This window comes from Zea mays, chromosome 3, assembly GCF_902167145.1.
Source record: "Zea mays cultivar B73 chromosome 3, Zm-B73-REFERENCE-NAM-5.0, whole genome shotgun sequence".
Classification (NCBI taxonomy): Eukaryota; Viridiplantae; Streptophyta; class Magnoliopsida; order Poales; family Poaceae; genus Zea; species Zea mays.
Genome location: NC_050098.1, coordinates 181,311,371 through 181,373,109, shown reverse-complemented (window position 1 = coordinate 181,373,109; position 61,739 = coordinate 181,311,371). Strand labels below are relative to the sequence as shown.

The following is a 61,739-nucleotide window of genomic DNA, read 5'->3' as shown; positions in this document are numbered from 1 at the left end:
AGATCACCACTTTGGATCCATACCATTACTATCTCACTTACATGTGGGTCCACATGAGTCAATGACATGTAGGGTCCATGGTATATATCTAAAGTTTGGATCTTTTAATGGTATAAATCCAATTGTTCCTAAAATAAAACTACCCCCGCCGCTGTGTCATACTCCCTGTATTAGTACTAGTATTACCTTGAAAAAAAAAAGAAAATGGACAGCAAAATATTGAGAAACGAAAGGAAGACTTGTGTGATGTACTCCTCTTTACGTTGCCTGCGGGATTCGGTTTCAGACTAGGTAGAATCTATGCAGCAGAAGGCCAGTTTCAGTAAGCCATCACCATCGTTTGGCGGGCTATAAATAAGCCATGCCGGCACGCTATATACAAGATAATGGGTAAATAACCTTACTGTGTGATAACGACGACAACCACATGATTGACTCCGAAATCAGCACGCCTGGGCCCCGATCGGTGGTCAGACCTGCTGTTCCCGATAAGAATATGAATATGATTGCTTCCCACACCAGGGGATGGGGAGGGAGACAGCCGACTTCTCGCATCAAAACGAGTCAAACAAAACGACGCCATGTGAGAAGCCGGCGAAAGCTCTGCCGTCTGAATCCGCCATGTGCATGCATGCATCCCTCTAAAATCGTATCGCCGCTCCTGGCTACTGCGGATCGGCCGGCGGTGACCTTCCCCCCAGACATCTGCACATGAACAGCGGCAGCGCTGGTTCGATCAGGATTTCAGGCAGCCAGATTTTACCCGGGGGGCCCCCGCTTGCCAGTCGCGCGACTGAGGGTCGCATCTCGCATGTGCCTTCCAATCAGTAGCTTTGGGTTGACCGGCTGACGTGGGCGTGGAGACATCCATCGTTTGGTCGATAGACGATAGCTGCTTGAGCTCAGGAAATCCGTATTATACTAGTACTTATTAGGCCAGTGCAAACCGTCAATTTTGATTCGGGGGCACGTGCTCGAATTGGGATTTGGACTCCTCACCAAGATCAAAAAGTGGTTTATCTTTCCGGTGGCTGTCAACGTGACGCAGCACCATGGACATCGTGGGGCTGCTGGGGCAACCAAGAAGGAATGCCCGTGAGCAACACCCAACAAGGAAGCCAATATTTTGAAGTGTGAGCACGTTTGCATGTATATACTGAACTCTGTACCAGTGCGCATGGATGACACAGAGATGTGAACAGATCGTAAATCGAACGAACTAATCCATACCTTATACTCCCTCCGATTCTTTTTAGTTGTCGCTAGATAGTTCAATTTTGTACTATCCAGCGACAATTAAAACGAAACGGAGGGAGTAGCGATCAGTAATCGATCGAACGCGGTTTTATCACGGCAGGAGAGAAGGATCACATCTGAACGCATGTGCAGCCATGGTGCGCTGTGTGCTGTAACGTAGTAGACAGCCGCAACACGCACCTTCAAACTCTTATTTATGTTATCCTTTATGTGCTCTACGGCTGTGTGGTTGCGGAGCTGTTCGATACACGGCGTTCGCATTCAGGTTGAGCAGGAAGTCTATTGCAGTTTATGAGCATTTGGGCCCGTTCGACAAGTCGGCAACGTTTGGCGACGATTCGCACGGGGAAGGGAGCAGGAGTAAAATACCACACACCATCCCGTGTGGTCCATTTCCATGCTACCAGACTAGACGCGTCCAGACCTGCTAAATTCGGTGGCCATGCTAGTTAGTAGTGGCATCGTTTGGTTATTCAGAACAGAAGTAATTGCGTGTTGCATTGCATGCTTTCGGTTCGATCATCTGTAGCTGGAGCGACAGCAGCTACTATGTACGTACTGACTACTGAGAGAGCAGCTCGAGCTGCTATCCTGCGAGGTGCGAGTATCCTACCGCATGCAATAGCCAACGGAGCCAGCAGTTCTCAACAGCACAACTCATTTTCAGTCACTTTGTCGCTTCGTCAGACCGGACAAGGCTGTACGCTGAGTCGCTGCCTACTGCATGCGGTGACTGACGTGCGACTCGCGAAATGAAGAACGGCCCTCCACCGTGCACACGGTAAAAGTAAATGTTCTTCGTGCCTTAATAAAGGGGTGAAAAACTTCTTCACGAGAGAAAGAAAGGGCAGAGACTAAACAGAGTTTCATCAAACCGCCATCGCCTAATCTGTCTCGCGGCCTGTTTGGTATGGCTTCTGTTCAAAAACAGCTCATTTACAGGAGCTAGTATTTTATAACAAAACGTTTGGCAAAAACAACTTCTTTTGGTGTGAGAAAAGAGCAAGATAGAGAGTGGGAGAGAAACGGCTAGGAGCCTTTTTTTTTTTTGCTCCGAGTTCTCTCTATAAAAAATAGCTCCGGTTCCTTAATGCTATTTATCGAGATATTTTTTTAGACTCCATCTTAGGCCCGTATATGACGAGTCGAGAGAGGTGATCTATAAAAATGGCTCTGATTCCTTAATGCTATTTGTCGAGAGCTTTTTTTTAGACTCCCTCTTAGGCCCGTATATAGCGAGTCGGGAGAGGTGAACTATAAAAATGGCTCAGGTTCCTTAATGCTATTTGTCGGGAGCTCTTTTTTTAGACTCCATTCCAGGCCCGTATATGCCGAGTCGGGAGAGGTGACCAGCCTTGGTTACATGATCTACTGATTCATGTCTCTTGTCTCGTTAAGATAAGGAGTTGGTTCGACTCATTAAGAAACCGAGTGAGAGAACCGTCTCGGCTCGTTTGCAAGCTCAAGCTGCTTCGTTTAGCTCGTGAGCTATATATATATATATATATATATATATATATATATATATATATATATATATATATATATATATATATATATATATATATATATATATATATAGAACAATATAATCAATTATTAATTAATTATACACCAGTTTAACACTAAAAAGGTAATAGTAGTCATAAGTTCACATACCGCATCAATTTAATGTGGCGAAACCACCTATATTATTCTAGCTTAAGTGTCTATATCTCGCCTTAGAGACGATGATACATTTATATCGGAATAAACTGTCGATCTGTCGAAGCTAGCCCGTTGAAACCACCTACACTTGATCGAAATACCACTTGTTCACTCGAAAGTGATACATAGAGAAATACAATAATGCATAATACCACAATTTAAAGAGTGTCTGTTGTACCAAAATCGAGACTAAACTAGTGTCAAGTCTTGTCAAAACGTCTGGTCTCGAGTTCAAACTTCTCCGATGATTAGATCAAATAAATAGGCACAACTTTTTGTAACTAGGACCAATGGATTTGGGGTTTGTAGCTTAAGGAACACTTGTGTCTTTTGTAAGGGCTGATTTGGGACTTAGGGGAAAATCCCGATTTATCCATCTCCTTCCCCACTTTAGTGACTTATTTAGGGTCCTTGCCTTGCCTTGTTGGTGATAAAACCTCAATAACTTTGGTTAAGTACTTAGTGAGCTGTAACTTTGGTCAATGGTCCATCTTGTGATCAAGTGATCTGACAAACCTTTTAACCACTTTAAGTTAATGCTCATATGCCTCTCTTAAGGGTGGGGTTAGGATTTTAGTCACTCTCTTTTGTTTGATCATTATGGAATGGCTAAGTTAAGCCTTATGGGACGGTTATCACCTAATTAGAGTCTTGATCCTTAAGTTTTTTTTTGTAATTTTTGCCCTAAGTGATCCACATGTGAGTTGTTAAATAGTGTGGGTTGAGTTAATCTCCTCTGATCAACACCTGAGACGTTATATTCAACATCTAAATAATACAGTAAAGTCTTTGTTTTGCTCACAAATGCTAACTCATTCAAGCTAACGTGGTGGCTCGAGCGGTCGAGCTCAACTCAGGTGAGATACTAACTTAGTTCGTAACAAAACTAAAATAAATCGAATCTAGCCGAGCCAAGATGACAACCAACGATTGTTTTGTCTAGCTCTAAACACGTATGCGGCGGCTGTGACTCGTGCAAGCACGGAACGGTCAATTGCGTCCGTCCAGACGCCGCTGTCCTTGCCGGGCCATCCACTCTTCTTGTGCAGCAGGCGGAATCACTCGCGGCGAGGAACCGGACTACCGGAGCAGGGCAGAAGCCACAAGCGGTGGGCAGGCGCAGGAAGCGTAAAGGGAGCTGCGGCCATCGACGCGCGCACGTGCCGGTGACAGGCGGTTGTGACGTCGACGCCCCGGGCCGCCGGGCCTGACCGCCTGAGACGAGCAGACGAGGAAGGGACAAGGGAGGGAGGAAAATATATATTTTTTTCATCCTCCCCTTTCCTGCACGTTAAAACGCATTTACTGAAGGCCTGCTAACGGAGATGGCGCCGTCACTGGGATGGATTGGAGTATAAAACCGAGGAGCGTGGGCGTGACGGCCACCGGTCCCGAGGGCTATCGAACGTAACTACCGTCCTCTGTCTCGGCGTCGGCGAGCAACAGAACAGACAGAGGAGGGGAGGCGAGGCGAGGCGGAAATGGGGCTCCGCGTCCGCGCTTCCTCGCTTCTGCTATCCCTCGCCATCGAGCTCGCGGCCGTGCTCGTCTCAGGTAACCCAGCCCCCGGGCTTGCTCGCTCCCTGCCTGCTTCTATCGCTGTGGGATTCTCTGTCTTCTTGCTCGTGCTCTTCTTTCTGCCGCCATTGCTAGCTCTTGCTGTGTGGTGGATCAGTGCCACGCCCGTCTGTCCTCATGAGACGTCATGAGTAGGAGTTGCTAGGTCAGTTCTCTCGAGTCCTGCCACGATCACGATGCTAAGTTGCTATGTTTGTTGCCGATTTTTGGGTGGGCGCGGCTAGAATTTGCAGCGAGGGCACAGCACTGGAAAGCAGCTGCGACTGCGGACCAAGAACATGGCATGGAGGCCTCTGTCCTCGTGAGATGCGAGTTGGGGTTGCTTGTATTGTATCGGTCCTTTCGAGCTCTGCCACGATGCTGCCTTCCAGTTTCATTGTCCGTGCGGACAAGGGTACGGAGTTCTTTTTTGGTTGCCAATTTTGGGACCGATTAGAATTTGCAGCGAGGGCACAGCACTGTAAAGCAGCCGCGAACCAAGAACATGGAGGCCTGACGACGAGGTCCGGCAAAGCATACCAGCGCAAATAACTCCGGTGCCCCTCATATTGTCGCAATCAGTTGAGCTGAATAATCCATTACACGATTTCTTCCTGAAACCGCACAGTTTGCTGAAAATTTCTGTTTTTTTACATATCTACTAGCTGTTTAAATCTTACCATTTTTGCTCTCTCCCTCATAAATGATTTCTAGCTCTGCCCCTAGCCGCCTACTATGAATGATCATCCCGTCTGCTTCCGTATACATTATTGATTGTAGGTGTAAGGTGCTCTCCTCTTGCCACCGAACAATTTTTTATGTCGTTTAATCACGAAAGCGACTTCGTACCTAGAGCATTTCGGTGGGACTCTATATATTCCGGATTACTAAAATATAGTATGTTTTTATGCAATGATTTTTTTACTGTTACTTAACATGTAAAGCTGAGATTTATCTTATATAGTAAAAATTAAGTAACGAAGTGGATATAATATATTTTACTGTTAATTTAGGAACTCTATTTTTACTGTTATATATCCCGGTTGCTAACAATGAGCGCCTGGCGTGCGTTAATTTGGCAGTGTCGGCGCAGCAGAAATTCGGGATCAACTACGGGCAGATCGCGAACAATCTCCCGGACCCGACGCAGGTGGCGACCCTCCTCCGGTCGATGAACGTGAACAAGGTGAAGCTCTACGACGCGGACCCCCGGGTGCTGACGGCGTTCGCCAACACGGGCGTGGAGTTCATCATCGCCGTGGGCAACGAGAACCTGCAGACCATGGCCGGCAGCCCCGCCGCGGCGCGGCAGTGGGTGGCGGCGAACGTGCGGCCCTACATCCCGGCCACGCGCATCACCTGCGTCACCGTGGGCAACGAGGTCTTCTCCGGCAACGACACGGCCACGATGGCCAGCCTCCTCCCCGCCATGAAGGCCGTCCACGCGGCGCTCGCGGACCTGGGCCTCGGCGGCCAGGCCACCGTCTCGTCGGCGCACTCCGTGAACGTGCTCGCCGCCAGCTTCCCGCCGTCGTCGGGCGCGTTCCGGGAGGACCTGGCGGAGTACATGAAGCCCATCCTGGACTTCCACGCCCAGACGGGGTCGCCGTTCCTCATCAACGCCTACCCCTTCTTCGCGTACAAGGCGAGCCCGGGCAGCGTGTCGCTGCCGTACGTGCTGTTCGAGCCCAACCCGGGGGTGCGCGACCCCAGCACCGGCCTCAGCTACGACAACATGCTGTACGCCCAGATCGACGCCGTGTACGCCGCCATGAAGGCCATGGGGCACACGGACGTGGGCGTCCGGATCTCGGAGACCGGGTGGCCGTCCAGGGGCGACGAGGACGAGACCGGGGCCACGGTGCAGAACGCCGCCGCGTACAACGGCAACCTCATGCAGAGGGTCGCCATGAGCCAGGGGACGCCGCTCAAGCCCAACGTGCCCGTCGACGTCTACGTGTTCGCGCTCTTCAACGAGAACATGAAGCCAGGGCCCACGTCGGAGCGCAACTACGGGCTGTTCTACCCCAACGGCTCGCCGGTGTACGCGCTCAGCGCCGGCTCCGGCGGCGGTTCAGGTCCGGGCGGGTCGCTCAACCCGTACTACACATCCATGTTCTCCTCGTCGTCCAGATCCGCGGTGAGCGCGACCTTCTTGACAGAGAGAGTGATGCTGTTACTGCTGCTGCAAGCAACTGTAATACTCCGACACTACTGCTAGTCAGTGAATACCTTGTAATCTTGTATACGAAAAAAAAAATGCATCTCAATTCAACCCATAGGGTAGGCCTTAGATTCGGAAATTTGGCACGACAGTGTGGCTGCTCGAAAAGGTCTCATCTTTTTTTTTTTCTCTTTTATTCCCCCGCAGCAATGACCTTGAAAGTTCTTGAAAAGGTGACCTTTTTTCTTCTCTGTGCACAAACCTATCGAGATGTGGAAACACCTAAAGCTGAGGTTTGAGGTTGATTGATGTCCGGGCATCGTCGAAAGCGCGGTCATTCCTGAGCTTTTTGACCCAACCGACAGCCGCGTATTTCCAAGCTGGCCTTATACAGTTGTTAACCTTGGGCGGCAGCATGGAACTCAAACTGAAACTGAAACAGAATGCCAAAGGGATATTTAACTATGGCAAGCTTTGGATAGTTTTGCATGTACCGACTAAGTTAGGGTATTATCTGTTTTGCTGGTTTTCTGAGTTTGATGACACAATTGTAGTGTGGCAAGTTTAAGGACAGCTACTATATTTTACTCAATCATTTATGCTGCTCACGATTAAAACTGGCAAACGGAAGGAGGGCTTTGGTCGGATGGTGAATAGTTAAATTTCAGTCTCATATACTACTTACGTTCTCAAATATTTGAGGACCGAGTAGTTAAATGTTCCAATCTCATCAAATTGCAGCAACAAAACAATCATCTCTCGGTCTGGTTTTCTGGCACTGACAACGAAGATGGGGATTCGCTTGTCTGTGTGTGTTCTGTTGTCCTGGTGGTGGTGGTGGGTTTGCGATCGCTTGCAGATAACGTATCGGGGTGGGGGGGTGGTTGTCCTGCTCGCCCGGCATTATTCCGCCGAGGCTTCCTCCACACGTACGCACCGCTCGCAAATCATTGGCAGCTTCCCTTCCGGCTGACGCAACTCCGGGCTGGGTTGTCGTCCGTCGCCACTCGTCCGTGCCGGCCGGGGCCGGGGGCCGTTGCGGTGCGTTGCTCACTGACAGCGAGGCAACGGACACAGTGGCACACACGCTGGATGAAATCATCTCAGGTTTCTTTTCCATTTTTCTGTTCCTGATCCTGACGCAGTTTAGGGGGTGTTTGGTTACCCCAAACTAAAATTTAGCCCCTGTCCCATTGAATATTTAAACATCCGTTCCGGGTATTAAATATAGTCGGATTATAAAACTAATTTGTCAGCCGAAGATTAAAAGACGAGACGAATCTAGTACAGTTGATTGGGTCTATATTTCATACTCCTATTTAAAAGTCAAACGCTTGATAGACCCGAGCTAAACTTTAGCAGGAGTAACCAAACACCCCGTTAGTGTAAAAAAACGGACCGTACCGTGACCGTGAGTCCGTGACTGACAACTGACAACGAGAGTTCAAATCCGGCGTTTGCTCTCGGCTGTGAGCCTGAGCGAGCTCGTGTGGTTAGGTACCAGGTCCTGCCCTGCGTCGTCCAAGCCGCGACACTTTGGCAACTGGTGAGCCAATGTGATGATAAGATGCATGCGGCCGACGGGTGAGGCAACTGGTGGCGCCCCGTTTGTTGAGGCCCGTCGTTCGTTCCTGCACTGCAGCGCAGGAGCTGTTGCGGTTGGTCCCCTTCCGTTCGTTCGGGCGCCGCGGCCCCGAACGGACCAGCAGATCACCCAGAGCCGTCGAAGCATTTTTCGCGTCGTCCGCGACGAGGGACCCATCTCACGATTCTCCGCATGCTGCGGACGTTTCAGACAGAGCTCCCAGTCTCGTCACTACTGTCCGTCCGCGCGCAGGCTGCTGCCTGTTGACCGCTCGTCGCCGTGTTGTTCGGCAGGTTGAATCGCAAGCATTGGCCTGCCGTAGCAGTGGAGTGGAGGATGCCCTCACCTAACCGGATGTCTCGTCGCCTTGATCGATCAGATGAGATCACGCGGGGACATGGAGCCCGTTTGCACGAGAGAGGGCGCACGAGTGGATCGACGAATATCCGTGGCCCTTTGTTGTCTCTGGCTGGCACACCTTTATTGGAAAGTTATTCGCCATGTAGCGCTGTGTGTGATTGAGATTTCAAGGCTGGAGGATGGGGCCCTGGATCGGAACGCTGGACCTACTAGTCTAACCCTCTGTTAGTTCCGGTCCCAGCGGCCAGCGCCACTGAAGTGGAACGAAAGTTGGGTTTGGTTCTCGCAAAGGGAGAGGATGGGGGCGGTTTGGTCCTAGTTTTTTTTAGTTTGGGACGGCCCCAGTTTAGTTATCCATGTCTTTTTTTTTGTCTCAGTCAGGGTCGACGTGTCATTATTCTCCTTTTCACTTAGGGTCCATTTGTTTGTGTAGGATTGAACCAGGATTCATTCCAACTTATTAAAACTTATATAAATTAGAGAAACAATCCGACCAGGAACCGTTTCAGATCTTCAATCTGTGAAAAACGAACAGGGCCTTAATGTTTTTTGTTTGTTTGGTTGGGTGCGTAAGTAGAGAAGTTGAACCCGTCGATTGGCTTCTCTACGAATTTGTTCGGTTCGCTTCTCTACCTATCCAGTCTCCACATATGCAAGAAAAAGCGGCCATAGCCAGTATACAGGCTCATGGCATGCAGCGGTGAACCGAAAAGTGGCCATAGTTTTTTTTGTTGTATCTTCTAAATAAAAAGATTTAATCATCGAATAAAATGTATATGTATGTTTTTTTTTTTGCGATTTTTGTGAATAGAACGAGACCACCTATGCTATATAGTATTTAGAGTTTTATTTATACACCATTTTTAATATATGTTTCAGTGTAATCAATCAAATAAAATCTGTATCTAATCCGTACGAGTCTTTAGAAGTAATCAAACAAAAGCTTATGTATGAACTTATTCTGGTTTCACGAATGCTGCCTAGGCTCATACTAACCTGCCTCCTCTCGACTTATACGTCAACCAATAGACGGATAGATTACCTGCCAATGCCCGATCCACTGTTAGATTTTTTCCGCCAAGCCAAGCTAACTTCTTCTTTTTTTTCTTTTTTTGTTTGCGAATGTGGTTGCAGCGTGTATTATTTCAGTAAGCGAGAAGCAGGTATAGACATTGTAGCTAATGAACGAGGTGCCGAAAGCCCACAGCGTAAACAACAGAAATGGAGACGGAACAAGACTGCCAAGGCTTCAGGCGCGGCCACAGCCCACAGCCCAGCCTAACCCGTCGCTTGAACCTAACAAGGCCGACCCAACTTAAAACACGTAGATTACTTGGTGCTTTTCTTCAGAGTAGACTACCTGTCGTGCCAGAAATTTGCAGTCCATCACTAGGGTTGGAAATGAACCGAGCCGGTTTGTCTAAGCGGGTGACCGAGTTCGTAGGCCACACCTTAGTAAATATAATTACATTATATATTAAATTAATATCAATTAAATATAAAATATAGAATTATTATTTGATATTATCATATATCTATCATCAAGACCAAGAAATGAACCAATAATTTATTACGGTTCTACATATTGATTAATTTTAACCAACGAGCCCAAAATACAAACTCGTTTGGGCTCGTCTGATGCTCATGAGCCACTCTAAGCTTGAGACGGCTTGCGAGAGTCTTGAGCTTATTTTGTAGCCCTATCGATTACCCAGAGAGAAAAGTTATGTTTCTGCGGTGGCCTGTCGGGTTTCTTGCAGACGAGAAAGCAGCAAGCCGACTGCTACCGGTTGCTTGGGTTATCAATACTCTTCAAGAATTCTAATAAATGTTTTTTTTTCTTATTAGTCTTGTCGCTCTTTTATTTACCATGTTTTCGTAACACATCGCTATCTCTTTACTCTCTCCAAAAATTCTAAGTAGGGGTGGGTGGACGAAGAGGACAGGCCTGTTTGTTTCACCTTTTCTTTTATTGATTCTTGCTGTGAGAATTCAAACGTTCAACTTTTCAGCTCATTTATATAAGAATCGTTTGAGTGAAAATCATCTAAAAAACAACGTTAACACATGATTGGCTGAGTCATCACGATAGCTGTCACTTCCTAAATCCTAAACCTTATAAACTACTTCATCTTTATCCGCATGTTATTGTCACGACAATAGATTCTCTCCACTAGATTTTTTTAAAAAAACTCTTCAGAAAAAAAAACCGAAACAGCGTGCCGCGTAAGGGTGGGTTATCAAGTCCAACAATGAAGCATCCATCCCCCATCCATTCACATTCACTGATTCACATGTACAAGCGTCCCGCGTCCGTGCGGCGGGTACAACTGCACGTACAAGGCATCAAGTCTGCTGTCGTGCCGAGCCGAAACCGAAACCCGGTCTTGACTGTATCCATGGGTTGACACTAGCAGCTAGCTAGCCCCCTGGTAGAGCCACGATTTCGTGCGGTACGAGATGGGCAGACGAGACGAGTGGGTCACACGGTCAAGTAAGATGGGCACAAGCACAACCGCATGCAAAAGCCTGAAGAACAGTTGCGATGACGAAGAGGAAGACAGGCGAATGGCGGACTGCACATTATGCGCTCCTGTTATTGCTTGAGGCAGTAGAACACTGCTATGTACACAGCGGTAGGCCGCCGCTGCCGAGGAGCTCAAGTTTCAACAAACAAGCTCTTCCAAATGGGTTGCGTAATTCCACGCAGAAACAATCCACCGAACTCCAAAACTCGCAGTTCTAGGAGGCCAGGCCAGTCTACGATCGCCATCGAGCGGCGACCAGCCAGCCAGCCAAAGCCGACCGTGCTGCTCGAGACGCCTCGGGCTCACCTATCGGCGACCACGGCAGTCACTTACAGCGGGCCCACCCCAGCGGCGCCCAATCGTTTCCCGCCCTCACCGCAACCTAAGTTACCGGCCGCCGGGACCACTGCACAGCGTCCTTGCTGTCGGGTTCCTCCTCCTCCTCCCCCTCGTCCGGGTCGGCCCCCGTCGCCGCCGCGGCCAGCGCCTCGTCTCCCCACGATGCGGCTCTTCTCCCGGACTTGAACCTCCGCATTCCCGCAATGCCGCCCGGCTGCTGCTGCTGCTGCCGCCGCCGCCCGGCATCGTCCTCCAGCGCCACCTTCTTCCTGGACGCGCCGCCGGGCACACGGGCGCAGCCGTCGCACCGGAACATGGCGGCCACGCCGTACCACCACCCGCGCCGGCGCCGTCCGTGCCGCTCCCGGTCGGACAGGACCTTGCCAATGCAGGACACCTTGGGCGACCGCGGCTCCACCTCGCCGCCGCCGCCGCCGCCGCCGCCCGCGCGCTTGCCGTGCAAGATCCGGCCCTGCGACGGGCGGCGCCGGGTGAAGGTCGGGCGGATCCTCGCCGGGAGGCCGAAGAACGTGGTGCCGGCCGCGGGGGGCGGCGGGGCGCCCGCGACGCGCGTGGAGTTGGACCGCGTCTTGGCCGCGACGGGGTTGGCCACGGCGGCGGCGGCCGCGAACTTGGGGTTGGTGCTGCCCTTGGTGGAGTCGTCCCGCTCGTATATCGGGTTCAGCTCCGAGAACGCCGCGTCGTCGCCGATGGGGATGGTTATCGACTCGGGCGGCAAGTCCGGGTCCGGCGGCGGCGAGGCGTCCCCGCTGCCCCCCGCGATGACCGTCTCGCACGACACCTTCCTGTCACCAGCGCCGGCGCCGGCGCCCGACACGCCGCACACCAGGCTCTCCAGGTCCACCTGGGGCATCGCGCGCGCAGCTCGCTTCCTTGCAGAGGGGGGAGTGCAAGACTGAAGATGCTGACTAGCTGCGGCAGGGAGAGGTGGCTGCTAGCAGGCGCTTCCCTTTAAAATTCCCATGAGGACGATGGGGGGGAGGCAAAGCACAGCGAGGCTGCATCAGCAAGCATTCAGCAGTGCTCAGAGGCTGTCCTATACAAATAATACAAGTGACGCAGAAAATGCCAGCTCTGAAACGAAACGAACTGCAAAAACGGATTTCGACTATTTGCCCCTCCCCCCCTAAAAAATACCAGTCCTAGTAAAGCTGAATGGAGTGTTTCACCTAGTGTCGATTCACTAGCTGAGGTTAAAACGGAAAACGGGATTGTGCAGCAATCAACCAAGAAGGATATATACTGTAGTTCAGCAGGGCTAATTTACCTGGCAAGTCCAAGATAACGGTGGGGGCAGACAGGAGTGGCCAGCCGATCTGGAGAGACTCCCGGCCGACAGAGCCCATTTTCTGCTGCGGCCCTCCCAATATATGAGCTTAGTCTTTTCATTCCAGATTTCAGCGTGGAACGCCCGACGACTCCCCCTGAGACCGATCTGTCTTTTACGCAGTGGCCACCAAAAACTGCGAAGAATCTGTCGCTGCGCTTTATGATTTTCGCAAATAACAATAAATAACAGTTCGGCCTGTTGAATCTGTCGACGCCCGTCGTCAGTTTAAAACAGTTTCATCCTCAAACTAACATAGGGTCAGAGAACACCGCAGGGTAAACCCTAAACCGTAAACCTCACTCAGCAGCACCAGCACGGCACCTAATTTTTTTTAAACAGAGGTCAGAAACTCAGAACCAAGATTTGAAGGGCAAATCAAGATAATCTACTCTGCAGGACTGTTTCTGATGACTTGATCAGGACGCAGAGCAAGGCTTGGTAAAAGGAATCAAGGCCAGTTCTGGGCACGTAGTGCTGTTCGGCCATCACATGGCGATGTCGGACTGGGTGGTGAGCACCAGAGGAGGGGCATCAGCGGAGCACCAGGACCAGGCCCATCTGTACTATTTTGTTGTCTTCGCTGCACGCTGTACATATAGCTGCAGTCTTTTCGTTGGCAAGATATTGTGGTAGGAGCGATGGCCGGGGCTCAGCTTGCAAACGTGCCGTTTTTGCTCAGCGTTCAAGTTTTAACCGGCTCGCCAAAAAATACCAGCCTGATTTTGTGAAGTGACTGGAGCCTAACAATACTATGAAAGAGACAGCTGAATGACCGACCCTACACAGCACACTGATGGCTCAGCCTGCAGTGTTCGAACACAGGAACCTCACACATGTCACGCGGCCTTGTAGTGGTACAAAGAAATGAAAGCTGAGGGTAGGCAACTCTTTTATTGATATGAAAACTCTGGATTTCTGGCATGGAGGTGCAAGGCCATATCTAGAGTGTATCACTGTATCAGTGTGGGGAACCTATGCAGGCCATGGAAATAAGCCAAGCCACAACTAGATTCCAAAGAGCTCCATGCTTGGACCTTGGTCAACGCTCAGCAACCCCACAAAGCTCCCCATGGGTCGGAATTATTGTACTCTGAGACAGATTCACATTACAAGACAGCGGTGAATGGGACGAGGAACCGTATTAAAGATCAAGTGCATGTATAATAAATTGAAAATAATATCCTTCCATTCAATTTTGATTGAATAGAAAGGGGATTAATCCTCTCAGTCCCCATGCAACCAAACAAGGCTTAAAATGGAGTAATTCCTGCAGCCAAGAATGCTTCTTGAATCATAGTAGGTTAATGATATGGGTATAACTGGCATCTATAAAATGGCAGGATTTTTGAGTTGAAGAACCTAAGTACTAGGAGTTATTGACGAGTATTGTTGCAAGAGCATGCTAGATGAAATTGAAATTATTATAATCTCTCGACTATACAATAATCACACTGCACAACTGAACTCCTAGGTCGGCCGGTGGAGGCCGAATCTTGAGCCTCTTTGGCCAGATCCATCTCTGCACCTCCGGTTCGGCTGACGGGTGTCTGGTTCCGCGCAGCGGGACGTTTGGTGGTAGATCCTCAAGGTGAAAGCCATGCCCGCTTGCGAGCGGACGGCGGTGACGCCTATGGACGCCACTCCCACCCTGTTGACGGTGTCGTCTATGGATCTCCCTCGACCTCCATGTGGGTGCGCACACGACAAGGTGTTTCCTGGTTCCATGTGCCCAGCCGGATGGGATGGCGATCGACGCAGCTTTGCGACTACTGCGGCAGCCGACACGTCGGTGCCCCTCTAGAGGGGTTTGTGCGGAGGCTAGGGCGGTGGCGACCGCGGAGGCTGCATACTGTGACCTGGGGTCCTGACCTATGATATGCTAGAGGGCATCTTGGGCGAAAGCCTCGGCGACAGTGACACCCGTGGGCGCCACTTCTCCCTGTTGAGGGCGTCACATTGCTCTAAAGTTCGTCTCGACCTCGACGTTGGCTTCGGTTGATGCTCTCGCTTCTCGATGTCTGATTTGCGGGTGGAGGTGGGGTTTTTGCAACATGAAGTCGAAACTACCACGTTAGGGGATGTGGCTCGGCAACAGTGACATGAGGCGAGCCCCCTTCCTCGTGATATGGATTGTTTTGGAGATCGAACAAATAGCCGGAGATGTGCGTTAGATCAAGATCGTTGATGAAGAATTGGAGCTGCCTCGAGTGTGGGTGTGTTGAGGCTTGACAACGATAGCGTGTCACGGTCTTCCTCCTTGTGTGCCAGGTTTTAGGTGTTGGCGTCATCATGTTTCTTTTGGCCATGTGCGGACCGTCTGGCGAAGTCGGAGCTGCTCGTACCTTGTGTTAAAAGCTCGGCAACGATGACTCTGAATAGGCTTTGTGTGTGGGATTGTCGCTGCTTGTGTTGTTTGGGCACTCTGTGTAGGTTTCAGGCCTAATTTACCTTAAAACTAGGTCAATTCTAATATTCTTCTTAATGGAAAGGCAAAGCTCCTGCCATTACGTTCAAAAAAATGAATCTATGGATGCTAACAATATGGAAGCTATGGTTTCTTATAACCTATGCTGTCTGAGAAATTTGATTTCTACAACTGAACTTCATACCAACCTACCTGATAGTTCACAATCGACGAAGTTAGGTTGCAGACTATGGAATTTAGCAGGAACGTTTGGTTCGTCAGTTCAGCTCTGTCAACTTATCCAGAGGGATCTGCAACCGAAAGCCCTGCCAAACGTCAAAATTAGACTGCCAGGATGTTGGTTAAGCTTTCTCTATCCATAATCCATTTGTCCTTAGTACATAACACCGCAAAAATATGCTCCAGGAGATAATTCAAGAAGATTTGGCAAGATCAGTATAAGGCGCAATACATTAGTAACAATAGAGAAGTGAAGTGGATGGAGAAAACTGCAAACCAGCATCATGGAGCCAAAAGTTACGATGTCACTAAGACGGGTTCCGGTGACATCAACAGTAAATCCAGATCCTTCGTGGGAATGACCACACACGATGTACATGATTTTGAGCTTCCCCCAAACGATTAGATGACAATGAGAGAATCACCAACCTCTCAGCACTTGTATTATAGTCCTCCACCTCTACTTCTGAACTAGGATCACCAACCAAGTAAGGAACGAAGCACAGCAGCGAGCTCAAACGATGAATCGCTCTGTAATTTTGTAATCCGTCATGCCAAGAAGCTGGGAAAAAAAGGAAGCTTACTCCTTCACGGTCTAGAAGCCGGCTTTGCGGCCCCAGAGGCCGACTCCTGCGGCAGGGGAGGGGTCGAGGGAGTGGAAACGGAGCCGGTGGCAGAGGCAGCCTGCGACTCCTCGGCCGCGGAGAGCTTGCGGAGGCGTTCCTGAAGAACGCGGACGCGGTCCTCGGTGCGGCGGAGCTTACGCCAGCGCCAGGCGAGGTAGGCGCCGAGGCCGCCGTAGACGAGGATGTAGGAGCCCCACACGTACGGGTAGGTCTGCGCGTGCTCCTTCGCCTTCCGCCACTCCTCTTCCAGCTTCGCGATCACGCCGCCTCCAGCCGCCGCTCCCGCCACTGGCTCCGGCTCCTGCGGCGTCTGTCCGTCCCCCGCCGCGGCCGCCATCGCTGCGCTTGTCGGTGTGCGCCTGTGCGTCCGAGCGAGTGGGGCTCGTGTCGGGTTTCTTTAGGGCAAGCGCGAAATGGTGCGGGCCGAGGGACCCTGTGTGATAAACAACGGCCCAAACTATAATATTGTTCCCTTTGATAGGAAGGAACCTCCTCAGTTTTTGGGCCGCACTTCAAAGAAGCCCAAAAATTTGCTACAGTAGAGCTGGAGCAGCTACGTAGCCTGTGCGTTTAGCTATTTTCTGCTGCAATATTTTTGTTTCTGTAAATTACAGAAACAACAGTCTAAAAAGCCAGCTTTAATTAAGGGGCGCACACTATATAGGATAAAAGGTATTCCTCGGTCTAGGCTTTCACCTCCTCTGTAATCGAAATAGTATTTTAATCTTAATTTAGAGTGCTTGCTTTGACTATATAACTACATCGGTGTAAGGTTATCTCTAGCAGTCATAGAGGTGTTTAAATGTACTAATATAATAATTAGCTGCTAAAATTAGCTAAATACATACAACCAGTCTAGTTAATAATTAAGTTATTAGCCACTTTTAGCAATTACCCAATAGTTTACAAGTTATTTGCAGAGAAACAGCAGACTCTCTGCTCGGCGTCAGCTGCCGCGTGCTTTGACAGTCAAGCTCATTGGATGAAGCTGTTCCGCTGTCAGAGAGAGCTCCTTCACGTGGGATAACCGGTCAAGCATGTGCTAGTGCTAGCTACCCACAGCAGCAGTTAAGATCTATCGTGGGCTCTACCCAGACGCGGTTGAAGGATCCAGAATGTTTACGTCACGGATAGGAGCATTAACGAAACCTGAAAACCAAATAATATGCCCATCGTGGCGTCCCTCCTCAATTCCATTGTGTTTTCTACCGATCTATACCAACATGATTAATGGTAGTCTATTGTTAGCTATGTAAAATTTTTGCAACTCATCCCTGAGTTTATCTATATAGCAGATGACTCTTCATAATTAATATATGATGATGACTTGTCTTTTTTTTTCTCCTACAGAATTATTAATGCAAGACGCCAGGTTTGTCTGCGTGGTAGTGTCAGCATCCCACTGAGCGCACGTCGAAGGCCGTGCCTCGACGACGACGCAACACAACAGTCAACAGCCAGCGGGAGGGAGCCGTGTGCCCGTGTCCCATACTCCCATGTGAGGCGAGATGAGCGGGCGAACGGCGCAGGGCCGGCTCGGCTGGTCGGGGGGAATTCAGAGCCTGTTTGGTTCAGCTTTTTTTACCAGCTTTTCTGAAAATCCGGCTGTTGAGAGAATTTGGCTGTGGGGAAAATCTGAGTATTATTACGATTACATATGGAGGAAGAAAAAGTTGTTCATAAGGCTCAGTATTTAGAAAGTGATGGATTCCTACTATTACAACGACTCAACCGATTATGTGTTTATGTTGATTTTGAATGGTTTTTGCCCAACAAATTTTATACAAGCTGGCTGAAAAGCTGAACGTTTGACAGTCTGCAGCAGCTTTTGGTGGCCAGAAGCTGCCAAAAGCCGAAACAAATAGGGCCATAGAACCAGCCGTGAGCGCCGTGCCGCGACCGCGAGGGCCGGGCTGCTCGGCCCGCGGCCACGGGACGGCTAGTGAGTCCCCACCCTTCGTGTCGTCGTCGTCAGAACGACACTTGACGTCAGTGCCAACTGCCGAGACGGTTGCTGAACCAGTCTTGGGGACTACTCGACCACTAGGACTGCTTGCTTCCTCTTGCGTTCGATTTGGTTTTTGTCCCCAAGGTAATCGATAAGCATCGATGGCACTGTTTTTTTTTTCTCCCCGCATCCGCCCGACCGGCCGCCGAAGGCCTGTTGTTGTTGTTGTTGAAAAATCGCTCGAGGCGTCTACAAAGTGGTTGGAAAATCTGATCCGCAACAGCCCCAGGGCGTCCACAATCGAGTAGATGCCGATCCAGTAACCATGCAGCTAAACAATACCAGGCCCCGTTTGTACCACTTGCTGTCTCGATCGTGGTTGTTACTATGCGATAAGAGCCTGTCAACGAACGTAAACGCTCCATCTCGAAAATACTCTTACGTACCATTATTGCAACGCTGGAAGGTAGTACTGGATTCCTTCTGAAGAAGTGATCACCAGCAGCACGGCTCTCGCTTTTAACTCTTTTCCGTTGATTCCTGACCGCCGAAGCTTGTCGTCTGCACTCAGTCGCCATCGTCGTCTTTTTATATGCAGTCATAGAACAATCTTCAAACTAGCAGCGCAAATACTGAAGGACCGGAACTGCTAACGATTATAGGGGGTGGACATGAACCCATCAAAATGTCTTCTGGAATGATTGGTGTCCCGATCACCACTTCCAAAAGCCTAGAATCTCCAAACAAGTAGCTCTGCAGCCAACTGGTGACTATATGTCCTTCGTTATATCTAAAAAAGTATAGCGGAACACCTAAACCGCCGGAAAAAAAAAACCAACGCACAAACAATTCTTAACCCGAAAGTATTTCTTAACAAAGATGATGATAGATCACACACAAACTATCTAGGACTTTGTTTGGTTATTTCTACGTCATATGGATTAGCTGGGATTAAAAAAAATTAGTAGAGATTTTGACTTGTTATGGATTTAAATCCATCCATTCTCTTTCAATTCATATACATTGAGATGAAAACTAACAAATTCTAAATCAATTGGTTGTTCGATGATTTTTTTAAAAAAACTAAGCAAATAAGAAAATTCATCGGAGTGAAGAAATCAAAGTTTGGACACCTAAAACTCAAAAAGAATTCAAAACACACCTACAAATGCAAAGGTGGTTCGACTGGGGTGAAGGCTCGATCTGGCCGAGATTGGCCTTCCTTAGCTAGGTGCGGACAATTCTAGTGGCGTCGGCCACCGCGGTTGGCCAGTAGAAACCTTGTCGGAAAGCGTTTCCAACAAGGGCTCGAGGCGCTGCGTGGTGACCGCAAGCCCCCGAGTGTATTTCTTGTAAGAGCTCCTGGCCTTCGGCGATGGATATGCATCGCTGGAGGATGCCCGAGGGGCTGCGGTGGTAGAGCTCCTTCCCGTCCCCCAGCAAGACGAACGACTTGGCGCGCCGCGCCAGTCGCCGAGCTTCGGCTCGGTCGAGGGGCAGCTCTCCTCGGTGGAGATATTGCAGGTATGGGGTATGCCAATCTCGATTAGGCGGGACCCCATTCTGCTCTTCCTCGACGTGCAGTGCCTCACCTTCGGGGGCCGAGGGTGCCTCGGGCAGAGCCGAGGCCTTCTCGGGCTCGGGTGTGTCATTGGTCTTGACTGAGGGTTGATGTAGGTCTCGGGAGAAGACGTCCGGGGAACCGTTGTCCGCCCCGAGGCTATCTTAGTCAGCTCGTCCGTAGTCTCGTTGTATCGTCGGGCGACGTGGTTGAGCTCGAGCCCGTAGAACTTGTCTTCCAAGCGTCGAACCTCGTCGTAGTAGGCTTCCATCTTCGGGTCGCAGCAGTGGGAGTTCTTTATGACTTGGTCGATGACGAGCTGCGAGTCACCGCGAGCGTCGAGGCGTCGGACCCCTAGCTCGATGGCGATGCGCAACCTGTTGACCAGAGCCTCGTCCTCAACCATGTTGTTGGACGCCGGGAAATGGAGGCGCAGCACGTAGCGGAGGTGCTTCCCGAGGGGCGAGATGAAGAGCAGGCCGCGTCTGCCCCTGTTTTCATCAGCGACCCGTCGAAAAACATGGTCCAGAGTTCCGGTTGGATCGGAGCTGCTGGAAGCTGGGTGTCGACCCATTCAGCCACAAAGTCCGCCAAGACTTGGGACTTGATGGCCTTCCGAGGGGCGAATGAGATTGTCTCGCCCATGATTTCCACCACCCACTTTGCAATCCTACCCGAGGCCTCTCGGCACTGGATGATCTCCCCCAAGGGGAAGGATGACACCACAGTCACCGGATGAGACTCGAAGTAGTGTCGCAACTTCCGCCGCGTCAGAATCACCGCGTACAGCAGCTTCTGAATTTGTGGGTAGCGGATCTTGGTCTCGGACAGTACCTCACTGATGAAGTAGACCGGCCTCTGGACGGGCAATGCATGCCCCTCTTCTCGTCTCTCAACCATGATCGCGGCGCTGACCACCTGAGTGGTAGCGGCGACATAGATCAAGAGGGCTTCTCCGGCAGCGGGGGGCACCAAGATGGGCGCATTCGTGAGGAGCGCCTTCAGGTTCCCGAGGGCTTCCTCGGCCTCACGGGTCCAAGTGAAGCACTCAGCCTTTCTTAAGAGGCGGTACAGAGGTAGGCCTCTTTCGCCGAGGCGCGAGACGAAGCGGCTCAGAGCCGCAAGGCATCCCATGACCCTCTGTACGCCTTTCAAGTCCTTGATGGGCCCCATGTTGGTGATGGCCGCGATTTTCTCCGGGTTGGCCTCGATGCCCCGCTTGGAGACGATGAACCCCAAGAGCATGCCTCGGGGGACTCCGAAGACACACTTCTCGGGGTTGAGTTTTACGCCTTTCGCCTTGAGACACCGAAATGTCGTTTCAAGGTCGGAAAGGAGATCAGAGGCTTTCCTCGTCTTGACTACGATGTCATCGACGTAAGCCTCGACCGTTCGACCAATGTGCTCGCCGAACACGTGGTTCATGCACCTTTGGTATGTCGCACCCGCATTCCTCGAACCAAATGGCATAGTGACGTAGCAGTACATGCCAAAAGGTGTGATGAAAGAAGTCGCGAGCTGGTCGAACTCTTTCATCCTGATTTGGTGATACCCTGAGTAGGCATCAAGGAAAGACAGGGTTTCGCACCTAGCAGTGGAATCCACGATTTGATCGATGCGAGGCAGAGGATAGGGAACTTTCGGACATGCTTTGTTTAGACCAGTGTAGTCTACACACATCCGCCATTTCCCTCCTTTCTTTCTCACAAGCACAGGGTTGGCAAGCCATTCGGGATGGAATACCTCTTTGATGAACCCTGCAACCATCAGCTTGTGGATCTCCTCGCCTATGGCTCTGCGCATTCGTACGCGTGTCGGTACGTGGGGCCGACGGTGATGACCCCGTTGGGGCCCGGCATCTTGAGCTTGAGGTAGGTGTAGTTGGGGACGGCCATGAACTTGGCGTAGCACGACCTCCCCAGCACCGCGTGGTAGGTTCCTCGGAACCCGACCACCTCGAACGTGAGGGTTTCCCTTCTGAAGTTGGAGGAAGTCCCGAAGCAGACGGGCAGATCGAGTTGTCCAAGGGGCTGGACGCGTTTCCCGGGGATGATCCCGTGAAAAGGCGTCGCGCCTGCCCGGACCGAGGACAGATCGATCCGCAGGAGCCCGAGGGTCTCGGCGTAGATGATGTTGAGGTTGCTGCCTCCGTCCATGAGGACCTTGGTGAGCCTGACGTTGCCGATGACAGGGTCGACAACGAGCGGATATTTCCCCGGGCTCGGCACGCGGTCGGGGTGGTCACCCTGGTCGAAGGTGATGGGCTTGTCGGACCAGTCTAGATAGACTGGCGCCGCCACCTTTACCGAGCAGACCTCCCGACGCTCTTGCTTGCGGTGCCGAGCCGAGGCGTTCACCACTGGCCCACCGTAGATCATGAAGTAGTCGTGGACCTCGGGGAACTCCTCTGCCTTGTGATCCTCCTTCTTGTCGTTGTTGTGGGCCCTGCCACCTTCCGCAGGTGGCCCGGCCTTGTGAAAGTGGCGCCGAAGCATGACGCACTCCTCAAGGGTGTGCTTGACGGGCCCCTGATGATAGGTTCATGACTCCTTGAGCATCTTGTCGAAGAGATTGGCACCTCCGGGAGGTTTCCGAGGGTTCTTGTATTCAGCGGCGGCGACAAGGTCCGCGTCGGCGGCGTCGCGTTTCGCTTGCGACTTCTTCTTGCCTTTCTTCTTGGTGCCGCGCTGAGTGGACGCCTCGGGGGCATCTTCCGGCTGGCGGCCCTGGGGATGCTTGTCCTTCCGGAAGATGGCCTCAATCGCCTCCTGGCTAGAGGCGAACTTGGTGGCGATGTCCATCAGCTCGCTTGCCCTGGTGGGGGTCTTGCGACCCAGCTTGCTCGCCAGGTCGTGGCTGGTGGTGCGCTGCTTCGAGAATCGCCGGATGTAGTCCCGGAGAGACTCTCCCGGTTGCTGGCGGCAGCTGCGGAGATCCCAGGAGTTCCCAGGGCGCACGTACGTGCCCTGGAAGTTGGCGACAAAGGCTTGGACCAGGTCGTCCCAGTTGGAGATCTACCCCGGAGGCAGATGCTCCAGCCAGGCTCGAGCGGTGTCGGAGAGGAACAGGGGGAGTTTGCGGATGATGAGGTTGTCATCGTCCGTTCCACCTAGCTGGCAGGCCAGCCGGTAGTCCGCGAGCCACAGTTCCGGCCTCGTCTCCCCCGAGTACTTTGTGATAGTAGTCGGGGTTCGGAACCGGGTCGGGAACGGTGCCCGTCGTATGGCCCGGCTGAAAGCCTGCGGACCGGGTGGTTCAGGCGAGGGACTCTGATCCTCCCTGCTGTCGTAGCGTCCCCCATGCCTGGGGTGGTAGCCTCGGCGCACCCTCTCATCGATGTGGGTTCGACAGTTGCGGTGGTGGTGCTCGTTGCCGAGGCGACCCGGGGCCGCAGGCGCTGTGTTGCGCGTGCGCCCGGTGTGGACCGAGGCTTCCCGCATGAATGGGGAAGTCGCGGCGCGATGCTCCGAGGGGTATCCCTGCCTTCGGGAGGCAGAGCTTTCGGCCCGTCGGACCGCGACATCCTCCAGGAGATTCTTGAGCTCTCCCTGGATACGCCGCCCTTCGGTGGTCAATGGTTCCGGCATCACGCAGAGTAGTATCGCTGCCGCAGCCAGGTTCTGGCTGACCCCACTAGAAGCCGGTTGCGGACTTGCCCTGACGTCGTCGACAATGCGGTGCTGGATGCCCTGGGGTAGATGACGCGCTTCTCCGGCCGGAGCTTGGTCTGCCCATTCCTGCCCGATGTTCCGCCGGAAAGGCTCAAGTGTTCCTGCTCCCTCGTCGAGCCTGGCCTGCATCTCGCGGATTTGCTCGAGCTGTGCGTCCTGACCCCCCGTAGGGACTGGGACCACAGCTAGCTCCCGAAGGATGTCAACGTGAGGCGCAGGCCTAGGGGGATCACCGTTTTCCGGTATACCAAGATGGTTGCCTTCGCCGGGACCCCCTAGATCGACGTGGAAACATTCACGACTTGGGACGCAGTCCTCGTCGCCGAAGCTGCGGCTACCGTCGGAACAATCAGAAAGGCAGTAGTCGCATGCGGTCATGAAGTCTCGCATGGCACTGGGGTTACCGAGTCCAGAGAAATCCCAACAAAAGTCGGGCTCGTCATCTTCCTCGGAACCCGAGGGTCTGTAGGTCGAGACGACCGTCAGCCGGTCCCAGGGTGACCACATATCGTACCCCGAAGGGTTTGGACATGCCTCTATGAAGGCTTCCACCGAAGCGAAGTCGCTTGGTGGGTCGAGGCTGAATCCAAGAGGCACGAGATAGGAATCGGTCGGTACCTCTTGGTCGACGGGCGGTGACGAAGTCGTGTCAGGGGCAGACTGCACCGTCATCTCAGGTACGAGGGTGACGCCCAGCAAGTCCTCTGCAAGCGTGCTGGCGTCGTCCGTCCGCTTGGAGTTGGCGCGTTGCGGGGAAACGGCGCTCGTCTTTGTCTCAGACGCAAGGTCGACGCCCGACGTGTCCCCCGTTGGGGCGCCGTCGACTCGCTCGACAGCCGACGAGGTGCCACATTCTACTTGGCCTTGGTTGCCCCGCCTCCTCCTCCGTCGGCGGGGGAGGCGGCGGGACGAACCCGAATGTTGTTCTTCCGCCACGTGGGGAAGACGTCGTTGATTCCGCCGCCGGGGGGGGGGGGGGGTTGTCAGCCGCCATTGTCGCTGTCGCGCAGCTGAGGAAGGAGTATCATGTCGTAGCTGCCGTCGAGGGACATGAACTCAAGACTCCCGAAACGGAGCACCGTCCCGGGCCGGAAAGGTTGCTGGAGACTACCCATCTGGAGCTTGACGGGAAGCTGTTCGTCAACACGCAGCAGGCCCCTACCTGGCGCGCCAACTGTCGGTGTTTCGACCCCGGGGGGTCCCTGGACCGACGAGTAAATTGTCGCCGCGTGTCCCAGCCCATATGGGTCGGCGCGAGACGGAGCACGAAGGGGGGAAAAAGGAAGGGAGACAGGCAAAAGGGGAAACCCGCGGCCTTCGTGTTGTCCTGCGCCCAGGTCGGGTGCGCTTGCAGTAGGGGGTTACAAGTGTCCGCGTGGGAGAGAGCGAGAGACCTTACGCGTCGTCCCGTTCCCCCACGCGGCCAACCTTCTCATACGAGAGCCCTGGACCTTCCTTTTATAGGCGTAAGGAGAGGGCCCAGGTGTACAATAGGAGATGTAGCAGTGTGCTAATGTGTCTAGCAGAGAGGAGCTAGTGTCCTAAGTACATGCCGTCGTGGCAGCCGGAGAGGTTTTGGCACCCTGTTCATGTGATGTCGTGGCCGTCGGAGGAGCGCTGGAGCCTTGCGGAAGGACAGCTGTCGGGGCTGTCGAGTCCTTGCTGACGTCTCCTTGCTTCCGTAAGGGGCTGAGAGCTGCCGTCGTCATGGAGCACACGGGGCGCCATCATTATTTGTTTACCGGGACGAGCCAGATGGGACGCCGGTCTTGTTTCCCGTAGCCTGAGCTAGCTAGGGGTAGGGTAATGATGGCCCCCCCTGTGACGTGGTCGGTCCGAGCCCTAGGTCGGGCGAGGCGGAGGCTCCTCCTAGGTCGAGGTCGAGTCCGAGCCCCGGGTCGGGCGAGGCGGAGACCATCGTCTGAGGCAAAGGTCGAGTCCGAGCCCTGGGGGCGGGCGAGGCGGAGTTCGTCGTCTTCCGGTGCCGAGGCCGAGTCCGAGCCCTGGGGTCGGGCGAGGCGGAGTTCGTCGTCTTCCGGGGCCGAGGCCGAGCCCTGGGGTCGGGCTAGGCGGAGTTCGTCGTCTTTCGGGGCCGAGGCCGAGTCCGAGCCCTGGGGTCGGTGAAAGTCGCCTAGAGGGGGGGTGAATAGGGCGAAACTGAAATTTACAAATATGAACACAACTACAAGCCGGGTTAGCGTTAGAAATATAAACGAGTCCGCGAGAGAGGGCGCAAAACAAATCCCAAGCGAATGAGCAAGTGAGACACGGAGATTTGTTTTACCGAGGTTCGGTTTTTGCAAACCTACTCCCCGTTGAGGAGGCCACAAAGGCCGGGTCTCTTTCAACCCTCCCCTCTCTCAAACGATCCACGGATCGAGTGAGCTTTCTTTTCTCAATCACTTTGGAACACAAAGTTCCCACAAGGACCACCACAAGTTTGGTGTCTCTTGCCTCAATTACAAGTGAGTTTGATCGCAATGAAAGAATCAAGGAAGAAGAAAGCAATCCAAGCGCAAGAGCTCGAAAGAACACAAGCAAATCTCTCTCTCTAGTCACTAGGGTGTTGTGTGGAATTTGGAGAGGATTTGATCTCTTTGGTGTGTCTAGAATTGAATACTAGAGCTCTTGTAGTAGTTGGGAAGTGGAAAACTTGGATGCAATGAATGGTGGGGTGGTTGGGGTATTTATAGCCCCAACCACCAAACTTGACCGTTGGCTGGGTTGTCTGTTCGATGGCGCACCGGACAGTCCGGTGCACACCGGACAGTCCGGTGCCCCCTGCCACGTCATCACTGCCGTTGGATTCTGACCGTTGGAGCTTCTGACTTGTGGGCCCGCCTGGGTGTCCGGTGCACACCGGACAGCTCCTGTTCATTGTCCGGTGTGCCGGAATGGGCGCGCCTGACACCTGTGCGCGCTGCGCGCGCATTTATTGCACAGCAGGTAGCCGTTGGCGCGGAGTTAGCCGTTGCTCCGGAGTTGCACCGGACAGTCCGGTGCACACCGGACAGTCCGGTGAATTTTAGCGGTCGAGCCGTTGGAGTTTCCCGAAGCTGGCGAGTTCCTGAGGCTGCTCCTCTGTGGCGCACCGGACACTGTCCGGTGTACACCGGACAGTCCGGTGAATTATAGTGCGAGTGCCTCTGGAAATTCCCGAAGGTAGCGAGTTGATGTTGGAGTCCTCTGGTGCACCGGACACTGTCCGGTGGTGCACCGGACACTGTCCGGTGTACACCGGACAGTCCGGTGATCCCAGACCAGAGGGCCTTCGGTTCCCACTTTTGCTCTTTTGTTGAATCCAAAACTTGGTCATTTTATTGGTTGAGTGTGAACCTTTTACACCTGTGTAATCTATACACTTGGGCAAACTTAGTTAGTCCAAATGTTTGTGTTGGGCAATTCAACCACCAAAATTAATTAGGGACTAGGTGTAAGCCTAATTCCCTTTCAATCTCCCCCTTTTTGGTGATTGATGCCAACACAAACCAAAGCAAATATAGAAGTGCATAATTGAACTAGTTTGCATAATGTAAGTGTAAAGGATGCTTGGAATTAAACCAATATAAATACTTACAAGATATGCAAGGATTGTTTCTTTCTTATATACCATTTTGGACCACGCTTGCACCACGAGTTTTGTTTTTGCAAATTATTTTGTAAATTCTTTTCAAAGTTCTTTTGCAAATAGTCAAGGGTAAATGAATGAGATTTTGCAAAGCATTTTCAAGATTTGAATTTTTCTCCCCCTGTTTCAAATGCTTTTCCTTTGACTAAACAAAACTCCCTCTAAATGGGATCCTCCTCTTAGTGTTCAAGAGGGTTTTGATATATCATGTTTGAAATACTACTTTCTCCCCCTTTTGAACACAATAGGATATCAATTGAAAAATATTCAACACTTAAGTTTTTGAAATTGGTGGTGGTGCGGTCCTTTTGCTTTGGGCTCATTTCTCCCCCTTTTTGGCATGAATCGCCAAAAACGGAATCATTAGAGCCGTCGAAGTGCTTTCTTCCCCTTTGGTTATAAATAAATGAGTTAAGATTATACCAAAGATGAAGTCCGGTCCTCTTGTCTTGGGCTCATTTCTCCCCCAAGGATGAAGTCCGGTCCTTTTTGTTTGATGCTCATTTCTCCCCTAAGAATAGAGAGTTGCTTGGAGTGATGGCGAAGGATGAGTTACGTAGTGGAAGCCTTTGTCTTCGTCGAAGACTCCAATTTCCTTTCAATACACCTATGACTTGGTTTGAAACAGACTTGAAAACACATTAGTCATAGCATATGAAAGAGATATGAGCAAAGGTATACAGATGAGCTATGTGTGCAATCTAGCAAAAGAAGTTCCTAGAATCAAGAATATTGAGCTCATGCCTAAGTTTGGTAAAAGATTGTTCATCAAGAGGCTTGGTAAAGATATCGGCTAATTGATCTTTAGTATTAATGTAAGAAATCTCGATATCACCCTTTTGTTGGTGATCCCTCAAAAAGTGATACCGAATGGCTATGTGCTTAGTGCGGCTATGCTCGATGGGATTGTCGGCCATTTTGATTGCACTCTCATTATCACATAGCAAGGGGACTTTGGTTAATTTGTAACCGTAGTCCCGCAGGGTTTGCCTCATCCATAGCAATTGCGCGCAACAATGGCCTGCGGCAATGTAATCGGCTTCGGCGGTAGAAAGAGCGACCGAATTTTGCTTCTTTGAAGCCCACGACACCAAGGATCTTCCCAAGAACTGGCAAGTCCCCGATGTGCTCTTCCTATTGATTTTACACCCCGCCCAATCGGCATCCGAATATCCAATTAAATCAAATGTGGATCCCCTAGGATACCAAAGCCCAAACTTAGGAGTATAAGCCAAATATCTCAAGATTCGTTTCACGGCCGTAAGGTGAGCTTCCTTAGGGTCGGCTTGGAATCTTGCACACATGCATACGGAAAGCATAATATCTGGTCGAGATGCACATAAATATAGTAAAGAACCAATCATCGACCGGTATACCTTTTGATCCACGGACTTACCTCCCATGTCGAGGTCGAGATGCCCATTAGTTCCCATGGGTGTTTTGATGGGCTTGGCATCCTTCATTCCAAACTTGCTTAGAATATCTTGAGTGTACTTTGTTTGGCTAATGAAGGTGCCCTCTTGGAGTTGCTTCACTTGAAATCCTAGGAAATACTTCAACTCCCCCATCATAGACATCTCGAACTTCTGTGTCATAATCCTACTAAACTCTTCATATGTAGACTCGTTAGTAGACCCAAATATAATATCATCAACATAAATTTGGCATACAAACAGGTCTTTTTCAAGTGTTTTAGTAAAGAGTGTAGGATCGGCCTTTCCGACTTTGAAGCCATTTGCAATAAGGAAATCCCTAAGGCATTCATACCATGCTCTTGGGGCTTGCTTGAGCCCATAAAGCGCCTTAGAGAGCTTATAGACATGATTAGGATACTCACTGTCTTCAAAGCCGGGAGGTTGCTCAACATAGACCTCTTCCTTGATTGGTCCATTGAGGAAGGCACTTTTCACGTCCATTTGAAAAAGCTTAAAGCCATGGTAAGTAGCATAGGCCAATAATATGCGAATTGACTCAAGCCTAGCTACGGGTGCATAGGTTTCACCAAAATCCAAACCTTCGACTTGTGAGTATCCTTTGGCCACAAGTCGAGCTTTGTTCCTTGTCACCACACCATGCTCGTCTTGCTTGTTGCGGAAGACCCATTTGGTTCCTACAACATTTTGATTAGGACGTGGAACTAAATGCCATACCTCATTTCTAGTGAAGTTGTTGAGCTCCTCTTGCATTGCCACCACCCAATCCGAATCTTGGAGTGCTTCCTCTATCCTGTGTGGCTCAATAGAGGAAACAAACGAGTAATGTTCACAAAAATGTGCAACCCGAGATCTTGTAGTTACCCCCTTATGAATGTCGCCAAGGATGGTGTCGACGGGGTGATCTCGTTGGATTGCTTGGTGGACTCTTGGGTGTGGCGGCCTCTGCTCTTCATCCTCCTTGTCTTCCTCATTTGTATCTCCCCCTTGATCATTGCTATCATCTTGAGGTGGCTCATTTGCTTGATCTTCTACTTCATCAACTTGAGCTTCATCCTCATTTTCAGTCGGTGGAGATGCTTGCATGGAGGAGGATGGTTGATCTTGTGTATTTGGAGACTCTTCGGATTCCTTAGGACACACATCCCCAATGGACATGTTCCTTAGCGCTATGCATGGAGCCTCTTCATCACCTATCTCATCAAGATCAACTTGCTCTACTTGAGAGCCGTTAGTTTCATCAAACACAACGTCACATGAGACTTCAACTAGTCCAGTGGACTTGTTAAAGACCCTATATGCCCTTGTGTTTGAGTCATAACCAAGTAAAAAGCCTTCTACAGTTTTAGGTGCAAATTTAGATTTTCTACCTCTCTTAACAAGAATAAAGCATTTGCTACCAAAAACTCTAAAATATGAAATATTGGGCTTTTTACCGGTTAGGAGTTCATAGGATGTCTTCTTGAGGATTCGGTGAAGATATAACCGATTGATGGCGTAGCAGGCGGTGTTGACCGCCTCGGCCCAAAACCGGTCCGGTGTCTTGTACTCATCAAGCATGGTTCTTGCCATGTCCAATAGAGTTCGATTCTTCCTCTCCACTACACCATTTTGTTGTGGAGTGTAGGGAGAAGAGAACTCATGCTTGATGCCCTCTTCCTCAAGAAAACCTTCGATTTGAGAGTTCTTGAACTCCGTCCCGTTGTCGCTTCTTATTTTCTTGATCCTTAAGCCGAACTCATTTTGAGCCCGTCTCAAGAATCCCTTTAAGGTCTCTTGGGTTTGAGATTTATCCTGTAAAAAGAATACCCAAGTGAAGCGAGAATAATCATCCACAATAACTAGACAGTACTTACTCCCGCCGATGCTTATGTAAGCAATCGGGCCGAATAGATCCATGTGGAGTAGCTCAAGTGGCCTGTCGGTCGTCATGATGTTCTTGTGTGGATGTTGGGTTCCAACTTGCTTTCCCGCCTGGCATGCGCTACAAACCCTGTCTTTCTCAAAATGAACATTTGTTAATCCTAAAATGTGTTCTCCCTTTAGAAGCTTGTGAAGATTCTTCATCCCAACATGTGCTAGTCGGCGATGCCAGAGCCAGCCCATGTTAGTCTTAGCAATTAAGCAAGTGTCGAGTTCAGCTCTATCAAAATCTACCAAGTATAGCTGACCCTCTAACACTCCCTTAAATGCTATTGAATCATCACTTCTTCTAAAGACAGTGACACCTACATCAGTGAATAGACAGTTGTAGCCCATTTGACATAATTGAGATACAGAAAGCAAATTGTAATCTAATGAATCTACAAGAAAAACATTGGAAATAGAATGGTCGGGTGATATAGCAATTTTACCAAGACCTTTGACCAAACCTTGATTTCCATCCCCGAATGTGATAGCTCATTGGGGATCTTGGTTTTTCTCGTAGGAGGAGAACATCCTTTTCTCCCCTGTCATGTGGTTTGTGCACCCGCTGTCGAGTATCCAACTTGAGCCCCCGGATGCATAAACCTATAAAACAAGTTTAGTTCTTGACTTTAGGTACCCAAATGGTTTTGGGTCCTTTGGCATTAGACACAAGAACTTTGGGTACCCAAACACAAGTCTTTGACCCCTTGTGCTTGCCCCCAACATATTTGGCAACTACTTTGCCGGATTTGTTAGTCAACACATAAGATGCATCAAAAGTTTTAAATGAAATGTTATGATCATTTGATGCAATAGGGGTTTTCTTAGGCAACTTAGCACGGGTTGGTTGCCTAGAACTAGATGTCTCACCCTTATACATAAAGGCATGATTTGGGCCAGAGTGAGACTTCCTAGAATGAATTCTCCTAATTTTGCTCTCGGGATAATCGACAGGGTATAAAATGTAACCCTCGTTATCCTGAGGCATGGGAGCCTTGCCCTTAACAAAGTTGGACAATTTTTTAGGAGGGGCACTAATTTTGACATTGTCTCCCTTTTGGAAGCCAATGCCATCCTTGATGCCCGGGCGTCTCCCATTATAAAGCATGCTACGAGCAAATTTAAATTTCTCATTTTCTAAGTTGTGCTCGGCAATTTTAGCATCTAGTTTTGCTATATGATCATTTTGTTGTTTAATTAAAGTCATATGATCATGAATAGCATTAACATCAACATCTCTACATCTAGTACAAATAGATACATGCTCAACAATAGATGCAGAGGGTTTGCAAGAATTAAGTTCAACAATCTTAGCATGTAGAATATCATTTTTATCTTTAAGATCGGAAATTGTAACTTTGCAAACATCAAAATCTTTAGCCTTAGCAATTAAATTTTCATTTTCTATTCTAAGGCTAGCAAGAGAAATGTTTAATTCTTCAATCCTAGCAAGCAAATCATCATTATTATCTCTAGGATTGGGAATTGAAACATTACAAACATGTGAATCAACCTTAGCATTTAAACTAGCATTTTCATGTCTAAGGTTGTCAATCATCTCACGGCAAGTGCTTAGCTCACTAGATAATTTTTCACATTTCTCAACTTCTAAAGCATAAGCCTTTTTAACCTTAACATGTTTCTTGTTTTCTTTGATTAGACAATCCTCTTGGGAATCCAAAAGGTCATCCTTTTCATGAATAGCACTGACTAATTCATTTAATTTTTCCTTTTGAGCTATGTTAAGGTTGGCAAAAAGGGAACGCAAACTATCCTCCTCATCACTAGCATTATCATCACTAGAAGATTCATATTTAGTGGAGGAGTTAGATTTAACCTTTTTCCTTTTGCCGTCCTTTGCCATGAGGCACTTGTGGCCGACGTTTGGGAAGAGAAGTCCCTTGGTGACGGCGATGTTGGCGGCGTCCTCGTCGTCGGAGGAGTCGCTTGAGCTTTCGTCGGAATCCCATTCCCGACAAACATGGGCATCGCCGCCCTTCTTCTTGTAGTACCTTTTCTTCTCCTTTCTTCTCCCCTTCTTGTCGTCGCCTCGGTCACTGTCACTTGATATAGGACATTTAGCAATAAAATGACCGGGCTTACCACATTTGTAGCAAACCTTCTTGGAGCGGGACTTGTAGTCTTTCCCCCTCCTTTGCTTGAGGATTTGGCGGAAGCTCTTGATGACGAGCGCCATTTCCTCATTGTCGAGCTTGGAGGCGTCTATTGGTTGTCGACTTGGTGTAGCCTCCTCCTTCTTTTCCTCTGTCGCCTTGAATGCGACGGGTTGAGCTTCGGATGTGGTAGGTTCGTCAAGCTCGTTGATCTTTCTCGAGCCTTCGATCATGCACTCAAAACTTACAAAATGCCCGATAACTTCCTCGGGGGTCATTTTGGTATATCTAGGATTACCACGAATTAATTGAACTTGAGTGGGGTTAAGGAAAATAAGAGATCTTAGAATAACCTTAACCACCTCGTGGTCGTCCCACTTAATGCTCCCGAGGTTGCGCACTTGGTTCACCAAGGTCTTGAGCCGGTTGTACATGTGTTGTGGCTCCTCCCCTTTGCGAAGCCGGAACCGACCGAGCTCCCCCTCGATCGTTTCCCTCTTGGTGATCTTGGTGAGCTCATCTCCCTCGTGCGCGGTTTTGAGCACATCCCAAACCTCCTTGGCGCTTTTCAACCCTTGTACTTTGTTATACTCCTCTCTACTTAAAGAGGCGAGGAGTATCGTTGTCGCTTGAGAGTTGAAGTGCTCGATTTGGGCCACCTCATCCTCATCATAGTCCTTATCCCCTATCGATGGTACCTGTGCACCAAACTCAACAACATCCCATATACTTTTGTGGAGTGAGGTTAGATGAAATCGCATTAAATCACTCCACCTAGCATAATCTTCACCATCAAAAGTTGGTGGTTTGCCTAATGGGACGGAAAGTAAAGGTGCATGTTTAGAAATGCGAGGGTAGTGTAGGGGGATCTTACTAAACTTCTTACGCTCTTGGCGTTTAGAAGTTACGGAGGGCGCGTCGGAGCCGGAGGTTGATGTTGATGAAGTGTCGGTCTCGTAGTAGACCACTTTCCTCATCCTCTTTTGTTTGTCCCCACTCCGATGCGGCTTGTGGGAAGAAGATTTTTCCTTCTTCTCTTTGTGGTAAGAAGAAGATTTCTTCTCCTTCCCTTTGTTGGAGGAGCTCTTCTTCTTCTCCCTCCGTTTGGTGCGGGACTCTTCCGATGAAGTGCTCCCGTTGCTTGTAGTGGGCTTTTCGCCGGTCTCCATTTCCTTCTTGGCGTGATCTCCCGACATCACTTCGAGCGGTTAGGCTCTAATGAAGCACCGGGCTCTGATACCAATTGAAAGTCGCCTAGAGGGGGGGTGAATAGGGCGAAACTGAAATTTACAAATATGAACACAACTACAAGCCGGGTTAGCGTTAGAAATATAAACGAGTCCGCGAGAGAGGGCGCAAAACAAATCCCAAGCGAATGAGCAAGTGAGACACGGAGATTTGTTTTACCGAGGTTCGGTTTTTGCAAACCTACTCCCCGTTGAGGAGGCCACAAAGGCCGGGTCTCTTTCAACCCTCCCCTCTCTCAAACGATCCACGGATCGAGTGAGCTTTCTTTTCTCAATCACTTTGGAACACAAAGTTCCCACAAGGACCACCACAAGTTTGGTGTCTCTTGCCTCAATTACAAGTGAGTTTGATCGCAATGAAAGAATCAAGAAAGAAGAAAGCAATCCAAGCGCAAGAGCTCGAAAGAACACAAGCAAATCTCTCTCTCTAGTCACTAGGGTGTTGTGTGGAATTTGGAGAGGATTTGATCTCTTTGGTGTGTCTAGAATTGAATACTAGAGCTCTTGTAGTAGTTGGGAAGTGGAAAACTTGGATGCAATGAATGGTGGGGTGGTTGGGGTATTTATAGCCCCAACCACCAAACTTGACCGTTGGCTGGGTTGTCTGTTCGATGGCGCACCGGACAGTCCGGTGCCCCCTGCCACGTCATCACTGCCGTTGGATTCTGACCGTTGGAGCTTCTGACTTGTGGGCCCGCCTGGGTGTCCGGTGCACACCGGACAGCTCCTGTTCATTGTCCGGTGTGCCGGAATGGGCGCGCCTGACACCTGTGCGCGCTGCGCGCGCATTTATTGCACAGCAGGTAGCCGTTGCTCCGGAGTTGCACCGGACAGTCCGGTGCACACCGGACAGTCCGGTGAATTTTAGCGGTCGAGCCGTTGGAGTTTCCCGAAGCTGGCGAGTTCCTGAGGCTGCTCCTCTGTGGCGCACCGGACACTGTCCGGTGTACACCGGACAGTCCGGTGAATTATAGTGCGAGTGCCTCTGGAAATTCCCGAAGGTAGCGAGTTGATGTTGGAGTCCTCTGGTGCACCGGACACTGTCCGGTGGTGCACCGGACACTGTCCGGTGTACACCGGACAGTCCGGTGATCCCAGACCAGAGGGCCTTCGGTTCCCACTTTTGCTCTTTTGTTGAATCCAAAACTTGGTCATTTTATTGGTTGAGTGTGAACCTTTTACACCTGTGTAATCTATACACTTGGGCAAACTTAGTTAGTCCAAATGTTTGTGTTGGGCAATTCAACCACCAAAATTAATTAGGGACTAGGTGTAAGCCTAATTCCCTTTCAGTCGGGCGAAGCGAAGTTCGTCGTCTTCTGGGGCCGAGGCCGAGACGGGGGCCGAGCCCTGGGGTCGGGCGAGGCGGAGCTTCCTATGGCGCCCGAGGCCGGACTTGGCTGCTGTCAGCCTCACTCTGTCGAGTGGCATAGCAGTCGGAGCGACGTAGGCGGCGCTGTCTTCTTGTCAGGCCGGTCAGTGGAGCGGCGAAGTGACTGCGGTCACTTCGGCTTTATCGACTGAAGGGCGCGCGTCAGGATAAGGTGTCAGACCATCCTTGCATTAAATGCTCCTGCGATACGGTCGGTCGGTGTGGCGATCTGGCCAAGGTTACTTCTCGGCGAAGAATGGGCCTCGGGCGAGCCGAAGGTGTGTCCGTTGCTTGAATCTCACAAGGTTGCTTAAATGCTCCACGTGCAAATGAACACAAAGATGTAGCACACACTATCTCAATGAATCTCACAAGGCACTAGTGCTAAACTCAAATGAGTAGCCCTCTCTTGCTTGCTCTCTTTTTGTGGCACTTGTGTTGATTGTAGTGGTCTAAATCTTGTGTATTGGATGGATCAATGAATAGAGGTGGTTGAGAGGGCTTGAATATGTCAACTAGATGACTTGGAATGTTGCTTGGGCTTCCACACCTTGAAGTGGGCGGTTGGGGTGGTATTTATAGCCACCAACCAAATTGTAGCCGTTGGAGAAGGCTGCTGGCGATGGGCGCACCGGACAGTGTCCGGTGCGCCGCCACGTCACTCTGTCGTTAGGGCTTGGAGCTGGCCGATCGTTGGAGGCTTTGTCCTCATGTGGCACCGGACAGTCTGGTGCTCCACCGGACAGTCCGGTGCCCCTCTGACCTGCTGCTCTGACTTCTACCGTGTGTACTGTGCTGCACTGTTCACTGTCAGAGTCGACCGTTGCGCGCAGATAGTCGTTGCTCCGCTGGTGCACCGGACAGTCCGATGGCACACCGGACATTCCGGTGAATTATAGCGGAGCTGCGCCTGGGAAACCCGAAGCTGAGGAGTTTGAGCTGATTCACCCTGGTGCATCGGACATTGTCTGGTGGCCCACCGGACAGTCCAGTGCGCCAGACCAGGGCACACTTCGGTTTCCTTTTTGCTCCTTTCTTTTGAAGTCTAACTTGTTCTTTTGATTGGTTTGTGTTGAACCTTTGGCACATGTAGAATGTATGACTATAGCAAACTAGTTAGTCCAATTATTTGTGTTGGGCAATTCAACCACCAAAATCATTTAGAAAAAGTCACTTATAATATTAGGTAAATATTATTAAATTAGTTATAAAACATCTTTATACAGTAAACTTATTTGAAGATATAAATATCAATACTGTTTTCTATAAATGTTGTTAAATTTGATAACGTTTGACTGGTTCTACACCTAAAACTCTATTTTTTAACGACAGAGGGAACTATTTTCTCAGTTTCTCACAAATCTCAAATCTGTTGTGTCCATGAGTCAGACGTCAGCGCGACAGTAATTAATACCACTACTGCTAAACAAATCTTCCAGATCAGGTCAACATCCTTAACAAAATCCGGCCACAAGAGCATAAAGGCCGGCCGGCCCGGCCCCACCATCTCTTCCGCCAACCTCGCCCGCTCCTCTGACTACCTCCTCCACCTCCCACGCAAGCTCCCCCGCGCTCCCAGTGCACGCCGTGCCTCCCCACCTCGCACCTCCCAAGTCCCACCCACAACCACAAACACTCCCAAACCCTTCTCAGTGCGTGGTCCCACTCACTTCGCATGGGCAATTGCTCCCCGTCCCCGCGTCGCCGCCGCCCGACGGAGCCGGACTCGCCGCCGCTCGGCAGCACCGTGTCCGCGCCCACCGTGACGGTCAACTCCATCTCCGTCTCCTCCTACGCGCTGGCCAGATCTCCCTCCGTCTCCGCCGCCGCGGTGGACGCCGAGGACGCCGGCGTCGTGCGCGTTTACGGCTCCGACGGGTGCCCCGTCGCGTGGCGCCTCCGCGTCTCGCTCCTCTACAAGGCGGCGGCGCCCCTCCACTTCACGCCCTCCGAGGCGGCCCCGCTGGGCCGCCCCGTGCTCCGCCTCTCCGCCGCCGACCCGGAGGTCTGCGGCACCGCCGACGAGCTGCTGCGCCTGGTGGACGCGCGGTTCGAGGGCAAGCCGCGCGTCGCGCCGCCGGAGAGGCCCCGCGCGGCGTCGCCGTCGGCCGCGGCCGCGGCGGAGGTCGCCGAGCTGGTGCGGCTGCAGCACCGCAGCGCGGAGCGGCACCTCGAGGGCGTGGCGGCGAAGGTGGCGGAGATGGTTAAGAAAGGGAAGAAGTCGGGCAAGGGGAGGAACGTTGTGGAGGGCGCTGAGGTGAGGAGGCTCGGCAAGTGGTACGGGGACGCAATGGAGGTGATGCTGGAGCACGCCAGGATGGAGGAGACCCTCATCTTCCCTGACATACAGAGGGCATCGTTTCCAGGTCGATTTGAGTTTGATCTATTTTATTTATGCCGCATTGCATTATGCTCTTATTGTCTCTTGATGTTCATACATGTATAAGACATTTGGCTGTACTGGTTGTTTTCGCTTCGATTTGCACCTATACCTTTCTGCACTGACCGTTTCCTGTCGCAAAAAAAAGCAGTGCATCTGAGTCTAGACAATTGGAGCCCGGCTTCAATTCGTAGTTCTCATTCTATTCTGGTTGCGTTGGTTATTTTGAGGAGTCGTTCACTTGTGCTGGCCGGTTTTGAGGATTTCTTTCTTTATGTGTTCCTATACTTTGGCCCAGAACATGTACTGTATTCCACTATTCCCCTACTACTCTAGCTGTACAGGTCGCCCTTTATTCTGATTGGTAAAAGCAGCTAACAAAATACTGCAATGTGATGTACTAGAGCCGAGCTAAACATTTGTCTGTTTCCAAGTGAAAAACAAACAAACGGGCTCCCCTCCTTGACTCCTGCCCCTGAAGGGCTTGTTCGGTTATTTTTAATCCATATGGATTGAAGGGGATTGATACGGATTGGAGGGGATTTTGACTTACTAGGGAGCAAAACCCCCTCAATCCCCCTCAATCCATATGGATTGGGGTAGAACCGAACAAGCCCGAAATGGGAATCAATCATCACACTAAATGCTTATCTCAACGTCTTGGACCCAAGATATTTGTTGAGCATTTATTTAATCGGCAACTGTTTGTATACTGATATGATTAGGATGTAATCTAATCTGACACCAAATTGTATTTTGTGTGACAGGAGTGTGCGATAAGGTTAACGAGCAGCATGGGAGGCACCTGCCAATGATGAATGGAATCAAGGAGGATATAAAAACACTGCTGACGTTGGAATTAGGGAGCCCCCTATTCCATGAAGTGGTGGTCAACCTGTCAGTTCGCCTCAAAGCGTTGCAGGTACAGACGTACAGTCCCTGTGTTATCCAATAACTGCATTGGTTGTCCTTTATCTGCCAGAAGCTTGACAATTCATAATTCTGACTGTGCATTGCTTGTGAAACCTTTCTACTTCAGAATATACACTAGCGTTAAGCTTTCTAGCGGAGTAGTGGTAGAAGGTAGTATTTAGTTATGAACGCCATGCGTGAAAGAATAGGCAAAGCACCATCTTAGGTGTCTTCAGAAGTGAGCCATATGGAAACCTTCGAGTGCTTAGGAGGTTTTGCAAACTTCATCTTTTGTAACTTTCAAGGGTTCTATGCTACCTTCATGCAAAAGCGATAATTTGTTGTTGTGGATGTTACCCTGTCCTAATCTGTATCCCTTTAACAAATATCCTACCATGAGATATTCTCTTTAAAAGGAGTAACCGAAAGTGATATGGAACAGAATGATGAGGGGACCAATCACCATGTTACCAAAGGATAAAATTGATTCCTTTCGTCCTCGAGTGGAAAAGTTTGTTATATTGCACTACTGTATTCTGTATACTTGCACTTTCCATCGAAAGTGGAAGATCATGTAGGTCCTGGATAAGGACCACTTCCAACCTATTGTCTCTAAAACTTGCATGGCCTGTCAAATTGGATCTGGATTCACCACCATATGCTTACTGCATAATGCTATCTTGGCAGTTCACTGCTGTGGTATTGTGCATTATGGGAAATGTTACAAAGGGAAAAGTAAAGTAGGATGCAGTCTGCTCATTCTAAGCCTGTTTGATCTGTAAAACTGGCATTGTTTCAGCAAAAGATAGCACGAGAAATTTAATGTTTTAGGTTGATAGGAATCCACCACCATGGTGTTAGCCTACAGCTCTTCTTTTCATTGGAAACTTGGAAGGTGTGTATTGTGTAATGAAAGTTGAGGGAAGAAAGTAGGGTGCAACGTGGCCCAAGCAATTAAGAAATGATTGCTTTGCATGACAATAAAGGTTTCAACATTTTATGCTCATTACAGCTGGCCCTATTCCACATGTTCCTACCAAGCTTTCAAAAAGAATATGACATTGGTCTGGAGGCCATTTGACAATGGTGCAATCATTATGAGCACTCCCATTCCAGGGATGCTTCATCTCTTTGCTGATTGCATTCAGTGTGTGGCTTATTTTGCTTTGAGCTGATTACTGATAGCATGCGTTGACAAATCGTCAGGCAAAATTAGCCAGCAATTTCTCTCTCTGAAGTCTGAACTAGCTAAGAAACTTTAGGCTCTTAGCGGCCTTTGAAGTTTGTTTTGATATTTTTTCTTAATTTAATATTGTGGACTGATGCATACTTGCATGGGTATTGAGAAACTTCTCCATAGAATATCCTACTAACTATTTGGAAAGGGATTTTTAAATCTGTGCCCTTAGTTCAGCATCACCGTTCAGTTTTAACCTTCTCTGGTAGTAAGGGATGGGACGTTTTTACTACTGAAGAGTGGCAAAACTGAGCAGTGGTGCTGAACTAGGGGCATAGATTTAAAAGTCAGCTCATTGCTGTATGATTAGTTACAGGTCTGACTTCTATAAAACACAATTGATTATGGTACTTGGCTCATTGCCGAAAGTCTGCTGATAATACCAAACACTCCATATCTGGACTCATCCTCTAATAAACCCAATGAGCCATTACAACTCCTAGGCAATGACCTTGTAAATTCATACCTCCATCTTCATGTTTGGTGCGTTTCTGATATCTACCAAATATTGGCAGGACCACACCAAAGAGCACTTCAAGGAAGAAGAGAGTGACCTTCTGCCACGGCTAGAGCAAGTAAGACGGATGCAGCGGGAGGAGGGGAAGGTTTCTGACAAGTCTAGTTCAGCGTGGGCTTCTGAGGCGGTAGCTACAATGGAGATGACACACTCGAAGCTCTTCCCCTTCTTCATGACTGGTCTCCTTCCCCAGGAGGCCATGCAATACTTGGACCTAGTGTGCCGATGCACCAAGAACACGCGCCATCTGGTCTCCATGCTCAGATCTCTTGCAGAGCGTCTGGAAGATGCGAACCCGTCAATTATACACAACAACCCAACCAAACTGTATGAGCACCTCCTTGTAAAGTCCCCATAAGCCTCAAACTGCTCTGCGCAGCGATGCGGTGCTAACCTTTACTTTTCCTGTCAGTAGTGCAGCTTATGTATTTCGGGTTATTTGAACGATTGTGAAAGCGTGGCGTGTATAGCTTATTGTGATATGGCAGCGTGAGTAACTACACGGAAAAAAGTGGAAGTGTTTTGAAATGGGTATGATTTCCGGCTGTTCTCTGTTGACTGGTAATCTGATTCACAATCAAGCATGTATGTAGCCATATTCACTTTTTGTGAACTGTCGTCGGCTTCACGTGCACAGATGTGATCTGGTTTGAAATGTACTAGAAAAGGCAGCGCCCTATCGGGTGCTATACCAGCTCAACTGAAAATAGCTTATGGATAAAATAAGAGAACTGATGGTAGTATCCTTGGATGGCTATACCAGTTCGTGAGCACCCTTGGATGGCTAACCATGTCGATGGTAGTATCCTTTCTAGCAGCTTACCGAGCATCAACAGGCACTGCAATACTGCACTCCGATAGCATGTGTTTCTGAGATTTGGTATCCCTTTGATAGCATAGCCTTGCGCATCAGATGGTTTGGATTCATAGCAAGGCCATATGTCTGCAAGATCCATAGCCACACCAAACCGAGATGACCGGCTCTCTGCTGGAAGTACTTCATTCATGATTTCCTGCTCTCCTTTTGCAATCTCCACATCATGGGTAGTCAGCAAGCCCTCCTTCGTAAGCAGGTCGACAGAATTGCTATCATCCCTCACCAATATAGTCAACCAGCCAGTGATGTAAATCAAATGTTGAGCCTTGCTTATAGCATCCAAGATATCTGTCCAGCACCTATGTAGCTCACAGTTCTTGCCATCAGCGAGCTGGATCTCGGTTCTCCGGATGCCCCTCGCCCAGTTACAGTCCTTGCCCACATCAAAGAACTGAGGCTTCACATGGATCTTGTTGACTCCAACTAATTCACCCTGTTCATCGCAGCTTTCTAGCCACCTATCTAGCTCCTCCGTGTTGAAGAAACTGTTGAAGGCAGTATGTGCGATGGCAACAGAGGTATCACTTTGCTGCATTTCATCAAACATCCCTTGAGCATCAATTGAAATAGATGCAGGTTGGCTTGCCACCGTCACCATGAGGCTGACACGGGCCACATAGGTGAGCATCGTGGAGATGTAATACTCGGTGGAGAGCAGCAGCCTGATGGCGTGGAAGGAGTTAACGAGCCCGTGGTCGGGGTGTAGACCGAGCACCTGCAGCGCGGCGTCGTAGCGTCCCCGGTAGGTGTTGGCGAAGTCGAATAGCTGCTGCGCATGGTGGAGCAGTAGGTGCGCGTAGTGCGCGTCCCCGGCCCAGTGGAACACGGCGGTCGCGGCAGCCATGACGGCTGCGACCTCGGAGCCCGGGTGGTCCGCGTCAACCTCGGACGCTCGTCGTGACGTGGTCATGTCCACATGCTGCTGCCAGCAGTAGTGGTCCGAGTCGTCGTCCCCAACGTGCACCCATAGCTCGGCTCGACGATGACCCTGACGGCCTCGGCGGCGAGGTCCCCGAGGCTGCGGGTGAAGGCGATGCTTGAGTAGAGTGTGTCGCTGCCCTGTGGGGAATAGGGAAGGGAGTGGCGAAGCGGTCGCGCCCATCGCCGCCATGGCCAGTCCACCGTGGTTGCAGGCGCTGAACCCCGCGACGAACGTGATGGCATTTGGCACCACATTCTCCACCCGCGTCATCCGGTTGAACAAATCGAGCGAGTCCTTGCCGCGGCCATGGTTGGCGAGCGCGAGGGCCATGGCGTTCCAGGACGCAAGGTGCCGCTCCGGCATCCGGTCAAACGCATGGCGTGCGAACTCCACCGTGCCGCACTGGACGTAGAGGTCAACGAGCGAGTTGTTGATGATGGCCTGGTAGTAGGTGATAGCCTGGAAGCCCCGGAGCTCCTGGGAGAAGTCCGGGATGCCGATGGGAGGGATGGAGGTGGGTGCGCGTCTACGCGAGGGACTGTGACGACTGTATGCGACGACTGTCGAAGACTGTATTTCGAGTCCGAGCAGAACGACACACGTGTTGAAGACAGATGGGCTGTGAGCCCGCGAAGTGCGGGGAGGCCTTCAAACCGCGTCGGGTTTTAATACTTTAGATTAGATGCACCCTGAGACTCTGCCTGGAATGTTCATTTTGTACTCGCATACGGAGATCAAGGGACCTATCGTGATACTTAACCAGTATTGTGACTATTTCATCGTTATATGCGACATTGTAACCAATAATTTAACATATTTTGGTGAATTTCTTGAAGCATTTTGTGCTTAGGTTTTTTTAACGTTCTTGATTGATCTTTAGGTGTAAAGGCCTTGTGATTGATATAATCTCTTGGTGATGGCTTCGAAATGGATTAATTAGTATGTATGCAGGTTTACTAATTTTTGGAGGCCATTTGAAATTGATTTCGTTTTTTTTTTCAAAAGAAGACTGCAGTTAAAGCAGAATTCCTCAACCGTGGTTGAACCTCCGAACAAATATGTTGAACCTCCGCATATTTTGCTGACCGCTGCTCTTAGGCCTTGTTCGTTTGTGCCGGATTGGTGGATCGGAATAATTCCTAACCGGATTGCTTCTCTAATTTATATAAATTTTGATTAGCTGGAACAATTCCGGGTGCAATCCGACACAAACGAACGAGTCCTTATGTCTCGGTTCTATTTTTACTTTGCTTCCGCGGTGTTTTAAGGTTTCTCCGATGTTGACATGTGTGCTTTGGATTATCGTTGGGATATAGGTTAAAGTTGGAATATAGATCAAGTTCGTTCGAATTTTTTTGATTAGCTCTTATTCACATCTTTCTCTAATAATTATTTCGGTCCTTTAATCTGAGAGCGTTATCTTGAAAATAAACTCAGTTTGGCATTACCAAGGTTCAAAAACTTTGGTAATAGATCTACTCAGGGCCTTTAGAATACCATTACATCCTTATAGCCTTCTTTGAAATTAAAGATTGGTAAAACATAGAGATAGAAAAAACGTAGCAATAGAGTTATATGACACTTGCAATTCCACAGAAAAATTAAAATTTCTAAGAGGGTGGACCTCATGTTAGAAATCCTCTAAAATATCACTACAATGGTCCATTTCATTAGAATTTTTATAGGATTTATATGAACTCAATCCTTTGTTCTAAAGAGCTACATAAGAAACTTTTCTGTAGGACTTTAATCATTCAAAATTTCTTCACTTTTACTTTGTTCAAAGGAGGCCTAAGATATACTAAAAACTCAACACATCTGGCGGGTGGCAGCAGGCCACCTTGCGTCCTTGCCCTCAAAGCTTGTGTGTGAGATTTTTTAGTAGATGAAAAAAAATGGTAATAGATGATGAATAGATATAGAAAGTAATATTTTATAGTTGTAGTGAGATTAGAGTGAACCGCTGAGGGAGATGAAAAATTAGAAGATGGAATCTTGACGACGTGACATAAAAGTATGATATAGAGAAAAAAAACGCTGCAGATATTCTAACAGCGAGGAAGAAGACCTAAAAAACTGGCTGCCCTGATTAACAGCCTCTGAACCAGTGGTTGACAGCCTTCCAACTAGAGGACCTGCCGCACGCTCAACAGATAATGGCGCCAGAACAAAAGACACGTTGGAAAGTTATGCGTGACCACTAAGAATTGACAAGGACTATCCTATCCAGGCATTCAGCAGCAGTCACAACGGGAGTGCTCCTAATCAGCCAAACATAAAAAAGCTTTGATGGCATGGTTCATCACGTGGCAACAAAACGTGGAACAAAGTCATAGAGGATCTCTTCCCCTGAACAAAACAGGTACATAAGTTTGTAAAAGCTTTCTACAGTAGAATATATGAGAATATGATTGGCAATGCAGTATCTGTTCTTATTCAGGGTAGGAAAAATGTAATATTAAGCAGTGGTCTCTCTTTTTTACAACATCCAATAATCTGCAGAAAGAGAACATGGGATTATGTATACTTTTCTCTCGATTATTAACAGAAGGGTGCACTATTTCCTCAGAAAAGAAGCAAAGAATTCTTGTTGGGCAACAATATGAGAGAGGAAACGTTATCCCATGGGTTGTCAAACTCAATATGTCACAATAAATGAAGGTTCTGATTGAAGGTACCACTCAATTTTGAACTGCTGATAGAAAGTTAGGTACCATGATCTCGAGTAGCCCTTTCGGATTGTCCACATGAACCCAGTGGCCAGAGTTAGGGAGAACGTGAAGTGACACTTTTCCTACATCAGGCTTGGACTCTCTCCCGGCTAATGCTTTTAGCCTTTGAACGTCATCAGGGACCCATCGATCACTGTGCTCTGCTTGCACTATTGCAATCTCCAAATCCTTAGGTGGGTGTTCCAGCACCGACCAATAGTCCCTTTCCCTGAAAATTAACAATATTTGAACTCAGCAACATAAATTAACAGCAAATCATAGGCCTGTCTGATGTTATGATTCATGTCAACAAACAATTCTCGATACATAAATAATATACAGTTACAAGAGAACTTCACACTAAACATTACCTATAAGAACTAAACATGTCTATGGCAGCCTGAAGATTGAAAGCCCAGGTCACATGATCGTTGTCCTTCTTCAAGTTACTGCCGATCCATTCTGAAAGAGACTTCGAAAATCCAAGGCTGAGCATGTGGTCGACAACCCACCTGGTGGCACGTAACAACTGAAATCAGCATTACGGAATAAGGATATGCACATATGTAAACCATTTAACATATGCAGTTCCAGACACTGCTCATGCTAAACATTCAGAAAGGTCCAAAATATTTCCTATTCTTGACATTAATATTTGCTTGCCAGACTGAATCTATATTAAAAAGAAATTCATTGACCTTCAGGCTTCAGGCATCACAAGAGCATATTTCTAGTTTTCAGTGGACTACAACTCTTCTGGACTGTAACTCAAGTATTACACATTTGATGAAAGACCATATCCTACAATCTACGAATACACAATTATCACTCATTAACATTAAGAAACAAAATTGTACAAGGCACACAGACCTTTCTAAACCTGCTATGTTACCAAAACTGTTGTTAAAAATGTTCTACCCAAATTTTACATCCACCCATACAATCTTTATAAACAGCTATGTGGTTACATCCTACAGTTGATAAGACTATAGTTATGGAATCACAACCCCACTTTCAGCATTTTTTTCATCTGTACCATTGTTTTCTCTATGTTGGTGTTGTTAGTCTGTCAGAGTGTTAGTCTACATACCCATGTAGCTATATATAAATACAAAAATAGCAAGAATGACTAAACCTCAGCAAGGGAAGGGACGAGATAGTACTTGCGTGATGGAAGTGAAGAAGGAAGACTCGCTAGCGTTTGCAAAACCTGTTCAACTTCACCATCACTGTTCTCTGTTTCTACTTGTCCAGGGACAGAATCAAGGACCCAGAGCTGTTCTGCATCAAAGGAAAATATAACATAGTGATACATAATCTATGTCCTCTTATCCAGTAATATGTACTGTATGCATGAACCACTACAACCACAATCCCACAGTTCAAAGAAATGAACTATACATGGTGATACTAAAACAAAGGATGAGAAGTAAAGAATAGGACAGTTGTACATTCATGGCAGAAACAGCAAAGGAATTATCTAACCATACTGTGATTCAGATTCAAATTCGAAGAAAAAATAAAAACAAATGCACTAAGTGTTAAACTATATATAGAAGCATGAAATTCCAGTTCTCCACAGAAAAACAGTTACCATACATTTTGAGTTACAGAAAGCAAAACAATCTTTGAACCTTTCTTTGATTAAATCTTGCCAAAAAACTAATAGTGGCTCCTCTCACCTGTTTGGGAAGATTAGCAGAATCTCCATACACACCGCGAGAGCAGCTCTCCGCGAAATCTAGAGCGACTTTTCCACCCATGGAGTGACCCACAACAACATCCGGCCATGGCCAACCACGGGCCTTCACTAAATCAGCGAGGTCCTTGGCGGCAGTAGATATGTTGTGGGGTGGGCCGAGCCCCTTGATCCCAGCCGATCTGCCATGGTTCCTCAAGTCCACGAGAACCATCCTCCACTCTGCACACCAGTACACATACGAACGCCAAACAATCAGCTCTGTAAACAACTTCGTGTCCTTCATCAATAGCAATCTATTAAACTGTATTCGGTGGTTGTGCGCTAGATAACAACGGAAAAAAATGAGGAAATCGGTGTTTTTTATTATTATTGCACTGCTAAAGGGAATGGGTTTGGGAATACCGTCTGAAGGGGAGCGGTTACGGAGTTCGGAGACGAGGGCGCGAGAGAAGGAGCGCCAGTTGCGGCCGGAACCGAGGAGGCCGTGCAGGACGAAGGCAGTGGCGGTAGCCGGCTTCTCCGGCGACAGCTGGATCTCGTCGAAAGCGAGGGTTTCGGTCTGGTGGGGGGCGTCCGAGTGGACAGGTGAGGAGAGGAGGAGACGCCACGGACACAGAGAACACCCCGAGGAGAACGAGAGGAGGCGCGAGCGGAGGGAGGACGAGGCCCGCAGAGACGCCGCCATGGCCGATCGCGTCGCGAGAGCCCTGTCCGAAGCCGCGGCACCGTTGCGAAGCAGCAGCGAAGGTTTAGAAAAGGCCGTCTTGTTATTTGTCATTATAATACTCCGAAGGTTTGGCTTTATCAGATTGGTAATATATCTGTTCTTTTTTATTTGTCAGTTGTCACGCTAAGCTAACATACGGTAAATATTCGAAAACGAAACTATACTTCCAAGCAATTGCTCGCCAAAATAATACTCCAAATATGTTGAAGCCACTGTTTTGGCATTACAATGACGTGCATAAAGTGAACTAGAACTAATTAAAGAGTAACTAATTAAAGAGTGTTTGAATGTAATGAAGTTAATAGTTAGTTGACTAACTAGCTAATAAATAGGTAGTTATCTATTAATTAATTTACTAAAAATAATTAATATTTAAACTATTAGCTACGTTGTTTAAATGTCTCTAGCTAATTTTAGGGAATTCACAAGTTCTATTTTTGCTCTTACTCACTCTGTCCGCATAGGTGAAATATCTCGTCCCCTGTACATCAACATTGGCTCGCTCTCCTCCCTCACATTCATCTTCTCTGAGCGCCGTTGCCGCCAAGATCGTGCCTGAGATTTCATAATATGAATGAAATTTTAGATGGAAGCCTTTTTGATCGATGTATATATAATGACTATATATATGTATATATATACACATATTTGAAAAGATAGAGGAAAATTTTTGTGCAAAAGAAGAAAGATAAAAAAGGAAAATGGAGGAAAAACAATCCGTGATAGGAAAAACAATTCATAAGAAGGAAGATATGAAAAAAAGATAGGAAAAACAATTTCGTGACATAAAATACAATTCAAAAGAAGAAAAAAGTATGACAAACGTGGAATTTGAAGATATGAAAACATTCCGTGCAAAAAAACATGACAAGATAGGAAAAACCATTCTGTGATAGAATAAAAAATAACTCAAAAGAAGGAAGATATGAAAAGCAAAGATGGGAAAGCAATTCTGTGATAGAAAAACAATTTAAATAAGAAAAAAAATATGACAGTTGTGGGATTTGAACCCACGCCCTTTCGGACCAGAGCCTAAATCTGGCGCCTTAGACCCTTGTAACGTGAAGATACAAGACAACTTCAAGTGTTCATCAAGTAGGTTGAATACGAGCTCTCCGTGCTTCTTTTCACTCTTTAGAGTACCCCGTAATTGACCCTGATGCTGTTTGACGCTTTTTCTAGAGTACCCTGTGATTGACACCGATGCTGTTTCACGCTCGCAGTGGGGTGGGGGGGACAGTCTCTGCCAAGGGGCCAAACCTAGGGATGAAAACGGTACGGGAAAATCCCGTACCGTCCCGTTCCGATTACCGGTTTTTTCGGATCGTTTTCGTATACTTCGGGTACTTTTCGGTTTCAGGACGAAAACGGGTAGATTGTCTTCGGTAACGGTATCGAAAACGGGCAGACTGTTTTTTCGTTCGTTTTTGCGGTTACCGTTTTGGTTCGGGAAAATCTCGTTTTTCATACCGTTTAGCCTATTCGGTTTTGGGCCTTTTAGTTCCTGAAAGGGAAATGTGCCCTTGGGCCATTTCTAAGTATTTTGCTGATTGAGTGCAAACACAAGTGCTTAAATATGAATCTATGCCCATGGATGAACAAAGTGCAAATCACAAGTAAAGGTATGTTTCTAAGCCTTAGTACATTGGTTTTGTGTACTAATATACTTGTCTAAAGTGTTAGAAACAGAAAAGAAAAGAGGTGCAAAAGACTTGGCTGTGTACAACCAAGACTCAGCTCGGTCTGGCACACCGGACTGTCCGGTGGTGCACCGGACAGTGTCCGGTGCGCCAGGCTGACTCGGCGTGAAGAGGCCGCTCTCGGGAATTCGCCGACGGCGTACGGCTAAAATTCACCGGACTGTCCGGTGTGCACCGGACTGTCCGGTGAGCCAACGGTCGGCCGGGCCAACGGTCGGCCGCGGAATCTGCGCGCGACACGTGGCCGGGCCAACGGTCAGAAGGGGGCACCGGACTGTCCGGTGTGCACCGGACATGTCCGGTGCGCCAACGGCTCTCTGGCGGCCAACGGTCGGCTGCGCCGTTTAAGGAAGGAAATCGGGCACCGGACACTGTCCGGTGTGCACCGGACTGTCCGGTGCGCCAAACGACAGAAGGCAAGAATGGCCTTCCAGATTTGGTCTCAACGGCTCCTAGCTGCCTTGGGGCTATAAAAGGGACCCCTAGGCGCATGGAGGAGTACACCAAGCATTCCTACAACATTCCTAAGCACCAAGACATCGATTCCGCGCATTTGGTTCATTGTGATAGCATCTAGAGCTCTTGTTGAGTTGTGAACTCATTGAGTTGTGTTGCAAGCTCTTGTTACGACTTGTGTGCGTGCTGTTGCTCTGATTTTGAGTCTTGTGTGCGTTGCTGGTTCCTCCCTTACTCCGTATTTCTTTGTGAATCTCAAGTGTAAGGGCGAGAGGCTCCAAGTTGTGGAGATTCCTCGCAAACGGGATATTGAAAGGCAAAGCAAAACACCGTGGTATTCAAGTTGGTCTTTGGACCGCTTGAGAGGGGTTGATTGCAACCCTCGTCCGTTGGGACGCCACAACGTGGAGTAGGCGAGCGTTGGTCTTGGCCGAACCACGGGATAAACCATTGTGTCATCTCTGTGTTTGATCTCTTGTGGTATTGTGTTTTGTTGAGACTCCTCTCTAGCCACTTGGCGATTATTGTGCTAACACTTAACAAGTTTTTGTGGCTATAAGTTTAAGTTTCACAGGATCACCTATTCACCCCCCCTCTAGGTGCTCTCAATTGGTATCGGAGCCATTCTCTTCAAGAAGGGACTAATCGCCTGAAGAGATGGATCCTAAGGGAAAGGGGATGGTGGTCGACAACAACGAGAAGGAGTCTATCTTCAACGAGCCGAAGAATGACAAGTCTACCGACTTGGGCTCAAGCCACAAGCGCAAAGATGGGAAGAAGAAGAAGACAAGGCGCATCAAGGAGATCGTCTACTACGACAACGACGAATCCTCTTCTTCCCAAAAGGACGATGACAACGACTACAGGAAGACGGTCAATTCGAACTTTTCATTTGATTATTCTCGTATTCCACATAGTTTGAATTCGCATTTGCTTTCCATTCCTCTTGGCAAACCTCCACACTTTGATGGGGAGGACTACGGATTTTAGAGTCACAAAATGCGTAGTCATTTATTCTCTCTCCATCCAAGCATATGGGAGATTGTAGAGAATGGAATGAAATTTGATAGCTCGGATAGCCCTATGTTTATTAATGAACAGATTCATAAAAATGCACAAGCCACTACTGTGTTGCTAGCCTCTTTGTGCAGGGACGAGTACAACAAGGTGAGCGGCTTGGACAATGCCAAGCAGATATGGGACACCCTCAAGATTTCTCACGAGGGGAACGACATCACCATGCTCACTAAAATGGAGTTGGTGGAGGGCGAACTTGGAAGGTTTGCGATGATAAGGGGCGAGGAGCCAACCCAAACATACAACCGACTCAAGACCCTTATCAACAAAATAAGGAGCTATGGAAGCACGCGATGGACGGACCATGACGTCGTCCGACTATTACTAAGGTCCTTTACCATTCTTGATCCTCATTTGGTGAATAATATTCGTGAGAATCCCAGGTACACCAAAATGTCGCCCGAAGAAGTCCTAGGAAAATTCGTCAGCGGGCGAATGATGATTAAGGAAGCAAGGTACGTGGACGACGCCTTGAATGGACCGATCAACGAGCCGCAACCTCTTGCTCTCAAAGCAACAAGAAGCAAGGAGGCGCTACCTAGCAAGGTGGCACAAATTGAGGCGGCCGGACTTAATGATGAAGAGATGGCTCTCATCATCAAACGCTTCAAAACGGTGCTAAAGGGTCACAAGGGACAGCCAAGCAAGACCAAGACAAAGGGGAAGCGCTCATGCTTCAAATGCGGTAAGATTGGTCATTTTATTGCTAACTGTCCCGATAATGAAAGTGACCAGGAACACGGGAGCAAGAGGGAAAAGAAGAAAAATTACAAGAAGGCCAAGGGCGAGGCACATCTAGGAAAGGAATGGGACTCGGATTGCTCCACCTCCGACTCTGACAATGAAGGACTCGCTGCCACCGCCTTCAACAAGTCATCCCTCTTCCCAAACGAGCGTCACACATGCCTCATGGCAAAGGAGAAGAAGGTATGTACTCGAGACAGTACTACTTATGATTCCTCTAGTGATGATGAATCTAGTGATGAGGAAATAGACTACTCTAGCTTGTTCAAGGGATTGGATAGATATAAAATTGATAAAATCAATGAATTGATTGATGCATTGAATGAGAAGGATAAACTCTTAGAGAAACAAGAAGATTTATTGTATGAAGAGCATGATAAATTTGTAGAAGCTCAAAGATCTCATGCTCTAGAAGTTAAAAGAAATGAAATGCTTTCTTTTGAACTATCTACTTGTCATGAAACCATTTCTACTTTAAAAGGTGTCAACAATGATTTAAATGCTAAATTAGAAGTAACAAATAAATCCAATTCTTGTGTAGAACATGTTGTAATTTGTACTAGGTGTAAAGATTTTGACATTGATGCTTGTAGTGAACACCTGGTTTCAATTTCCAAACTTAATGATGAATTGGCTAGTCTTAATGCTCAACTTAAGACTAGCAAGAGTAATTTTGATAAGCTAAAATTTGCAAGGGATGCCTACACAATTGGTAGACACCCCTCAATTAAGGATGGACTTGGCTACAAGAAGGAAGCCAAGAACTTGACAAGCCATAAGGCTCCCATCTCCGCCAAGGAGAAAGGGAAGGCCCCTATGGCTAGTAGTGTGCAAAAGAACCATGCCTTTATGTACCATGATAGGAGACAATCTAGAAATGCTTATAGGAGATGTAACGCATATGATGCTTTTGATTCTCATGACATGGTTGCTTCTAGTTCTTCTTATGTGCATGATAGAAATGTTGATAGGAGAAATGTTGTTCATAATATGCCTAGGAGAAATGTTGTTAATGTTCCTAGGAAAGTAATGAATGAACCCTCTACAATTTATTATGCTTTAAATGCTTCCTTTGCTATTTGTAGAAAGGATAGGAAAATAGTTGCTAGGAAGTTAGGGGCAAAATGCAAGGGAGACAAAACTTGCATTTGGGTCCCTAAGGATATTTGCACTAACCTTGTAGGACCCAACATGAGTTGGGTACCTAAGACCCAAGCCTAAATTTGCCTTGCAGGTTTATGCATCCGGGGGTTCAAGCTGGATTATCGACAGCGGATGCACAAACCATATGACGGGGGAGAAGAAGATGTTCACCTCCTACGTCAAGAATAAGGATTCCCAAGATTCAATTATATTCGGTGATGGGAATCAAGGCAAGGTAAAAGGGTTAGGTAAAATTGCAATTTCTAACGAGCACTCTATCTCAAATGTGTTTTTAGTTGAGTCTCTTGGTTACAATTTGCTATCGGTTAGTCAATTATGCAATATGGGATATAACTGTCTATTTACAAATGTAGATGTGTCTGTCTTTAGAAGAAGTGATGGTTCACTAGCTTTTAAGGGTGTATTAGACGACAAACTTTATTTAGTTGATTTTGCAAAAGAAGAGGCCGGTCTAGATGCATGCTTAATAGCTAAGACTAGCATGGGCTGGCTGTGGCATCGCCGCTTAGCACATGTGGGGATGAAGAACCTTCACAAGCTTCTAAAGGGAGAACACGTGATAGGTTTGACTAACGTGCAATTCGAAAAAGATAGACCTTGTGCAGCTTGTCAGGCAGGTAAACAGGTGGGAGGAGTGCATCACAGCAAGAATGTGATGACCACATCAAGACCCCTGGAGCTGCTACATATGGACCTCTTCGGACCCGTCGCCTATCTAAGCATAGGAGGAAGTAAGTATGGTTTAGTTATTGTTGATGACTTTTCCCGCTTCACTTGGGTGTTCTTTTTGCAGGATAAGTCTGAAACCCAAGGGACCCTCAAGCGCTTCCTCAGGAGAGCTCAAAATGAGTTTGAGCTCAAAGTGAAGAAGATAAGGAGCGACAACGGGTCCGAGTTCAAGAACCTTCAAGTGGAGGAGTTCCGTGAGGAGGAAGGGATCAAGCACGAGTTCTCCGCTCCCTACACACCACAGCAAAACGGTGTGGTAGAGAGGAAGAACAGGACGCTAATCGATATGGCGAGGACGATGCTTGGAGAATTCAAGACCCCCGAGTGTTTTTGGTCGGAAGCCGTGAACACGGCTTGCCACGCCATCAACAGGGTCTACCTTCATCGCCTCCTCAAGAAGACGTCGTATGAGCTTCTAACCGGTAACAAACCCAATGTATCGTACTTTCGTGTATTTGGGAGCAGGTGCTACATTCTAGTGAAGAAGGATAGAAATTCTAAATTTGCTCCCAAAGCTGTAGAAGGGTTTTTGTTAGGTTATGACTCAAATACAAAGGCATATAGAGTCTTCAACAAATCATCGGGTTTGGTTGAAGTCTCTAGCGACGTTGTATTTGATGAGACTAATGGCTCTCCAAGAGAGCAAGTTGTTGATTGTGATGATGTAGATGAAGAAGATGTTCCGACGGCCGCTATACGAACCATGGCGATTGGAGAAGTGCGGCCACAGGAACAAAATGAACGAGATCAACCTTCTTCCTCAACAACGGTACATCCCCCAACTCAAGACGATGAACAGGTTCATCAAAAGGAGGCGTGTGATCAAGGGGGCGCACAAGAAGATCACATGATGGAGGAAGAAGCGCAACCGGCACCTCCAACCCAAGTTCGAGCGATGATTCAAAGGGATCATCCCGTCGACCAAATTCTGGGTGATATTAACAAGGGAGTAACTACTCGGTCTAGATTAGTTAATTTTTGTGAACATTACTCCTTTGTCTCTTCTATTGAGCCTTTCAGGGTAGAAGAGGCCTTGCTAGATCCGGACTGGGTGTTGGCCATGCAAGAGGAGCTCAACAACTTCAAGAGAAATGAAGTTTGGACGCTGGTGCCTCGTCCTAAGCAAAATGTTGTGGGAACCAAGTGGGTGTTCCGCAACAAACAAGACGAGCACGGAGTGGTGACGAGGAACAAGGCTCGACTTATGGCAAAAGGTTATGCCCAAGTCGCAGGTTTGGACTTTGAGGAGACGTTTGCTCCTGTGGCTAGGCTAGAGTCCATTCGTATCTTGCTAGCATATGCCGCTCACCATTCTTTCAGGTTGTTCCAAATGGATGTGAAGAGCGCTTTCCTCAACGGGCCAATCAAGGAGGAGGTGTACGTAGAGCAACCCCCTGGCTTCGAGGATGAACGGTACCCCGACCACGTGTGTAAGCTCTCTAAGGCGCTCTATGGACTTAAGCAAGCCCCAAGAGCATGGTATGAATGCCTTAGAGATTTCTTAATTGCTAATGCTTTCAAGGTTGGGAAAGCTGATCCAACTCTTTTCACTAAGACTTGTGACAGTGATCTTTTTGTGTGCCAAATTTATGTCGATGACATAATATTTGGCTCTACTAATAAAAAGTCTTGTGAAGAGTTTAGCAGGGTGATGACGCAGAAATTCGAGATGTCAATGATGGGCGAGTTGAACTACTTCCTTGGGTTCCAAGTGAAGCAACTCAAGGATGGCACCTTCATCTCTCAAACGAAGTACACGCAAGACTTGCTAAAGCGGTTTGGGATGAAGGACGCCAAGCCCGCAAAGACTCCGATGGGAACCAACGGACACACCGACCTCAACAAAGGAGGTAAGTCCGTTGATCAAAAAGCATACCGGTCAATGATAGGATCGTTACTTTACTTATGTGCTAGTAGACCGGACATTATGCTTAGCGTATGCATGTGTGCTAGATCTCAATCCGATCCTAATGAGTGTCACTTAGTGGCGGTGAAGCGAATTCTTAGATATTTGGTTGCTACGCCTTGCTTCGGGCTCTGGTATCCAAAGGGGTCTACCTTTGACTTGGTTGGATACTCAGACTCCGACTATGCTGGATGTAAGGTCGATAGGAAAAGTACATCGGGGACGTGCCAATTCTTAGGAAGGTCCCTGGTGTCATGGAATTCTAAGAAACAAACCTCCGTTGCCCTATCCACCGCTGAGGCCGAGTATGTTGCCGCAGGACAGTGTTGCGCGCAACTACTTTGGATGAGGCAAACCCTCAGGGACTTTGGCTACAATCTGAGCAAAGTCCCACTCCTATGTGATAATGAGAGTGCTATCCGCATGGCGGAAAATCCTGTTGAACACAGCCGCACAAAGCACATAGACATCCGACATCACTTTTTGAGAGACCACCAGCAAAAGGGAGATATCGAAGTGTTTCATGTTAGCACCGAGAACCAGCTAGCCGATATCTTTACCAAGCCTCTAGATGAGAAGACCTTTTGCAGGCTGCGTAGTGAGCTAAATGTCCTAGATTCGCGGAACTTGGATTGATTTATAGCATACATGTGTATATGCCCTTGATCATGTTCCTTATGCATTTTGTTGCTTAATAATGGTGCTCAAGTTGTACAAACACTCCCTGGACCTCACAAGTCCGTTGCAAAGTGATGCACATGTTTAGGGGGAGATGTGTTACAACTTGACCCTTTGAGACTAACCATATGCTTGAGTTTGCTTGATTTAGTCTCGAAGGAGAATTGAAAGGGAAAAGGTGGACTTGGACCATGAAAGACTTCCACTGCACTCCGATGAGAGGGTAACTTATTCCAAGTCCATCTCATAAACTCTTATTGCCATTTGCTCTTAATTGAAGATTTTGGTGAGGCAATGGGGTTAAAGGGCCAAGATTGATCCCGTTTTGGTGCTTGATGCCAAAGGGGGAGAAAATAAAGGCCAAAGCAATAAATGGATCAACTACCACTTGAGAGATTTGAAAATAGTAGAGTAGAGCTTTTGGTTTGTCAAAACTCTTTCATGTCTTTTGTGTCAAAAGTTGGCTTCTTGTGGGGAGAAGTAGTGATTATGAAAAAAAGGGGGAGTTTTTGAAATCTTTTGATCAATCTCTTTTGGAATGACTCTCTTTATGCTTCAACATGTGTGTTTGACTAAGAGATAGAGATTTGAGTTTGATTTGCAAAAACAAACCAAGTGGTGGCAAAGGATGATCCATATATGCCAAAATTGAATCAAAATAAATTTGAGTTTTATTTGAAGTGATTTTGCACTTGTTCTAGTTGCTTTATGTTGTGTTGGCATAAATCACCATAAAGGGGGAGATTGAAAGGGAAATGTGCCCTTGGGCCATTTCTAAGTATTTTGGTGATTGAGTGCAAACACAAGTGCTTAAATGTGAATCTATGCCCATGGATGAACAAAGTGCAAATCACAAGTAAAGGTATGTTTCTAAGCCTTAGTACATTGGTTTTGTGTACTAATATACTTGTCTAAAGTGTTAGAAACAGAAAAGAAAAGAGGTGCAAAAGACTTGGCTGTGTACAGCCAAGACTCAGCTCGGTCTGGCACACCGGACTGTCCGGTGGTGCACCGGACAGTGTCCGGTGCGCCAGGCTGACTCGGCGTGAAGAGGCCGCTCTCGGGAATTCGCCGACGGCGTACGGCTAAAATTCACCGGACTGTCCGGTGAGCCAACGGTCGGCCGGGCCAACGGTCGGCCGCAGAATCTGCGCGCGACACGTGGCCGGGCCAACGGTCAGAAGGGGGCACCGGACTGTCCGGTGTGCACCGGACATGTCCGGTGCGCCAACGGCTCTCTGGCGGCCAACGGTCGGCTGCGCCGTTTAAGGAAGGAAATCGGGCACCGGACACTGTCCGGTGTGCACCGGACTGTCCGGTGCGCCAAACGACAGAAGGCAAGAATGACCTTCCAGATTTGGTCTCAACGGCTCCTAGCTGCCTTGGGGCTATAAAAGGGACCCCTAGGCGCATGGAGGAGTACACCAAGCATTCCTACAACATTCCTAAGCACCAAGACATCGATTCCGCGTATTTGGTTCATTGTGATAGCATCTAGAGCTCTTGTTGAGTTGTGAACTCATTGAGTTGTGTTGCGAGCTCTTGTTACGACTTGTGTGCGTGCTGTTGCTCTGATTTTGAGTCTTGTGTGCGTTGCTGGTTCCTCCCTTACTCCGTATTTCTTTGTGAATCTCAAGTGTAAGGGCGAGAGGCTCCAAGTTGTGGAGATTCCTCGCAAACGGGATATTGAAAGGCAAAGCAAAACACCGTGGTATTCAAGTTGGTCTTTGGACCGCTTGAGAGGGGTTGATTGCAACCCTCGTCCGTTGGGACGCCACAACGTGGAGTAGGCAAGCGTTGGTCTTGGCCGAACCACGGGATAAACCACTGTGTCATCTCTGTGTTTGATCTCTTTGTGGTATTGTGTTTTGTTGAGACTCCTCTCTAGCCACTTGGCGATTATTGTGCTAACACTTAACAAGTTTTTGTAGCTATAAGTTTAAGTTTCAAAGGATCACCTATTCACCCCCTCTAGGTGCTCTCAATTCCTGTCTTCCAGCATCCTGCATCCAGCGGTCTAATGTCAGGCACAGCCCAAGCCCAACATACGGAGGCCTGAACGCACATAAAACTGGGCAGCGGTGACCGGTGAGCATCCTGCATCCAGCGGCCCTTCCGCCGTCCCTGATTCCTGCCTCCCTGGTCGGCGCCTCGGCGGGCAGCGGCTGGCTCCTGGCGTGTTGCAAGCAGCTTCCAGCTAGCAGCCAAGCGCCCAAGCAGCAGTATAGCAGGCAGCCAGGCAAGCCGTAAGCACCACTGCTGCACTGCACCTGTTAATCATCTTTTAGGTTTGTAGTCACTGCTCACTAGAGACTTAGAGAGAGGTTTGTCTGGTCTTTTGGATTTGTGGTCACTTCTCACTAGAGACTTGGAGAGAGTGATAGGTATATGTTTCACTTTTGGATAAACCAAATGCCTATTATTCCTGGCAGCTATTTGTACATATTTCACATTTGTTGTTTGCATGTGATCTATGCTATAGCGTCAAATTATCAGTATGCTTGTATGTGACATGAGTGTAGATATAATTTCTCACTCAAATAATGTCACTATGTGTTTATGTTGATGCTATGAACTTAATATATATTAATGTTCGGATTAAGTCATTCAGTTTGTTGTTTGTTTTTGTCAATTACCGACTCAAGTTTATCATATCGATCGTTTTCGACATATCTTCGTTTCGAATTTTTCGTTTTCGAATGACCGGTAATTTCGATACCGTATACCGACCGTAATATTTTCGTTTTCGTTTTCGTACCGTTGTTATAAAACAAAACCAAAACCAATATCGGTGTTTTTTCGATCGTTTTCGACCGTTTTCATCCCTAGCCAAACCTGCCACTTCCGGTGCCTCTCAAGGTAGGGAAAAAAATAGCGAGCTACTGATATGATTTGTTCATCCGGATCCGGATAGGTGGATAAAGTTTGAGGCGGATCAAGCTGGGGTTCATCGCGGTAGAAATGGCGCGACGGAGACGCTGGTTTACATCGGTTGTCTGGTTTCTCTATGGAGGAGCCACCTGGGGAGCCCAGGTCCCAGGATCATGAGAAGCCTCTCTGTAAACGGCACATGATTAAGGGCTGCATCTCTATAACTACTGAGAGCATCTTCAACAATAAATTCTAAAATAGAGTCCTAAAATTTGAAACAAGACCATATTTAAATTATTTAGGATGTCAAAAGAATTTTTTACTCTAACAGTTAAACCTTATATAATACTATTTAGAAAATAAATCATATTATTAAGAAATAAATGGTTGAAGATCGAAAGGAAATGATGATAGAGCTCCAGTATATGGAGTACTATATTTAGAACTCGAAAGACCGAGCCCTATAATTTTTTATGAAATTTTAAAATAGAGCCGCTCTTGAAAAAGTGTTTTATGTTTCTAAACCCTATATTTAAAATAGGGTCACGTTTAGAGCCTCTCTTATATAGATGCTTTAAGACTTAAGAGCCCTCTAAATCCTGCTATCTATTTCTCGCTTGAACACTTCAGGAAAAAAAATCAAGCTAAAGAAGTTCCAGGAAGTAGCATCATGGTACATCATTGATTATCAATATCACGAGATTCCAGTAGCTATTTCAGTTGATCTAAGAAAAGAAGACGGTTAAAAGCTCAAACAGCAAGAAATGACGTCAACTGAACCTAACAGCTGGAGCATTTCCAAACCGCAGTTCAAGTATACAGTAATCAGTGTCAAAACAGGCTGGGAAAAAACAGCCTAAACTCACCAGCTGCCAACCCCCTATCCCATTCCCAAACATCATGAGGAAACACAAATCACATTTATGATGTGGAACAAGCTTCGAGCTTTGGGAGGACGCTGCGCCATGCATCCGCAATGTCTTTAGCTAGCTTAGCCTGACCCTTGGCAAATTCATGGAATGCGAGTCCAATATCAGCTGTCTTTTGCTCCTGGAAACGAGCAAGCTCTTCATTCATTAGTCTAACTATGTGTTCAAACTTCTTAGTAGCCTCCTCACTGTCTGCTTTCAACTGTAAGGAGCAAGACATCAATGAACAAAAACTTATGTAAACCTCGTCGACAAGATTACATTAAGAATTCTCAATGAGAAGTTACAGCAAACTTGCCTCTCGAAACTCAGATTCTGCTTCGGCATACTTTTCAGGGTTCATGAACTTCAATTTTTCACTGCAGTGAGAACAACATTAGAAAGTTGCAGTATGTAACAACCATGTTACTAACAAATCAGGGAGTCCTAGTTGGTTGAGGGCTCTGAATTTGGTATTGCAAACACAGTGATTCCTATTTTCCTGATCACTTAACATTATTCTGGACTGGACAGAACAAAAAAAGAAAATGGATTTTGCAATACGTACAGATTAAGCTCTTTATACTTCCTCTCCTGATCCAAATCGAAGTGCTGCCTGAAAGCATTGGCTCGATCAAGCATAGTGGCCTGTAATGAAACCCAAATTAGTTAAAATTTCTGACATTACAACAAATAATATGATACAATAGAGACAGAGAGGGAAATGCTCACTTTTATAGATTGTACAGCACGCACATAATCTTTCAAGGGTTCTTCAAAGTTAAAGAGAAGGTTGTCTGCCTACAGTAGAAGCGTCTCAACATCATGAGGTCATAGAAACATCAATATAAACTGTTCCATAAGATATCCAGTACCAAGTAGTACTATGTAAGAGGATATCATGATTACCTCTCTTTGCAGCTTTATTGACAACATCTCTGACTTCGAACCAACTTCAGAAAACACCTTTTCCATCAAATCTCCTTCACAAGCACCTAAATGCTTAATCGCCTTTCCAAAGTCCGCCAAAGATTGACCAAGTTCTAATGAATCAAAATTAGGACTGTGTAACTCATCTTGCTATCCATTTAAACAACCAAGAAAAAAAATGAGGGTCTTATTGATGGTCTTTGGGTTCGAATTCCACATGATGTTTAGGCCAGATTATTTATTTATTTGAAATAAACTTCAAACATTTGTTTTCTGAAATTGCATTTTATGGATTTTTCAAAACAATTTCACAATGAAAAAGAAATTGCAAAGTTGCAAGGTATTTTAACATGAAGAAATTCAGAAGTAACGAAGGACCATTTTTCAAACGGCCAACTGATATACCTCTGTGTCTTTTCACAAGACGGTATGCTTGTTTTTGGGCCTCTGCTAAATGATTTTCTAGCTCAAATATGTAATTTTTAAGCTTCTCATATTCAGGAGTAGATTCCTCCACAGGCTTTTCTTTTCCCAGAACAACATCACTGACTTTTGACTGCACATCCTAAAAAATGATACCACGTCTGTTAACTTGCAAATGGATATCAATAGTGAGACGAACAGAGGGGAGTTATACAGCATAATGCTTGTTATAATCCAGTAAGAACTAAGAACAATGTTCAGGAAGTAACAAGGATGTCTCACTGGACATACGGATTACAGAAGACAATACCTTAAACATCTGTATGAAATCTGCCGGTTTCTTAAAAATACCAGTCTCATAAGATCTTGCCCTATCCATTATCTGGTTCAAAAGCATTGGAAAAAGAAACATGAGCAGAAGGAATGCCATCAAAACCAACAAAATGAATTATTCAGTCAAAAGAATGAGATAAGCAACACATGAAGTCCTGATATAAAAAGTTATAAGACAATAATCAAGAGAGCACCAAGCCGATGAGGTAGAAGGTTGCAAATGACCATTGCAAAGTCAGCAGTTGAATTCATATAACATAATCTAACTATTAAATCTTCACAGCCGATATATCTGACTTATTATTTATGTTTGTGATGGAAATTTCAGTGAGAAATCAGGTCAAATGACCCCTAGACATAAGGCAGCTATCCTAAGGACATCTATGTTATGTCTATTGGCAAATATCCTAAGGACATCTATGCATATCATGCCAAAAGAATTTCATTGGAAGAAAACGTCAAAAGACTTCAATTCACATTTCTCAAACGTAATCGCTACTCAGATTTCACGAAGCATGAGTTTATGCAAAAAAACTTATAAACTAATTAAATAGCGATTTCTGATGAACCTATCCAATGAAGTTTTGAGTCAATAAGAATCAAAGTAATGCGTAACAAGAAAAAAACACATCAGTCTGCTGCCGTGCAATGAAATGTTTTACCTCTTCATCTGCTTGCAAAAATGTCCTCAAGACATCACTTTGCTTGAGTTCAGGGTGTGAAGCTATCCTGTTAACGAATAAATCCAGAGCTTGACGCCGCAATTCAATGAACTCCTTGCTAAACCGGAATTTCTCTGAAGAAAAAGAATAGAAATAGATTAAAAAAGATGCAT

The 61,739-nt window shown here is 48.0% G+C and overlaps 7 protein-coding genes across 13 annotated transcripts in view; 2 read left to right on the top strand and 5 right to left on the bottom strand.

Annotated features, from left to right (window-relative positions):
* The first annotated feature begins 4,428 nt into the window (after positions 1-4,428).
* Positions 4,429-6,931, top strand: LOC100279952 (uncharacterized). Its single transcript, NM_001152902.1, is given in 2 exon segments — positions 4,429-4,518; positions 5,604-6,931. Coding segments are annotated over 2 exon segments (1,212 nt in total). The 5' UTR covers positions 4,429-4,445; the 3' UTR covers positions 6,743-6,931.
* Positions 6,932-11,188: 4,257 nt separating this feature from the next.
* On the bottom strand, positions 11,189-16,183 carry LOC100277552 (uncharacterized). Of its 6 annotated transcripts, none has more exons than XM_035965795.1 (4): positions 16,077-16,183; positions 15,466-15,563; positions 12,786-12,981; positions 11,189-12,516 (listed from the first exon to the last, which is right to left on the bottom strand). In XM_035965795.1, exon 4 carries the CDS (start codon positions 12,369-12,371, stop codon positions 11,541-11,543), a length of 831 nt encoding a protein of 276 aa, XP_035821688.1. In that variant the 5' UTR covers positions 12,372-12,516; positions 12,786-12,981; positions 15,466-15,563; positions 16,077-16,183; the 3' UTR covers positions 11,189-11,540. The 6 variants fall into 6 exon arrangements, with proteins under 6 accessions (XP_035821688.1, XP_008672619.1, XP_008672621.1 ...); XM_008674397.2 differs by having other exon boundaries at positions 12,786-13,938; positions 15,466-15,578; positions 16,077-16,162; XM_008674399.2 differs by having other exon boundaries at positions 12,786-12,992; positions 15,466-15,578; positions 16,077-16,162.
* LOC103650977 (uncharacterized) lies at positions 15,611-16,546 on the bottom strand. The gene has a single exon (XM_020550415.3). It carries the CDS (start codon positions 16,453-16,455, stop codon positions 16,081-16,083), a length of 375 nt encoding a protein of 124 aa, XP_020406004.1. The 5' UTR covers positions 16,456-16,546; the 3' UTR covers positions 15,611-16,080.
* A 19,961-nt stretch (positions 16,547-36,507) lies between these two features.
* Positions 36,508-40,653, top strand: LOC103650976 (hemerythrin HHE cation-binding domain protein). The gene is made up of 3 exons (XM_008676572.4): positions 36,508-37,366; positions 38,148-38,302; positions 40,045-40,653. The coding sequence occupies exons 1-3, from the start codon at positions 36,676-36,678 to the stop codon at positions 40,402-40,404; spliced, it is 1,206 nt and encodes a 401-aa protein (XP_008674794.1). The 5' UTR covers positions 36,508-36,675; the 3' UTR covers positions 40,405-40,653.
* On the bottom strand, positions 40,615-42,375 carry LOC100383645 (uncharacterized). The gene has a single exon (NM_001176290.2). The coding sequence runs from the start codon at positions 42,206-42,208 to the stop codon at positions 40,733-40,735; it is 1,476 nt and encodes a 491-aa protein (NP_001169761.2). The 5' UTR covers positions 42,209-42,375; the 3' UTR covers positions 40,615-40,732.
* A 2,116-nt stretch (positions 42,376-44,491) lies between these two features.
* On the bottom strand, positions 44,492-47,009 carry LOC100280620 (uncharacterized). Its single transcript, NM_001153538.1, is given in 5 exon segments — positions 44,492-44,785; positions 44,928-45,068; positions 45,720-45,832; positions 46,239-46,477; positions 46,661-47,009. Coding segments are annotated over 5 exon segments (1,035 nt in total). The 5' UTR covers positions 46,944-47,009; the 3' UTR covers positions 44,492-44,526.
* Positions 47,010-58,963: 11,954 nt separating this feature from the next.
* The window catches only part of LOC103650974 (sorting nexin 1-like), a 4,125-nt gene continuing 1,349 nt past the window's right edge, over positions 58,964-61,739 (bottom strand). Inside the window, exons 4-11 of one of the 2 annotated variants that reach the window (XM_035966068.1) lie at positions 61,567-61,700; positions 60,882-60,953; positions 60,554-60,704; positions 60,128-60,261; positions 59,951-60,019; positions 59,787-59,866; positions 59,538-59,598; positions 58,964-59,441 (exon numbers count right to left, since the gene is read on the bottom strand). In XM_035966068.1, coding sequence (XP_035821961.1) covers positions 59,232-59,441; positions 59,538-59,598; positions 59,787-59,866; positions 59,951-60,019; positions 60,128-60,261; positions 60,554-60,704; positions 60,882-60,953; positions 61,567-61,700 — 911 coding nt within the window. In that variant the 3' untranslated portion in view covers positions 58,964-59,231. Of the gene's footprint in view, positions 59,442-59,537; positions 59,599-59,786; positions 59,867-59,950; positions 60,020-60,127; positions 60,262-60,553; positions 60,714-60,881; positions 60,954-61,566; positions 61,701-61,739 lie in introns of both variants that reach the window. The other variant, NM_001301564.1, reaches the window with a different exon arrangement.

Coding starts and splice junctions, on each gene's coding strand:
- LOC100277552 (XM_035965795.1), bottom strand. CDS start 12,371: ATGCCCCAGGTGGACCTGGAGAGCCTGGTGTGCGGCGTGTCGGGCGCC.
- LOC103650977 (XM_020550415.3), bottom strand. CDS start 16,455: ATGGCGGCCGCGGCGGGGGACGGACAGACGCCGCAGGAGCCGGAGCCA.
- LOC100383645 (NM_001176290.2), bottom strand. CDS start 42,208: ATGCCGGAGCGGCACCTTGCGTCCTGGAACGCCATGGCCCTCGCGCTC.
- LOC103650976 (XM_008676572.4), top strand. CDS start 36,676: ATGGGCAATTGCTCCCCGTCCCCGCGTCGCCGCCGCCCGACGGAGCCG. Junction 37,367..38,147: donor ACAGAGGGCATCGTTTCCAG/GTCGATTTGAGT, acceptor TTTGTGTGACAG/GAGTGTGCGATAAGGTTAAC. Junction 38,303..40,044: donor TTCGCCTCAAAGCGTTGCAG/GTACAGACGTAC, acceptor AAATATTGGCAG/GACCACACCAAAGAGCACTT.